We start from the raw sequence: 60948 nt of genomic DNA, 5'->3' as shown, positions 1-60948 counted from the left end.
AGGAGGAGGAATGTGTGGGCCCCTCCGATGTGGGACATTTATGCTGGAGCCACACGGAACCAGGGGAAGAACGCTGCACTGGAAGCAGAGACAGTGTGTGCAAAGGCCCTGGGGCAGGAGCCAGTTTCGTGTTTTGGTATGGACGCGAGTGTGTGTGTGTGTGTGTGTGTGTGTGCGCGCGCGCGCGGGCACACACACACACACACACACACACACGGGAAAGGGATTCATAGAGCTCTTCCCACCCCAGATGTCTCCCAACTTTGAGGCCATTCAGAGCTCCAGCCATCCCCCTGGAGACGCCGAGGAGAAACCACACTGTCCAGGGAGGGACTTACAGGTCTCCAACCCCGGAGATACCTTCCTCCGCCGCGCCGCCTCCCTCCCGTGGCCGGCAGGGGGCAGCACCACGCCGCGCCGCTGTCCCTCTGCGTCTGGAGGGGCGCTGCTCTGCGTCCTGCCCTCCCGGGGAAACCGAGGCACAAAGGGACCCAGGCATCCCGCCCACCCGCAGGAACCCTCCCCCCTCCCCTGCCCCGCCCTGCCCGGCTGCTTCAGGAGCCGACCCGCCCTCGGGACGTCAGGCTCGGGATCCGACGCGGGTGGGCGGCTGGGGGGGATCCGCGCGGCCGGGGGTCTCGAGCGGTCGCCCAGACTGGGGCTGGGGAGGGGCCACCATCGCGGCCGTCGTTATTCAAGCCCCGCCTCTGCCCAACAGCTCCTGACCATTCGCCCATTCTCGGTCGCTGAGACTGAGGCTGGCGGCGGCGGGGGGCGCGGAGTGGTCCCCGGACTCGGTGACAGGGTCGGGGACCCCGCTCACCGCGCCGACCCGGACCCGGCGTGGCCCCGCGGCCCTCGACGCCCCGGCCCCAGTGCGCCCGCGGGCCCGCGTCTGAGCGTCCGTGGTGTCGCCGCCGGGGGGCAGCATCGGCCCGCGCGCCAGGCTCCTCCCGCCGCTCCCCGCTCCCAGCCGGCCCCGCTCCCGCCTCCGGCTGCTGCGTAGGGCTGGGCCCTGGCCTTCGGGGTCCGGCGCTCAGTTTCCCGTCCCACCGAAAGGGGCGCAGGGGACACCTGGGAGCGACGCTGTTACTCCACTTCTCTTTGAGCCTCAGTTTCCCTGCCCGTGTTCAATCTCCAACGTCCTTTTCCTCGGGGGGTCCTCCCCACGCGACCGGCCCGGGACAGCGGCACCTGCGCGGCCTCTGATCGACGGGGCGGGCCGACAAAGGGCCCGCGCCCCGGTCGTGGCGAAGGTTTAGGGAACTTGCGAGGACTACCAGGAGATGGGGCAGCGATCTGAGCAGGACTGCAGGGGCACGGGTAGGTCAGGTAGCTAGAGTTCCCGCCCGGGGCTTGGCTAGGTGGGACCCAGGGTGTCTGGAAGCAACCGCCGCCGCCCTCCTCTCAGCCCCGCGAGTCTCGGGTCCCAGCGGGTCGTCGGGAATTAAGCGCTTCCCAGCTCCGTCTGCGCGCCCAAGGGTGGCACGCTCGAGGGCTTCCCGGGGCTGTGAGCGCGCGCAACAAGGGCTTGGCCAGGACAGCGGTTAGGCGGCTGGTCACGTTCCGCCCCTCAGGACAGACCGGACTTCGGCGCAGCAGGGTCTGTGGGGCTGGCCACCACTCGGCCCCCCCTCCCCCCGGACTGTGCCAAACCGGACAGTTCTGAATGTGGGAGGGTTAGACCTCGCGCTCCGGGCTCTGAACGTGAACACTGAGCCGGGCACTGCGGAGGGGACTGAGCAGACTTCGGGGACCTCGGGCAGTGGAAGATGGGACGCAGGGGCCCCCTCCACATCCTCCTCTCCCTCCCCATCACGGTGCTTAGCGCAATGGCTTCCGCAGGAGGTCATCCAAGCCATCCGCCTGCACCTGGCCCGGCCTGTCCGTCCCTTCCCGGTCCCCTCTGAGTTAGTCTCTCTGGCACCAGCGCTGACAGGCGGGGGTGACCCTGGGTGCCAGGGGAGGGCTGATCGAGGTCTGCCAGAGAAGCAGTGATGCTTGGGCTAAGGGTGTGGCCCAGGAGGCCCCCAAGTGTGTAATTGCTGGGGGGGGGAGGGGAAGCGTGCAAAAGAGGCTATGGGTTGGGTGGTCTCCCCCCCGCCCCCCCTCCCACCAGAGACTGGAAGCGGAGCAGCCATCAAGACCTGTACGGGACGTTCCTCCGCGCCCCACCCCCACCCTTTCGGCCAGCCCCACCGCAGGTGTCTCTTCCCAGACGCACCCTCCCCTGCGGGCCGCCCCCCCCCCCTCCGCGCACCCAATCCCCCTCCCCCTGCCCAGTCCCAGGAGGGCGATCGGAAGGGAGCCAGCCTGGGCCGGGGGGTGGTGGGGGGGTGGTGGATGTGTTTGTGTGTCACGGGGGAGGGAGGAGAAAAGGGAGGGGAGAGCCCGGGAGCGAGGGAGAGAGAGCGCGCGGCGAGCGAGGAGGGCGGGCGGGAGGCGGATCCTCCTACCTGGGGCGCGCTCGCTCGCTCGCAGCTCGCTTGCCGGGGCCGCGAGTCACCTGGGGAGGCGGACAAGTGCGGACACATTGGCCGCCGCGGCGCTCGGCGAGGCGCGCACGGCCCCAGGCGGCTGCGCCCAGTGGAGGCAGCTCCCTCCCGCCTGCCGTGCTCGGGCCCCGGCCCCCGCCGGCGCTCGCAGGCCCCAGCGATCGCGCAGCCCAGCACCGAGGTCGCGGTCCCCGGCCCAGGTCACTACCCAGGCGCACGCGGCGGCGGCAGCGGCGGCGGCGGCGGCGGCGCCCCGAGCTCACCATGGTGGCAGCGCGCGCCGAGTCCTCGCGCGTCGCCGGCCGCCCTAGCCGCAGCGCCGGCTGAGAGCGGTCCACCGAAGCCCCCTGCCCTTGCCAGCTCCCCGCCCGGCCCGCGCGTCCCCTCGGGTCGCCGCTGTCTATGGCGCAGCCCCCCTCCCTGGATCATGCACAGAAACTTTCGCAAGTGGATTTTCTACGTGTTTCTCTGCTTTGGCGTCCTCTACGTGAAGCTCGGGTGAGTAGCCCCGTGGGCAGGGGCGGTAGCCCCGGGCAGGGGCAGCCGGGAGGAACCGGTTCCAGAGGGTCCCCGCGGAGACGTGGGGCCTGAGGGGGGCACAGCCGGCTCCTGGGGATCCAAGGCTGGCCTGTGTATCGGACCCTCCCCTCCCCCGGCCCAGCAGGGACGCCCCCGAGCCCCGTGAGCGGCGGGTACTCCCGAAGCGCGCCGGCTCCGGGGCTGCTGGAAGGAAAGCAGGGCGCGCGGGCGGCGGCTAGGCTCGCGGGTAGCGGCGAGCGTGCCCGGCGCGTACTTTCACCTGTTTGGGCTCCGGGCCCTGGGGGTGGGACGCGCCTTCCCTCCCCCGGGCTGCGCTGGGCGCCGAGCCCGGGCCGAGCGCTCGCCGTCTGGAGGGCGCGCCGGGGCCGGGAGCCGGGCGCGTCGGGCAGCCGGAAAGGCCTGGGCGGGCGGGGGGCGAGCACCCCGGTCGCGAGCCTGCAGGCCGGGGCACCTGCCCGGGCCCTTCGACCCTATCCATCACCCGGACGTGTTGAAATTGCCTTGACAACTCGTCCGGCTGGCTCGGGATGGGCCGCGCGGCGGGCCGGCCGCCTCGGGCTCGGTCCGGGGCCCGCGCCCCCGCCCGCCCTGGGCCCTCGGCCCGGCCCCCTCTCGCCGCGCTCGCTGCTCTCGCTGCAGTAGCTGCCCCGAGTCGTATTTCCACATTCCTGAACCCAGCCGAGTCCTTACCTGTTGAGCTGCGATCTCCTTTAGACAGAATCTGTCTCGGCCTCGCTCGAAGTGGGGGGTGGAGGGGCGAGGTGACCGTGAGGGGGTGCGGTGCGCCGCGCTCCGGAGCCCCGCCGCGCCTTTCGCCCCTACTGTGCGCAGCCAGCCGCGGGGAGGCAGGCGGGTCCCGGCCGGAGCACAGGCGGCGGGCTGCCCGGCGGGAGGCGGAGACGCGGCTTCCCAGGCGGAGAGGTGAAGGCACCACGGGAGAGTCTTCTCGTCTACCGCCCATCGCCCGTCCTTCTGTCGCCCCCTCCGCCGTTTTATAGGTGGAGAAACTGAGGCCGGTGGCTGCAGGGGCAGGGCTGGAAGGCCCCGACCTCGCCTCAGCTCTGCAGGCCTGGGCCGGCGTGCCTGCGGCCGCTGGTGGCTCTGTTTGTGGTGGGTCTGGGTGTCCGCTGTGTCCCTGGGTGTTTGTTTATGGGCGGTGAGGGTGCCGGCACCGAGTCCGATAGGGGGTGGGGGTTGGGAGGGAGGCCCGGTTTGGGGATCCCCAGCAGCCCCCGCAGTTCCTCTCTCTGTGCTGCCGGGTTCTCAGCTCTAAGGCCTCCTCCGCTCCTGGGGATCCTAGATTAAGCTCCCCTTTTAAGGATCGGGAAACTGAGCAAGGGAGGCCGAGTCGCTTGTCCCCAAGGGTCAGTGGCAGAGCTCAGACTGGCTCTGGCCTCCACCACTGACCACTCCTCCTAGCACCCTGACACCAGTTCCTAAACGGGAGCCACCCCAAAGAACATCCACCCCCAGCTTGTGGGCTCTAGGACCCTCACTCCCCACCCCAGGCAGCAGAAGGAGATCCCGATGCCACCGACTTGGGCTCCCAGGGCTGGCCGCAGGGCTCTGAGACCTCCGGGTCCAGCTACCGACTGACGGTGGCTTCCCTCTCCCCACTTTCCTGGGCCTCCCTTTGCCCTCTGTGAAGGAGACTTCAGCTCTGGCCATCCTGAACACGATGGTGGCCGGTGTCTGAGTAGAGAGAGACCAGCCTGTGTGCCCAGGCACTGTGCCCACCTCTCTGGGAGTGGGCAAGAGAGCCAGACTCTGCCTTCTGCACCACCCCCCTCTGGAGCCCTGGAGTGGGAAGCTTCTCCCTCTGCTGTGCCCCCTGAAACACGCGCTCTCCCACTCCTGGGGGGAGAGGAGAAAATCTAATGTTCCCACACCGCTGCGGAACCACATCCAGGAAAGCCAGGGAGCCGCCCTGGGATCTGCTAAGGGGAGGGGCTCTGCCTCTGCCAGTAGGGCAGCCCCTGCCCGCCCGAACTGGAGCTGGGGGCTTGCTTTCTTTGCAAGCCACCTTGGCTGCACAAAGCCGGGAGGAGGCGGGAGCTGGGCCCAGATGTGATCTGAGGGGCTAATGACTTGGGAGCCCAGTGCATTAAGGGTGAGGTTTTGGCTCCCCCCTCCCCCTCACTCATCGGTGGCCTTGGGTAAGCGCTCTAATCTCCCCGGGTCTGCCTCCCTCATCTGCAAAATGGGGTCACAGTAGTACCTCCTTCACCGTACCGTGAAGATTAGTCTTGGGTGCCTGTGCCCTGGGGGTAGGGGTGGGGCCCAATAAACACCTGTGCGCACCAGTCAAGCTCTTCTTACTGTTAATGACCTCGGGATCATAGCCGCTGCCCGTGCCCTGGGGACTCCTCCAGGGAGTGTCTTTCAGGGCCTCAGAATCCCAGGAGCTGGGCTATTAGGGCCCCAAAAGTTCTAACCAAATGTCAGGGATTGTCTGCACTGGGTGTGTGTGGGGGTATCCTGTGATCACAGCCCCCCCCCCCCCGCCCACTCCTGTGTGTGTGTGTGTTTGATGTATACTGGGAACCTCTCCCACTCGGGCACACGCATTGACGTGCAGCCCCCGGGGGGCAGGGGGGGTTCAGGCCAGCAGAAATGGAGAACTCAGGCCTCACAATCCCTTTGGGGATCCGGGCCCCAAGAGGAGTTCTGTCTTGGATTTTCAGCAATTTCGAAACAAACGGCTTTGGGGAGTCACGGTTCCTCACCCTGGGACCGAGCCCGCTCCAAGCGGCAGCCCTTGGAGGAGGCCCAGCCGGGGCAGGGACAAGCCGTTGGAATCTGGGCACCCCTCTGCCCACTGAAAGTGGGGTCACAGGAAGTCCCAGGATCAGCCCAGCTCCGTTCCTGCCTCCTCCCCCTGCGGGAGGGGCCCAGTGGAAAGAGGTGAAGGAGGCAGCCCCCTCCTTCTGGATGCCTGCCGGGGGTGAATCTCCATGCCAGGTCTAGAAGCCCGGGGTCCTTGGCCATATCACACAGACCTCTCTTTTCTTGTCCCCTCCCCTGCCTGGTGCTTTCGCCCCAGCTGATGGGGGTCTACACTGCATCCAGAAGATCACTCATATGTAGCCAGGCTTGGCAGACAATAGGAGGTGGGACTCAAAACCTCCAAACAGGAGGTGAGTTTCTGGCCTTTAAAACAAAACTCACTGGAAGAAGGAGGATTGTTTAGAAAGTGTATCCTTGTGGATCTGCTTCTCCCGATACCTATTCCAACCAACCCTTCCAAAGAAAGCAAAAGAAGCGAGATGGGGAAGCCAGAGCTGGGGGCCTCTGTGCACCAACGAGGGGTGCCTTCTTCGCTCTCAGCCCCTCCCAAGAGGCGCCGAGGCAGGACCCTACAGAAACACCAGTGCGCATGTGCACAGGTGAGCCCTGCCTGGCTGGGCCTGGTGGGTTAGCCTGAGAGCGAGCGACTCACGACCAGCCTGACCAAACCCAGGGGCGCGCGCGGGCAGAGGTACAGCGCACACAGCGCATCTGTGAGCACACACCTGCGCCCTCAGACGCGCCCACGCTCCCGCGGGCACACACAGGCACATGCAGGGACATGTATGCGAACAGGAGAACAGATTGCCGAGCACAGCCCCCCAAGAGGAGCGCACGCCCTCGCGCGGTTATCCCGCTGGTGCCGCCCCCCCCGCCCCCCCGCCCCAGGTGCACCTTCCAGAACCGGCCAGAGCTGTGTGGTTCGCCGAAGCTGGGCAGGGAGGGAGGGGGGTACGGGCCTAGGCAGTTTGGGCAAGCCTTGGGGGCGGCTCCTGTCGCACGCTCCGGTCAGCCTCCCCTTTAAAAAACCCGCCCGCAGAGGAGGCGGATGTAGGGGCGGCCCGTCCAATGGCAGCTGCGCGCCTCGAGAGACTTGGAGACTTGAGCCAGAGCGAGCGACAGAGCCGGTTCCGACCGATTGACGGACGGAGGGCTAGACGGCCGCCGAGGCGCACCCGCTACCCACTTGCCGGTCCCCCGGTCCCGCGCTCCAGCCCCAGCGCCCGCCGCCGTCCCAGCCCCAGCTGCAACGCGATGCTCGGCCCTGGCGGCGGGGCACGGACGAATCCTGCGCCGGGGCCCGCGCGCCCGGGTGCCTAGCGCCTGGTGTCGCCGCCCCACCTCGGGGAGGGCCGCGGAGACCCCGGCCTCAGCTGGCCCAGGCGCGCTGCCCGCGGGGCCCGCCAAGCCCTTCCAGGAGCGCCGGCCCACCATGCTCCTGCTGTCTCCGCGCGGCGCGCTCCTCTCCGTGTATTGCCCGCAGATCTTTCTGATCCTGTCCAGCGGCAGCTACCTGTGAGTGCCGCGGGCCGCACGCGGGGTGGGCGGGGTGGGGAGAGCCCCGTCTTCGGCCTCCAGCGCTGGAGCCGGACGGGCAGGAAGCTCGGCAGCGGAGTCTCTGGGCGGGGCACCGGGTGCCCGACGCGCTCGGCAGCCCGGGGACTTTGGGTCGTCTCCTCGGCCTGAGCCGCCGAGGTGGAGGGCTTGGGGGGCGGCTGCAGCAGTGAGAAATGACGGCTGTGGGGTCAGAGAGAGCGGGGCCCGCGAGAGGCCCTAGCGCCGGGGTGGACCAGACTGCGCGCACGGAGCGCGAGGGCCGGAGCGCGCGCGGCGGCGCGGGGATTCCCTGCGCGTCCCACCCGAGTCCTGGACCAGCGGGATAGCCCCTCTCCTTTATAAGTCCGCGAGGCCCGCACGGCTGCGCCGCACTCGAGAGAGCCGCACGCACGCACCCGCTCCCCCGCGTACCCACAGGCGCACACGTGCACGCTGCGCCCCGCCAGACAGCGCCCAAGCTGTCCTCGGTGGTGACTGCGGCTTCCCGCGCCTTGCTGCCGCGCTGAGCGGCCAGACCCAGCGACGGGTGACTCCTCACCTGGGGCGAGGGGGACACGCAGCGCGCGTGCGGCTGGCCGAGGTGCGCCCTGGGGTCCGGGCCAAGGCAGCGCGCGGAGCGTGGGCGCGCGTGTGCGTCGGGACGGGCAGCGCCCACCGGGCTCCGGGAAGCTCCAGGCAGGGCCCGGCCGGGCCCGGGAGCCGAGGGGGCGCGTCGGCGCAGCAGTGGCTTCGCCCGATTCCTAATGGGACGCATATGCTCTGGCCTCCGATTTAAAAAGAAGTTTGATTTATGGAACCGCCGTTTGGGGGAATTTAAGCTGGATGCTACTGATTAAACCTCAGAGCTAGCTCTCCCTCCCCTCCCCTGCTCCCCTCCTCCTCCCCCTCCTTTACACGCGGGCCACGTCCGGGGTCGCCTAACGCGGCCAGAGGGGGCAGGCGCTGTCTTCCCGCTCCCTGCGCCACCCCCGCCTCCTCGCGGCCGCAGTCCTAATAAATCGCCGCGCCCCCACCCCCTTTTAATAGAGGCGCAGCCAATTTCTCCTCCAGCTCCTAGGAAATTACTATCCTACCAGTTTTCCTTCTATAAATAGTCGCGCATCTTGAAACAAAAGTTCGCAACCGCAGCCAGATGCTGCGAGGCCCGCGGTTTCCCGGGCTGTGGGACATAATTACAAGGTCCAGGCGCAGAGAGCGCTCCAGGCCCGGCGGGCAGCCCCGGCTGCAGAAGCATCGCCCGGGGAGAGGAGTGGGGGGGGGGGGCAGGCCGCCCCAGGCAGGGCAAGGGGCCGGATGGGGACCGCCTGATCGTTGAGGAATCAAGATAACAAAGTGGCGGGCCCGGAGAGTCCTGCTTTGTGGCATCCCTCCTGGGGAAATGGATCAACCAAGGGGGGCCTTGGAATCCCCGCCTCCAGTTCTCAGAGGTCAGAGGTCGGGAAGCCTCCCCCTCCCCTAAAAACCCCCGCATCTCAATCTTAAAACTAGAGAAGCATCAGCTATTATGCTTTAAGAAATCATTTTTGGAAGCAGCTGGCTGAGGTTTGGCATTATGGGGAGGTGGCCAGGGGTAGGAATCCCGGGGTGGGGGGGGGGTGGTGGTGGCTGGAGTAGGAATCTGAGAGGAGGAGGTGGGCTCAGGAGCTGTAGAGGACGACACCAAGGCAGCAGTGAGGGGTGCCACAGGTGGTGGCCTGTCTGTATCCGTAGACCCCAAGTTTTCCTCCGGGGTTGGTTCCCCCAATCCAGGCCTGCAGTGACTGCTATCTGTCCCCACACAGGCTCATTCCCTGCGTGTTCACTGCCAGCTTTGTTGGGGAAAATTCTCCAAAGGCGACAGTTTTCCAGACGTTCCCGGGGCAGTGCTGGGGTCCAGAGTAGGTGATGGGAGACAGCAAAGCGGACTCTGCCCCCCCGCCCCCAGCCGGCCCTACCTTCAGCACCCCTGCCCCAACCCCAGCCCACCTGCCCTTCAGTCCCCTGGGTGGGGAGAAGGGAGGGAGCAAGTGCTGAGGCCAGGCTGTCCCTGAGCAGAGACCAAGTAAGGTGTCCCCAGGAGCAAGAGAAGGGGACCATGACACCTCTGGGATTTCCACCTTGCCTCCCTCCCTGCCCTGTTTGGGTGGGCACAGGGCTGGCTGGGTGTGGAGGATGCCAAGGGCGGGAGAGAGCCCCTGGGGTGCAAACGGCACCGGTGAGAAGGACCTCGTGGGTGGCTACGAGCCGAGGCCTGGGTGCAGGTGAGGTGGCCGTTGCGGATGTGCTTCAGAGAACGACTCGGGGTCAGCGGGAAGCCCACCTCAGTACCGCAGGGATACTTGGCACCGTCAGCCCCGTGGGATCTGAGGATGCCAGGGGCAGGAGGGGCCCCGGCGGAGGCTTCTTTCTGCTCCAGAGAACTTTCCAGAAGGCATCCCACTGCCGGGATCACAGACACTGGTGGACAATTGATCCTGCCCCTTTCATCTGGGCTGCTCTCCCAGCTCCCTGTCTTGGGCTGTGGTCCGTGCATAGCGAATCCCAGATGCATGCCTGGGCCCCTGCCACTGATTGGGTCGGACGGGTGTGCTGGCCTGGAAGGGCCCTGAGCCCTCCCGCCTGATGCTGAGCTTGGCTGGCGGTGGGAGGCAGCTCTGGCCGGCCTCACCCTTCTCTGTGCCACTGCTGTCGGAGCAGAAGCTTCCGGGGCCGGGGGTGGGGGTGGGGGGGGTCAGTGAGGGCCCAAGGGAGGGCAGGTGGGGGGCCGCAGGCCAAGAAGAGGGCCTGCGGTGCCAGTCAGCTGGTGTGGGGGCCTTGTGCCAGGACCGGGCTGGCCTGCTGTCCTGGGCAGGTCCCTTCCGGTCTTGGCCTCCACTCCCAGATGTGGAGGCTGGCTGCAGTGATGCCCCCAGGTCTTCCGGTGCGAGCCTCTCATGGTGACCGCCCGCTCTGGGGAGCTGAGTGAGTCATGGGTGACGGGGCGGTTACTCACCGACCACCTGGCCGTGGGGGGGGCGGGGGGCGCTCACCACTGCCCTGCCGAGGCTGGACCTCTTCCCGGCTCTGCCGCTGTGGCTTTATTGGTGGTGCCAGCCGCAGCCCCAGAAACCCCGTGGGCAGGGCCCTGGGGGGCGGGCATTGCTGAATCAGGCCCCCTCCCCTGGCATCGGGGCCTGTGTGGCAGCAGATCGGGGGCCGCCCGGCTTAGCGTGGACGGGTGTCGCCTTGGGAGGGGCCGCTCCCCGCCTGCAGGCTGCGTCTGTCCAGGTTGGAGGAGAGCTCTGCTGTGTGGCCTCGAGCAGGTCCACGGGCTTCTCTGGGCCACAGTCTCCTCATCCGTCACTTGGCTGGGCCCTCAAGCCGCTGGGATCGAAAGGCATGGGCACGTGGTGAGGGGGGGGGGGTGGTTAGCGCCGGGAAGCTCCAGGGCGTGGGCTGGAGAGATGGGAGTTTGTCCGATCACAAGCTCCCCAGGAGCCTTGCCGTGTGGGCACAGCTCGGCGACCACTAATCAGAGGGGGGAGGGTAGCCTCTGGAGATGACCCCATTCGACCCTCTGTGTGTGTGTTGGGGGAGGAAGGGCCAGGAGGGGAAGGCGGGTCCCTGTGCCCTTCTTCCAGGTCCCGGTGTGGCCTGGCATCACGTGGAGGCCTGCAGGAGGGTGGCTCATTTTCTCACCGAGTTTCCCTGGAATCTTCCCTGATCCGGGGTCCCATCCCTGTTCCTCCTCCTACTGTCGGGGTGCCTTCCGTAGCCTCCCTGTGTCCCACTACTGGAACCCAGGCGTCTTAGAGTGGCTGTGAGGATCCAGAAAGCCGATGCAGAGACGTGCTCAGCCGGGTGCTGGGTACACAGTAAGTGCTCAAGAGATGACACTGCTCAGCCACGAGGAGCAGGGAGGCTGACCACCCATGAAGCAGCGGAAGGTGTGGTGGCTGTGTGCAGGGGAGAGTGTTGAGTTCTCTAGGGGGGGTCTAAGAGGGCTTCCTGGAGGAGGCGGCGCCTAGATAAGGGGAGGAGTTGCCTAGACAGTAAGCAGGAACACAAGAGAGACTCTGGAAGAAGGAAGAACACATTCGTCCAGGGTTCCTCCTGAGAGAGCCTCACGGAACCTTGCCGAGACAGGCAGACGGGTTGTGGGGGCCCCGCGGGGAGGCCCCGTCGAGGTCACACAGGTCCCAGGGGAACAGCCCCCACCCCCCCCCCCACCCCTGATCCCAGAATCGCTCTGCCAGTGCCTCTGAGGAGAAATGCTCCAACAGAGAAAGGCGTCCCCCGATCCCTGGGTCTCATCCTCCAGGGAGAGATGCTCTTCGGGGAGCAGACCATCACGAAGGGAGGTCATTTTTGAGGCCCTCACTGCACATTATTTGCACATTTGGCTCTTCCAGGGCCACTGACCACAGCCTAGCAAATCACACTCCCTGCCCCTGCCTTTCCACCCCCGCCATGTCCCCCTGAGCCTCGCGCCAGCCTTGCGGGGGGGGGGGGGGCAGGGAGCCGGGGCTCTGCAGCCTGTGGGGAGCCCGGAACCCCTACTGGGGGCCTGGCCCAAGGCTCTGTCATCAGACTAGGCTGAGCAGAGTCTGAGGGTGGTGGCAGGGGAGGTCTTGACTGTGGAGACCCAGACCCTCTGTCGGCTCAGGCTTGGGGGGGTGCCTGAACGGCGCCCCTCTCGGGGCCTGTCTCGCCCTGGGGCAGATGGAGGGGCTTCAGCAAGCTGCCTCGGAGCCTCCACTTTTCCTGGCCCTGGGTCCGGCTCAGAGAGGGCTTGGCACCCCCGCCCCCTGCTCCCCCAGCAAGGGACAAGAGGCCGGGAGCCCTCTCTTGTCAGATGAAACCTCGGCCCGGGGCTCCCTCAGCCTGATGAAAGGGTCATTGTGTGGTGCGGGCCGCCCGCTGGCCAAGGACAAAACGGCCGTTTGTCCTCCTTCCCTGGCGCGGGGCTGGGGCCTCCCCTTGGGCTGGCTAGCAGGGTGGGGGTGGGCACAGGTGCGCTCCCTCCTCCCTTTCTCCATCTTCCTGGCCTCCGTCCCCGGAGCCGCTCAGCCTGCCTGGGGCCCCTGCCAGTCCTGCCCTCAATGCGGGGTGTCCTCGCCCTCCGAGCGGGGGGCCCCAGGCCTGGGCCAGTCTGCGGTTGGCAGGGAAGCGGTGAGCTCCCCGGCGCTGGAAGCATACAAGCAGATGCTGGGCCAGGGCCCCGCCTGGAAGGGAGCCAGCACTCATGGGGCCTCTGTGCCAGGCGGCCGTGGGGTCGGCCCCCACGGTGACCGAGGATGCGGAGGCCCCAGAGAGGTCACGCCGGAGCCGGTGGCTTCTGAGCACCGACGATGCCACGAAACGCTCCGTCTGAGGGTGTGGCATATGCACTAAAGCCGTGCAGCCCGAGTGGCCGTCCTCCCGCTGACCCTGAGCGGGACGGGCGCAGCGCCACGTTCCCCGGCCGCAGCTCCCCGGGCATCGGCACCTCCTGGTGGCCCCATCCCGAAAACACCTGTGGCAGAACCCCACCCCCAAGGCCACCCCGGTTTCCGACCCTCCTCCAGAGAGGTTCCCTGTGCTGGAGTCTGTGCCCAGCGGGAGCTGCGAACGGGCAGGGCCCCTGAGGGAAGGAGCCTTGGGACAAGGCGGGTGGTATCTGGATCCCCCCACCCCCCCAGCCTCCCCCCTTCCCAACGAAGCGGGTGTTGGTGCTGCTGCAGGGTGCGGGGGCCACCACGCCGAGGGGTCCAGAGCTGAGACTTAGGCGCCCAGAGGAAACGCTCCTCCAGAAGGATTGTCCGCCCGGCAGACTCCTGACGGGGGGCCCAGGGCTCTGCATCCTACTTCTGGAAGACTCAGGTCCTCGCAGAGGGGCCCTTCTGTCACTGGACTGATGGGTGCGTGCCAGCTGGGGTGGCCACCCACTTGGGAGGTGGTGAAGTGGGGAGTACGAGGGTCAGAGCACTGAGTAACTCCCTAGGTCGCACGCAAGGGGGCTGAGCTTGGATTCGAACCCAGGTCTGTCCGGCTCTCAGGGCCGTGCTGCCGATTCCTTCTCGCTCACTGTCTGTGACCTCGAGTGGGAAGAAAGACCAACTAATCCAGCTGGTTAGAATTATCTAACGGCCAGGCGTCATGAGGCGCTGAGCGAGGGCCCTCTCTCTGTCTCTGTCCCCACCCCCTTTCTTCCCCTGTCCCTACCTCCACACGTTCAGATTTGGAGTCAGAGGGACAGCTTTCCTTGGGGGGGGGGGGGTGCGGGAACCAAGAGCACCTCAGATTTCTGCCCCGGGCTGCTAACCCAAGGGGCTCTGAGGCCGGCTTGAGCGGAGAGAGAAGGTGGTCCCAGCTGGCCAGCTCATGGCCTCCGCTGGGTCAGCACGTGAATCGTTGCCACATGCCATGGACTTCAGGCAGCCTTGGGGACACCACCGCCCTGTTCTGCCTTGGCTTGTCCGTGCGGGTGATGGGGCTGGACGCTTCAGGGCCCCTGCTCTCCCCGCCTCCCCTTCTCTCTAGCCCTTGCCTCCACCTTCAACTTGCCCTTCACAACAGTGGTTCCGGCAGCCCCCGGGCCCGGTGAACAAGGCTGGCCGTGTAAGCAGGTGTAATCGGGAGGCTCCCTTCCTTCCCCGTCATTTACCCAAAGCCCTGCGGTGCCCTACACGCCAGGGGCCGCTAACCCGCTATCCCAGCTGCAGTGAGGGTGGGTCAGGGGAGACCTGGGCCCTAAAGAACGTGCTGGGGAGAGTGGCATTCTCGGCCGAGGGATGGATGGCTGTGGGGCGGGCAGGGGGAGTGGGGAGTGGGGTCACAGCGCTGGGGTGGGGGGCAGCCCCGGGCGTGGGGAGCCATGGGAGGGAAGGTTTTAAGCAGGGCAGGGATGAGCAGTTTCATCCTGAGCTCAGGAAGGACCACGGGCGTGGGTGGACCAAGCCAGGGAAGTTGGGAGGGGGCTGGTCCTGCCCCTGTCCACCCCCCATCTGATGCAGGTGGGGCAGAGGAGAGGGACAAGGTTCCCCAAGGCAGGGCCTACGGGGTGAAATGGGGGCAGAGTGCGGGTGAGGGGCCCTCTGCCCACAAATGGTTGTGGTTTCGGGTTGGCCCCCGCCCCACCCCCACCCCAGCACCCAGGACCCCGCACAGCACTTGGTGCTAAGTCGGTGCCCAATAAACACCGTGAATGGTCAGATGGCTGCTCCCGTGTCTGCGTCCCGGCAAGACCCATTGACCCGGTCAGGATCCTCTTGCCCAGTGGATGGCAGAGGCCTCCGGGCCCCAGGTGTGCTGGCCCCCAGTGCTTGTGGGCAGGCACGGCGGGGGGGGCTGGGGGGGATGGGCCGGTGTGGGGGGGGACTTCCTGGCTCCCTGACTCACGTCTTCCCAGGGTGACTGCATCACTGGCGGGGAACACGGGGAATTTCCAGGTGCTGCCGACACGCCCCCCCCTTTGGAAGCAGCCGCTTCTATCACCTGCCATCCCCGTGTTCCCTGGGGGCCCGTCCTGCGTGCCCATCCACCCATGTGAGGCCCTGTGGTGGGCTGAGGTGCCAGCTGGCCGCACCTGGGGGCCAAGCCCCCCTCACAGCCCCAGCAGAGTCACCTGCGGGCACGGCCCAGGCTCGTGGGATAGGCTAGGGTGCCAGCGGCCGGCCTGCGGAGGGTGCCCAGGGAGGATGTGTGCGGGGTGGCAGGGTGGGCTAGTGTCACGGGAGCACGGGACAGGGAGGTGGCAGCCTGGCTCTGGAGGCTCACCCTGTCCCCAGTAGCTCAGGGCACTCAGGCTTGGCCCGTCACGCAGGGCGTGGGGGACCCCGAGGGCACGGGTCCTAGAGACGCCAGGTGGAGACTGCTGTTGGTCAGCGTCTGGGAAGGGGTGCTGGGCCGAGGGCTGAGAGCTGCCCCAAGGCCCCAGCGTATCATCTGTGTCAGACCCTGCCTGGGCCACCCCTGCGTGATCGGGCTTTGCTCACGGCTGTGGGGTGAAGCTGCACGCGCCTCGTTCCTTTATTTCCCTTCGGGCAGCCCCAAGAGCCACGAGGCAGGGCGTAAGGTGTGACGATCCCATTGGACAGAGGTGGAGGCTGTGGAAAGGAGGGGTGGGGCAGGACTCCAGGCCACTCACTTAAGGCAGGGCGTGGGTGGGGGGCTGCTGAGCCCCGGGGAGGTGTACTGGGGGTGCGAGGCTGGTGAGGGATGCAGTGGGCTGCTCCGGGGCAGGGGTGAGCACCCTGTCCCGTGAGGCATCCAAGCTGAGGCAGTTGGCTGGGGTGGCCCCGGTGGCCCAGAATTCTCAGAAGGAGCAGTGGGATGCTCAGAAAGGGAGGTGGGTGGTGAGCAAGCCACGTCTGGGGTGTCCTGGCCCAGAGGGGTCCCCGGTTTTGGCGAGAGCAGATGGCAGGGCGGTGGAACTGGGGAGAGCCTGGGTGGGGCCGGGCTCGTTCTCTGCTCTGCGGTGCTGTGTGGCCCAGGCAGGCCCCCGGCGCCATCCAGTCCCGGAAGGGGGCCCCTCCGGGGCGCTGGCCGGAGGCACAGCCCCAGGACCGGGAGCTCAGCCCTGCCCTGGCGTCTGCACAGAGGAGACTTCTCAGTGTCCTCTACCTGTGGGGACTCAGCCCCTGAACCCACTGCTCAGACCATGTCTGTAGCAGCCAGGAAGGCTGAGGTGGTGGCTGACCCATCAGGCGCCCAGACTGCCAGCCTGGCCATGGGCCAGACTCCCTGCCAGCTCCCTCCCACCTATTCCCCTTGCCTGGCTGTCCATCCACCTGTCCTGAGGCTTCAGGTTGACATCCCGGTCACCCAGGCCTGCAGGGTGCCCCAGGGTCTGACAGATCTGGGGTATTAGGGCCTAGGCCAAGGCCAGGGCTAGGGGTCTCGTCCCTGCTCGGGCCTCAGCTCACGATGTGGCTTCCATTGCCACGGGTCGGTGTCCCCATCTGCACCATGGAAAATGAGGACACAGGTCAGGGTCAAGGCCTGGGAAGGTCCAGAGTATAGCAGAAAGAGCTGGAAGTGTGTCCATGGCCTAGACAGGTGTCGCTGAAGGTCAGCCCCCGGCAGCCCCCTCGGGAGGCTGGTGTAGATGTGAGCACGCGGGGAGGGAGGACAGAGGAGACACCGGGGCAGGCTTCTCAGAGGAAGAGGCACCAAGCTGGACCTGGCTGCTGGGAGGGTCTGGGTGCCTCTAGCCTTGCTGGTCAGTGTGACCTGAGCCCAGGAGTGTCACGACGGGTCCCGCCTGCCCAACAGAGATCTGGAAGGGTCTGAGGCCGGAGGTCAATGACCTGGGGTTTTGGGGTCATGGTGAGTGAATGGGGTTCTGATTTCACTGACTTAGCAGGTATGGGGGCTGGATGGACCCTCCAGACCCTATGCCCTTTCATCCGTAAGCTCCCCGAACCGGGCACAGGATAGACAGAACCCCTGGGCTGTGCTGGCCCACCTCTGGCAGCCTCGGCCCCGCCCGAGACCCCCGTCCGCCGCCTGCTTTCTCCCAGGATGCCTGGTTTCTCTCCAGGGTGGGGTCCCAGAATGCCAGGCCAGGAATGCCAGCTATGCGGGGAGGGCGGGCGGGCAGCCGCCCGCCGGGGGCGCGAGGGAGCAGGCGGACGCTCCGCTCTCTTCCCCGGGAACACTGCGGGCAGTGAGCTGAGCCGGGCAGTGGGCTGGAAAGATTGCAGCAGGCAGGACCCACGGAGGGAGCCGGCCTGCACGCGCCCCACCTACGAGCAGGGGCTGTTCTGCCCATCGGACAGATGGGCAGACTGAGGCCAGTGAGAGTCGGCGGCCGAGCAGACCTCCAACCCAGGACCCCAAGCCCAGAGAACCCTCTTTAGGATGCAGCCACAGGTACCTAGATTGTCGCTTCACTCCCTCACCACACGCGCAGATGGGAAACTGAGGCCTGGGCAGGGCAGGAAGGGGCAGAGGGATGGCTTTCTTTCCCAGCTGAGCCCCCTCCTGCCTCCGGCCCTCTCTCTGGGACACCCCCCCTGCCCACCACCCATGAAGCTCCCTTCGGGGCGCTCTCTCAGAGCCCCAGTGTCCTCATCTGTAAAGGGAGCAGTGGGGGTGAGGTGGGACAGTGTGGGGGATGCCACTCAGGAAGGGTGGTCATGTTGGCTTGTCCCTCCCCTGCAGGGCCCCCCCACCCCCTTCGAAGTTCTTCCCACCCAGGCCAGCAGGGGGAGAAGCCATTTGCCAAAACAGGGCTGTTAGGCCCTATTTTCAGATTGGAACACTGAGCCTCAGAGCAGTGAGGTCCGGGAAGGTCCCCAAGCCCCATGCCTCCCACTGAACTGAGCCTAGAGCCCCAGCAGGGGAAGACGAGCAGACGAGCAGGTGTAAGGAACGCCAGGACAGGTGGGCTGAACACCACCGGGCCTTTGCACCAGCTGTGTCCAGCTCGGCCCCAGCCGTTCCAATCCGTCCCGCTCCTCCCCACAGGGGAAGGCTGCGGGGACCCTGCTGGTCCCAAGCTCTGGCACTGTGATGATGGCTTGGAGGGGGGACGTGGTCCGCAGAGTGACCCCAGACCTGGCAGACATTCTTATCCCCGTTTGACGTGTGGGAGCACCGAGGCCACACCGGCCGCTGCCCCGCGGGACTACTGGGCTCCGGAGCCGGAGAAGAGCCTCTTCCGGGAAGGGCTGGGCCGACCCCTGCCCACCTGAGGGAGACGCTGGTGGGGACCCACTTTAGGTGGGCGTGGGGGCCGGCTGCCATCTTCCCAGGTATTTGCCAAGTTACTTCCTGGACAAGTGGACCCAGGCCCGCCTCCCTGGCTGATCGCAGATAATTAGAACATTCTTCAAATATTTTGCCGGAGGATGCCCGAGAAGGAAGAGTTATAAAGCGCCCCGGGCCAGGAGCGTGGGCTGCAGGAGCTGTGGGCAGCCAGGCCAGGGCCAGGGATGGGGCCCCAGAGGGAGACCGGGGATCCGGCCCAGGCCCGGCCAGCCTGTCCCCACCACCCGGGGAGCTGGGGTGGGGTGGGGGCTCACGGTCAAGGCCGGCTCACGGCTGGGGAGGGTGCTAGGCCGTGTGCGGGGATCCCTGCGCTGGGGAGCTCACAGCCGGTGGGGGCAGACAAACCCTACCCCAGATAGCTTTCGGAAAAGCCTGAGGGGGTCAAGCACCCCCTGGCCCCCTGGGGGGGCAGGCGGCGTAAAGGTCTGTGGAGGAGGGGCTCTACGGCGCATCTGGAAGGAGAAGGAAGGTGCAGGGGCGGCGGGGTACGGAGTGATGTGGGTGGAGAGTGAGCGATAAGGGGGTGCCTGGGGCCACCCTCGTGGCTGACACCTGCAGCCGGGGCAGCTCAGCACCCAGAAGCCCTGCTCAGGCTCCGAGGCCGCCGTCCCGCTGTGTTGGGCAGGGAGGTGGGCGGCCCCGGAGGGCAGAGGGTGGGGAAACCCTCTCTTATCACTGCTGACCTTCCTAAAAGTGGTGCCTACCACCTGAGGACGCGGGGAGACCGGGAGGACCCAGGGAGGGGGAGACGTCCCCCCCTCCGGCTCCTGCGGCTTGTGGGGGGTGGTGAGTCTGGGATGTTGAGGTCCAGCTCCGTCATGAGGTCTGAGTTCTGGGAAGTACTTGGATGCTGCGTCTGTGTCATGGCGTGCTGTCCTGGTCCCAGCCTAGGGAACATTCCCAGGATTCTGTGGTTGGTTCGGGGCAGGGGCTCCTCCGACCCGGGAGCCTGGGGTGGGGGGTGGGCTGCAATGCGGCTGCTGCTCAGGCCAGAGAGAGGGTACAGAGGATGGTGGCCGGCCTGGCACGGGGTCCCCGCCGTGGTGGGGCCGGGTCCCCTCTACTGGGGCATCCCGAGCTTGGGCTGTGGTTTGTGGGGTCGGTTGCTGGGGAATTTGTAGGAGAAACGGGATACCGAGGTCGAGGTGCCTGGGTCCTGCAGCCTCCTCAGGACACTCGGCCACATCAGTGGCCATAGTTTTAGGGCCCTGTGCACGGATCAGAGGGCTCGAGGCTTCCTTGGGATCTGAGAGGCCCGTCTGCCACGCGGTCCTGGGCTCGCAATGACACGATTTCTCTCTGGCTTTTTTTTTTTTTTTTTTTTTTTTGGAGAGAGAGAAAGAGAGAGAGTGCAAGCAGGGGAGGGGCAGAGAGAGAGAGATTGAGAATCCCAAGCAGGCTCCCCACTGTCAGTGTGGAGCCTGACCTGGGGCCCGAACTCATGAACCGTGAGATATGACCTGAGCCGAAACCAAGAGTCTTGGGGTCGGCTTGACCGACCGAGCCCCCCAAGTGCCCCTCTGTCTGGCTCTTGAACAAAAGAGGCAGAGCTCGTCCCACCACTGGCAATGCGCAAGGGATCAAAGCCCTTTGGAGGATGGAGGAGGAAGGCTGTCCAGGTAGACAAGTGACCACCCCCCAACTGTCTTGGGGGTCAGGGACAGGGATGATGAGGCATTGACCAGTCGGGGGGCGGGAAGGGTGGGCCCCAACCCCTGTTCCCTCCCACCCTCCCTGAGCTACTCAGCAGGTGGCTGGACAGCATGGCTCTGATCCCGGGCTCCCCACTGACGCCCCCATCTGACTCCTCTCTGGGCCTCAGGCTCCCTGGCGGTGAGGTGCCCCAGACGTTGTTACCTGAGGAAGCTGGAGGAGGGAGGCTGCCCCCAGGAGGCCCCCAGGCTGGGCTTTGGCAGGAGTGGGGCCAGACCAAGAAGGGGTCTTAGCTAGAGTGGCCACGGCCCGGAGCTCTGTCCTCTCCCAGCCTCGGACAGCACTGGGAGGCTACCTGGCCGGACCTGGCCCCACTGGTGGGCCCAGCCCCTCTGGGCACAGGGCTGGCCAGCAGGGATGGCCGAGAGCACTGGGCCAGGTGCAGGCTGAGAGCGGGAGGGCACTGTCTGGCTGGGCGGGCAGTGGCCTCCACAAGCTGCTTGGGGAGGGGCTGGCACCCCTCAGGGGACACACAGACAGGGCATAAGGGGTTGATATGTAACGCTCATGTTGTATTTCTTTTTTTTTTTAAAAATGCGTATTTATTTTGAGAAAGTGAGCAAGCACACGCGCACGTGTGTGTGCAAATGGGGACGGGAGGAGAGAGAGGATCCCAAGCAGGCTCCGTGCTGTCGGCACGGAGTCCCACGCGGGGCTCGATCTCCCAAACCGTGAGATCACCACCTGAGCCGAAACTAAGAGTCGGATGCTTAACCGACTGAGCACCCCCACCCCCAGAAGCCCCCGTATTGTATTTCTTAAGTGTATTTTCTTTACTTTAATTTCTGTGAGAAAACTTGGAGTTTTCACTCTGAGTTTGTACTGCATTTTCACTATGAAGTTTGTATTGCAATATTTTGCTTTTTGGTTGAGATATAACGTGCATTAACATACAGATGTCTCGAGTGGACAGCTTGGTGCGTTTTTACATATGCGGGCGCTCATGTAATCCATTTCTCAGCTTGGGAGAGGGAACAGTCTGGAACCCAGAAGACTCCCATGGGCCCCTCCCGGTCCGTCCCCAACCCCCTCCCCCCCCCCCCCCCCCACCAGCTAAGGGTAACTCCTGGCCTCTATGTTGAAGGTGCGTTTTGCATGGTCTGGGCCATTTCTCCCGTCTGGCTCACATGTAAGCTGTTTGCCCTTTGTCACTGCTAAAGCCTCCCGCCGTGTGCACATGCCAAACCGTGTCCTTCTGCTGGTGATGGACGGACGGACACCGGGGTTGTGGTTCCCGGTTTGCGCTGGGGACACCTGTGCTCGTCCTGTGGTAACTGTGAGGGTTTGCTTCACTTGGGTGCGTAGCCCCAGACTGAATCTGCTGTGTCCGAGGGAAGGGCCGATCCACGAATGGACCCAGTCGTGGTGGGTGTGGCGGTGGGTGTGGACACCCACCAGCTCCAGAATTGCCAGTTTGAGCGCTGGGCCTCCCGATCGACACAGCTGGTCCCTGATCCCCACGAGGGACTGGATCCCGGTGGCTCGGTGCATGGAGATCAGGAATGGGTCCCCAGGGAGGGTCGACAATGGCCAGCCTTGAGGACCACTCACCACAGGCCAGAATCGTGTCCTCCTCCGAGCCGCTCTGACACACCCCACTTCACAGGTGTGGAAACCGAGGCACGGAAAAGTTAAGAAACTTACCCAAGGTCTCACAGCTACGAGGAGTCAGAGCCAGGGTTCCAACCAAGCTGGCCCGCACCGGTGCTCGTGTCCTAACCTCTGCCCCACCGGCTGCCAGCTGGGTGACCTGCCCAAGGCCATAGCCAGCGTCCCACCCCCTTGGCCAGTTCTGCACCACCTGCTACCTGGCAGTGGCCACCTCGCCCCTCGCCCTCTGGCGTCCCCCAGTCCCAGAGGCAGCCCTGGCCCCTTGGGACCTCTGGCAAGGTAGGAAGATCTCCTATTGTCCCTTGGCACCCTTGATGGAGCCCAGAGCCGGGAACCCGCAGGGAGGCGCGTCCCTGCAGGACTAGTCCTGGCTTCCTGCCTTCGTCCCGAGGCCCCTGAACAGCGCCAGGGGATGACTGAAACGCGAGCGGCCAGCCCGGCTTCTCTGCGCTCGGGGCCACTCAGAACGTCCCTGCCAGCCCTCCCGGGGCACCTGGGTGGGCGGCTGTGGGCTGAGAAGCCGCCCAGGGTGGGGATCTTGCTGCTTGGGGGTGACAGGCAGGCCCATCCTGTGGGCGGGACCAGGGTGCTCACAGCCTGCCCTCGCTCCCAAACTGCCGATTATTCCAGATTATTCCAGGATGCGGCCTGCGCTCACCCTCTTCCCTCTTCCCTTCCCCCTTCCTCCCTCTCTTTCCCCCTGCCCCTTCCCCCCTCCTTCCTCCTCTTCCCCACTGCCCCTCCTTCCCCTTCCCATCCCCCCTCTTCCCCTCTCCTCCAGGTCACCCGTTTTCAGTTATCACGTAATTTTGCCTCTTTCCGCTCTGGCGGTTTCCTGATGAGGGCCGGTGGCCCAGGGCTGCAGCCCCTGTCCCTCCAGGTGGCAGGAGCATGGCTGAGGGTCGGAGTGTGACAGGGCCAGGCCTTCTCAGGGAGGGCAGTGCTCAGACTCGCGGTGAACGTGTGGGCCGTAGTTGGTGGGGAAGGGACAGCGCGGCTGAGACGGCCAACACCAGCAACGGAAGCCGTCCGTAAATGTGGAATGATTAATGAGTGACCTTGGAGGATTTCAAGCAAGGGAAGGATGTGAAGCTGTGTTTGGGGACTAAGGAGTGGGCACAGCTTTCCGCTCGAGGCCGTCCACCGGCACTTGTCGTGCACCTGCTGTGTGCGGGGCTCTGGACCCCAGCGCTGCCTTCACCTGAGTTCTGGAAGCAGAGACCGGGCTCTGAGCCTGGCTGTGCAGCCTCAGGCACGGCCCCCAGCCTCTCTGAGCTGCGGTCTGCACATCTGTGACACGGGGATGCAGGGAGGGCACTGAGACCCAGCAGAGGCCCGTGTTGCCCAAGATGGGCGCTCGGAGTAAGTGTATTTACTACTGTTAGTGGAGAAACGATTTCTGAATTAGCAACCGCATCTGATTATTTATGCTCCTGGCACAAAATAGATTCCCTGATGCCTTTGCTTCGCCTTTGACCCATGCGCTGGCTGCTGGGGGGTGGCCGGGGGCTCTCGTGTCCCCTACTCCGTCAGCCCCACGCGTCCTGGGGAGCGTACAGGCGGGGATCAGCCAGGCAAGGCCCCTCTTGTCCCTTTCTACCCATCCCACCTGTCCAAGGGTGCAGAAGTCCTGCATATACGTAGGGTTTTTAAACCTTGTGTCCAAAGTCCACATAACATAGGGGCAGCCTGGGTGGCTCAGTCAGCCGAGCATCCGACTCTTAATCTCGGCTCGGGTCCTGATGTCACCGTTCACGGGTTCGAGCCCCGCGTCGGGCTCTGCGCTGGCAGTGCGGAGCCTGCTTGGGGTTCTCTCTCACTCCTCCTCCCTCTGCCCCTCCCCTGCTCACACTCTCTTTCTCTCTCTCCCTCTCAAAATAAATAAACCTAAACAATCTTTTTGAATAAATAATTTAAAGAAACAGAATGTAACTCGGGGGCGTTCTAGTACATTCACGATGCTGTGTGACCGTCACCTCTCTCCGGCTGCCACACTTTGTCAACACACCTCTCGAGCAGGCAGGTGCTCCCCGGGCCCCCTCCCTGCAGCCCCGGGCGACCGTCTATCTTCTGTCCCTGGGGATTTACACCTGTCTTCAGGTCTTGGGGGCAAACACCAAGCAGTGGAATTGTTGGGTCCGAGGGGATTTTTGAGGCTCTTCCTGACGGCTGCCCACGTGGCCGCCGCCTTCTACGTTCCCGTCGGTGCCACGCAGTTTCCCCACATCCTGCCAACACCTGTCCTTTTCTGTTGTTGTGACTGAAGCCGTCTCAGCGGCCGTGTGGTGGCACGTCACTGGCTTCGGTTTGCGTTTCTCTCGCGAGCGAGCGGGAGTTAGAACCTCCTCGTGTGCTGGTTGGCCGTTTATGGCTCTTTGGAGAAATAGCTATTCGAGTCCCTTGAGCATTTTGGACTTGGGCTGCCTTTCTGTTACTAAGGTGGAGGAGCCCTTTTGGATGTAATCTTTGAGTATTCACTCATTTGTTCATCCATTTTGCCATTCTGCAAACACTCAGGGACAGCTACAGGGGGAGCCCCCTGCCCCCTCCCCCCGGCCCACCAAGCCCCAGATTTGGCTCTGACCTGGCCCTGCTTGTGGTCTGCTGGGAAGGCTGGATGTGGAAACAGCCACTGTGAGCCCGTGGGGGGCGGGTGGGGGGTTGTTACTCGAGAGACAATGCCCACCACCTGCTTTCTCAGTGCCTGGGGGCCAAGGGGTGTGAGCTCAGGGGGCTTTTCCACTTGGGCACAAGGCTAGCAGAGTTTGCCAGAAAGATAAAGGCAGAGAGACCGGCACAGGCAGGCATGGCAGGGCGGTCGGAGGTCGGATCCCGGGGGGCCGCTGATTCTACACCAAGGAGCCTAGGGAGCTATGGATGGTCCCTGAGCAGGGGAGTGACATGGCCAGACCTGGGTGCTGGCAGGGGGGCTTTGGGGGCTCCTGGAGACGGGAGACCAGGGCTGCAACATCTGCGTCGGCCCCTGGGATCCCCCCTCGGTCCACTGGGGATCCCCCCCTCCAATTCGGAACCCATTTGTCCAAGCTCCTACCCCCAGCAGGGTTCTTACCCCAGGCAGTGAGCTTTGCAGCCTGGAGTCTGCTGGAAGACTTTGGGATTGGGGAGCTGGCTTTTAGCGTCCGGGATCCAGAGCGGGCTCCTGCCCGAGGCCTGGAGGCTGGTTCCCATCCATCTCATTTCCCCGGGTCGGTTTTCTGAGCATCTACAATTACTTTGGGCTGAATTCCCCGGATTCCAGCCCGCTCCCAGCCCAACCCGCCCAGATGATCTTCCTCCATGCCAGCCTCGGGCATTTCTGCCCATTGTGCCCGTGGGAGACCCAGGGGGGTCTTGGCCAGATTAGTGAGTGGGGCGGGCGGGCCGTGGGGATTGAGTGTCGCCGGGGCACTCTGGCTACAGCACGTGCTGCGGACTCATGCCACACGGGGACTTTCCCAGCTGGCTGTGGGTGCCTGGCTGCCCTGGAAAAACACTGACTCGTTTCTCTCAAGAAAGGGGCCGGCAGCCAGTGGGGAGGAGGAGGGAACTCAGTGGCGCTAGGAGGCCAAGGCCCGGGACATCAGCTTTGGGGAGCCTCTGGTGGTCTCCCTCATTCCCACACTTTGCCCCTCGCTAAGCAGGCCTGGTCTGCCGTCTGGAAGCTGGATGCCACTTTGAAACTCAGCCGTTGCCCAAAGGTCTGCCAAGATCACCCCCACCTCCTTCCAGCTTGCCCGCCCTCCTCCTCCGGGCGCTCGAAACCAAATAATGAGTTTTCCAGCCTCTGCGGAAGAACAGTTCGGGGGCTGCTCCGAAAGCTATACAAACTGCCACGTGACCCAGCAATTCCACTGCTAAGACTGTGCCCCAGAGAAGCGGGACAGGGGCTCAGACCAAAGCTTACACGCCCATGTTCGTGGCGGTGCTGTTCGCGGTTGCCGAGAGGTGGGGAGGAACCCCGCGTCCGCTACCTGGTGCCTGGATCCGTGCCCTGCTTACGATGGAGAAGGATTCAGCTATAAAAGGGCACTGGCACCTGCTGCAAGGGGGCTGAAGCCGGGAAACAGGATGCCTAGTGAAAGGAACCAGCCACAAGAGGTCACACAGCGTGTGATGCCATCGATATGAAAAGTCCAGAATATGCAAATCCACAGGCACCGAAAACAGATTGGTGGTTTCAGAGCCTGGGAGAATAGAATAAGGAGTGACTGCCCAGGGGACTTGGGGTTTCTCTTCGGGGGCGGTGAACACGTCTGGGAACACAGTAGGGGTGGTGCCTGCATGGCTCACCACTGCTGAACTGACTGCACACTTTAAAATGGGTAACGTTGGCGCCTGGGGGGCTCAGTCGGTTGGGCGTCCGACTTCGGCTCGGGTCACGACCTCGCGGCTTGTGGGTTCGAGCCCCGCGTCGGGCTCTGTGCGGACGGCTCGGAGCCCGGAGCCTGCTTCGGATTCTGTGTCTCCCTCTCTCTCTGCCCACCCTCCCCCCCCCCCACCACACCCTGTCTCTCCCTCCTTCAAAAATAAATAAACATTAAAACAATTTTTTTAAAAATGGGCATTATGTGGTGTGGGTGCCACCTCCTACAACAAACACACGGATAAACGCCTCAAGTTAGGAGAGAGTGAGCCCAGCAAGTGCCCTCCTGCCCCAGGCCTCAGTTCCTGGCGGGTGCCAGGTTAATTCCACAGCAGCCTCAGGGGGCCACCAGTGTGGGGGGGCGGGATACGATGTTGCAGTAAAGCAGCCCCACCCAGCCCAGCACACGATAGGGGCTCAATTCACATCAGCTCCTCGTCCCTCTCCTGAATCTACCCAGTGATCCAGAAGCGAGGGGACAGTCTTTCTCCACGAGGCCGTCTGGTCTGAGCCCCTGTGGTGGTGGTAGGGTGGGAGGAGTAGATGCTTTATACTCCCATTTCATGGACGTGGATACTGAGGCTCAGAGAGGCAGCGTGCCTTCCCAGGACTATAGATGGGCTGTAAATGGAGTCAGGAGCCTATGGGTTTGGCTCCCAGCAGGGCCAGCCGGCTCAGCAGCCTGCCTGGCCCAGGAACCCCAGGGGGAGCCCAGGGCGTGCGAGTAGTGGGGAAGTCTGATGGTCGGCAGTTGGGGAAGCTGCGGACAGTTCGGAGCTGATGGCTGTCAAATCCCAGGCGTGAAGTTCTCGGACCCGAAGGGTCTGTGTGTCTGGTTCAGAGGCATGGAGAGCTGTGGTTCTTACGTTCTGGGTGACCGTTGGTTCCTGGATTTGTGACCCTGGTTCTCGTGGTCCTGAGGCTGAGAAGGCATGGGCGCGAGTGCCTTTTCAGGCTGGGATCACGCCTTGTGGTCAACGGGAAATGGCTCGTCCGGGGCAGGGATCTGTGTTTGGCTGCCTGGTGGGCACAGCTTGGCCCACGGTGGGCGCCCAGAACCCACTGGCTGGTGGCAGAGACTGAGGGAGGCAGGGCGGCAGGCAGAGGGCTCGGGGCCCCGCGCAGCCACTCACCTGCCCGTGTCCTCTCCCGTCTCTGCAGAGCGCTGTCGTCCGTCGTGGCCCTGGGAGCCAACATCATCTGCAACAAGATTCCTGGCTTGGCCCCACGGCAGCGTGCCATCTGCCAGAGCCGGCCCGATGCCATCATCGTGATCGGGGAGGGGGCGCAGATGGGCATCAACGAGTGCCAGTACCAATTCCGCTTCGGACGCTGGAACTGCTCCGCCCTGGGCGAGAAGACTGTCTTCGGGCAAGAGCTCCGAGTAGGTAAGGGCGCCTCCCGGCTTGCGGGGACCCCCCCCCCCCCACTGTCAGGGCTTCAGGGCCACCCAAGGCCAGGCGAGGCCGGCCGGTGTCTTTGCGATGGGAGCTCCCTCTGCGCCCTGCTCTGCGCCTGGCCTGGGGGGGCAGGGGCTCGGGACCCCAGGGTCCCGTGTGCGCGGACGAGGGACCCCTCGCTGGGCTGTGGGGCCGGAGGGCGTCGTTCCCGTGAGGCTGTGAGCCGGCCGGCCGTGGCAGGCAGTGCAAGCGGTTAGAGCCGCATCCCGCTCGTGCGGATGCTGTGTGGACCTAGGCACACCCCCTGCCTCGGTTCTGTCCCATCTGGAATGGGACAGCAGGAGTTCCCGCGTGGCGTCTGGGGGCAGGGGGCTGAGGCGAATGGTACCATTTGTGCGGGAGGAATTTTGGGCAGAGGATGCTGTACAGGCACGTGTGGGAGCACCAAGGGAGTCTGCCAGGCTGCGGGGGAGGCTGGGCGGGCAGGGCGGGTGGAGTCGGGCCGAGGAAGGGGTCGCGCCTCCCAAGTCTGTGGGCAGTCCCACGGGTGCCATCTCACGTCCTCACAGTCCTGAGGGAGGCTCTGTGGTGCCCATTTTACAGGGAAGGAGACTGAGGCCCAGGGAAGGGCTTAAAGGGAGACGTGGGACCTCCAGAGCCCGACCTAGATCAGAAACCGGCTGTGTGACCCTGGGCCTGGCGCTCGGGACCTCAGAGCCCTTATTTGCGACACGAGCTCCGAGCGGGCGGGCCCTCCCCTGGCACCCCTCTGGGGCCTACGTCCCGTGGGTTCGATACACAGCTGTCGAACAGGCGAGGGTGCGGAGGTGATGCAACCTGTCTTCCAGGAGGGGCAGATGGGGGAGCGATAACTTGGGGGGCACAGCGCCAGACATGCAGGGGGGCCCTGTTATTTCAGACCCCAGCCTGCAGGCTCAGCACGTCCTTCCGATCCCAGTGGGCCGAGGAGCCACAGCTGCCGGGACCCGGGCCAGAGCCAAGCCGTGCAGGGCTTGGAGCGCCCGGCGTAGGGCTGGGGGTGGCGCAGGGAAAAGCCCCCGGGGCCCCTTTGTGGTGAGCAGCCTGTGGGTGGCACCTGGCACAGGCAGGAGGGTGGCACCACCCCCTCCCTGGGGCCCCACCACCCAAGTGCAGCTCCCGGCCCGTTGGGGAGGGAGGAGTGCCCGGCCCATCCCCCGTAGTGGGGAGGGCGTCGGCCCCGGGACCTGCTTTGTGCTAGGTGCCGCTTGCCTATCTGGCCCCCCACCCCCCCCATAGGTGCCTCCTTGCCTATCTGGCCCCCTGCCCCCCCCAGGTGCCCGCTTGCCTATCTGGCCCCCTGTGCCCGCCCCCCAGGTGCCTCCTTGCCTATTTGGTCCCCACCCCCCTAGGTGCCTGCTTGCCTATCTGGCCCCCCACCCCCCCAGGTGCACTCTTGCCTATCTGGCCCCCCACCCCCCCATAGGTGCCTCCTTGCCTATCTGGCCCCCTGTGCCCCCCCCAGGTGCCCGCTTGCCTATCTGGCCCCCTGTGCCCGCCCCCCAGGTGCCTCCTTGCCTATTTGGTACCCACCCCCCCAGGTGCCTCCTTGCCTATTTGGTCCCCACCCCCCCAGGTGCCTGCTTGCCCATCTGGCCCCCCATCCCTCCGCCAGGTGCCCGCTTGCCTATCTGGCCCCCCACCCCCCCCATAGGTGCCTCCTTGCTTATCTGGCCCCCTATCCCCCCGCCAGGTGCCCGCTTGCCTATCTGGCCCCCTGTGCCCCCCCCAGGTGCCTCCTTGCCTATCTGGCCCCCTGCCCCCCCCCACGTGCCTGCTTGCCTATCTGGCCCCCCACCCCCCCAGGTGCCCGCTTGCCCATCTGGCCCCCCATCCCCCCGCCAGGTGCCCGCTTGCCTATCTGGCCCCCTCTGCCCCCTGCCCAGGTGCCTCCTTGCCTATTTGGCCCCCCACCCCCCTCCCCGAGACTCCAGGCTCCAAGGTGGCTGTGAGCACCGCCCCCCCTCCCCGCACAGCCGAGCTGGGTGGTTGCCTGCGGCCACACGGTCTGCGCTTGGCAGAGCTGGGTTCAGATCCAGGTTCTCATCCACCACCCTGTTAATCCTCACTTCTTCACTGTGCAGAGACGGGCACAGGAGATGTTCCCGGGGCTTGGACTTCCTTTGGGGCCACCAGACACAGGCAGTGACGGGCACGTGGCTTCTTCTCAGGTCAGGTGCCGGGCGGGGGAGCTCACTGGCGATGCACTACAAATGCCCATAAAAAGGCCACGGGGAGCGACGTTGGCCCCAGCAGTGACCCGGGCCCCCCCCCCCCCCATAGCTCACACTGTCAGTGCCCACCCGGGTGACCTTTACTGGCCGTCACGTGTCCCCTGGATCACGGCTAACAGCTCATAGCTGTTCCTTCTCGGAGGCCAGCCCTTGGTCCAACGGGAGCCCACGAGGGTTTGCGGTCACTTCGCCCCTGGGGCTGCTCACGGGGGGCCATCCAGCAAGGGGGACCCATGGGAACCTCTGGCCCGACATGCTCAGCATCTTGTTGCCTAAGTCTGCGTCCCCAGCCTTCCCCCTGACCTGCGCACCTGTCGTCTCTGCAGAAACCTGGCGTCGTTTCCCCGTCCATCCCTCCACCCTGCCCCACGGCCACTGTGGGGCCTGCCTCGCTGGCCCTCCCCTGGCAACCGTCAGTTCCTCCTCCTGCCTCCCCTCCAGCCCTGGTCATGCCATGTCACTCCCTTCCTCCAAAACCTGCAGTAGCTCCCTATTGCCCAGGATAAAATTAACTCCTTAGCTTGGAGTCTGAGTGGCCCCTGTCTTACATCACCCTCACCTCCCCGCATCCCTTCTAGAAACCAGAGCTTCAGCCTGGCTCACTTCCTCCTCTTCCCAGAGCGTGCCAACCCTTTCCTCCTCTGGGACTTTGCCCCCACTGCCCGTAGCCCTGGAAGGCCCTTCCCCTCTGCTTGCATCTGGTTTCCCTGGAGAATGCCCTCTCACCCCTCCCTGGCTTTTCCTGTCCACAGCCCGGCCACGCTCACGTCCTGGGGCTTTGTCCTCAGAGCCTGTCAGCCCTGGGCCCGCTCAGCGCCTGCCTCAGGCTCTCCCTTCGCTCTGCCCCAGGGGTGGGAGGGGTGGGCTTCCTACCAGCGGGGCTGAGGCCTCTCGCCCTCGGCCCTCCCCGGCTTTTCAGCCAGGAGGGCTCGGCTGCTGGGAGTCACGAGCAGGAAGCGGGGCCGGGTGGCAAAGCCAGCCCATGTCAGAGGCATGCGGCTGCCCCGGGCACGAGATGGGAGACGGGCCATGAGTTGGCAGGCAGCCGGGGGCACTCGTGGGAGCAGCCACTCAAGCGGTGCCAATTAATGATTGGCCCCAAGAGGGGGAATGGCCTGGGCGGGTGGGACGGCCCCCTTCAGGCCTTGCCTGTGACCTTGGGCCATGCCTAAATCTTGAGAGCTGAAGGGAAACCCCTTAATAGGCAAATGAACCCCTGTGCCAAGGTCCCATCCCTTCTCTAGCACCTGGTGCCGTTGCTTGTATACCTCCAGGGACGAGGAGCTCACTACTCGCTACTAGATAGGTCTTTCTTACGATGCCACTGCCCTGGTTTCAGCCTGGGACCCTCCAGGTGCCTCTGTTGCTCTGCTCCCTTCAGGGAGTCAGGACCCACACGTGGTGTCACCTCATGTCTGGGGGCCTCCACCCTCTGGCAGCCCAAGCCCACCCCAGGCCTATTTCCTCAGTGATCAAGCGATGCTTGTGGCCTGGCCTCTTCTGTTGACTGGCAATGAGCTTGGGGGTAGGGGACACCACGCGAGAGTTGTGGGGGGAGCCTTGTATTCCGGGGATGCTTGTTAGAAACTTGGGCTCCTAGTGACCCCGGGCAAGGCAGGGCCTTTCTCACAGGCAAGCACCGTAGTCGAGTTGGGACTGTTGACAAGGGCTCGCCTGACAGGGTGACGGTAAGCTGAGACCCAGGAGAGAATCAGAGTGACCCAGACTGGCCTGGGGTGAGCACGGGGAAGGCGGTTCCGGGCGGAGGGAACAGCAAGTGCCAAGGCACAGAGGCCACAAAGGGGATGGTATTTCCCAGGGACGCCGGGAGGGTGAACCAGAGGGTGGGGAGACCTGAGGGTAAAGGAGGGGACAGGCTGGGTGGGGCGCAGTAAACCCGAGGGCCCCACAGAAGGCACGGAAGTCTCTGAGCAGGAGAGGGACTTCCCTCGAACCCTGGCTCCCTCCAGCCACTGCCCCGCCCCCAGCCTGAGCCCGGAGCCCCTCGGGACCCGCGGGCACAGGGCATGGTGGCCGCGGCTGTGTGCACTCCAGTCCCCGCACCCCACCCCCCCCAGCTGCCATGGAACACTGAATCGCGCCCATCATGTGCAGCCTCAGACATGACCAGGCATAGGGGCCGCCCCTAATCCTGGCTCACGTGCTGCCTGGGGCTGGCAGCTTGCTTTGCGGTAGGGACTCAGCAAAGGCCGTCGGCTCCTGGACAGTCCGAGGGGGCGAAGTGACTTACCTCTGACAGACGAGGGTCTCTAGGCTTCCAAATCCGCCACCAGCAGGATCCTTGGAGAAGAGGCTGACCTCCAGGCCCCCCCTTGCCTGGGGTGCTGCTGACCAGGCCCAGGGGGAGATGTGACATTGGTTCCCAGGAGGGACGAGGGCTCCCGGGCCGCCGCTGGCCGGGAGCCCTGGAAATAGGGTGCGTGCCAACCGCGATGTGCCATACGTGTGAGATACACGACAGATTTTGGAGACTTCAAAAGAAAAAGCAAGTAAACTGCCTCCTTAATACTCTCTGCAATGATCACATGATACAGTGGTGATCCTTGGATATATTGGCTAAATAAACTCAGTCACTAAAACGAAGTCCACCCCATTATTCTCACTCTTCTTAAGTGACCTGTGGGGCTTCCGGGAGATTTCTGCTGGGCGGCCCTGCTCGCGACCGCACGCCTGTCAGCGGCACGACAGTCCCCGGGGTCAGCGGGGCAGGCCTGGACAGGTGAACCCAGATCTGACCGTCTCCTCCCAGGAGAGTGTCCTTCATCTCGGGGCGGGGGAGGGGGGGAGCCCGGGGGGTGGTAGCGGTCCGAGGGCAGAAGGTCACTCGTCACCTGCTTCCTAGGGTGGTGCAGGAGTGTGAGGTTGGCAGCCCCTGGTGTTGAGCCTGCATGCATTGAGTGCCTGCTGTATGCCACTTCTGGGGCAGGGCGCCGGAGGCACAGTGAAGGCCACCAGCCCCGCTCCTGGAAACTCGTGCCCAGGCTGCTTCTCGGGTCCCGTGGTGCAACCTGGGGCACAGACTCGCGCTCTCTAGGTCTGTTTACCCGCCCGTTCCAGGGGCTGAGGCTGGGGTCAGGCCTCTGCCAAGACTCGGGGGTCTCTCTTCAGAACGGGGGGCAGGAAAGCCCTCTACTTCCTCAGTGCTCACGCTGGGGTTCTGCCCAAGGGTCTTGTGGACAGGGAATCCAGGGCTCTGGCCCACTGAGGCAGGACACAGATAACAGGGTGGGGGGGCCTTCACCCTTGGCCTCCGAGGGGCATGGCCTGGCCGGACCTCAGCAGGTCTCCAAGCTTCCTGCTGCCGAGGAGGATCACTTCTGTTCTACTGTCCGTGCACCGTAGACGGGGACACTGGGGCTCCCAGGAGGCTAATGTCTCACCCAAGGTCACACACCGCTAAGGCCTAGAGATTTATTAATTAAAAAAATTTTTTTGATGTTTATTTAATTTTGAAAGAGACAGAGTGCGAGCAGGGGAGGGGCGGAGCGAGAGGGAGACGCGGAATCCGAAGCAGGCTCTAGGCTCTGAGCCGTCAGCACAGAGCCTGACGCGGGGCTCGATCTCACAGACCCAGAGATCGTGACCTGAGCTGAAGTCAGGCGGGATGCTTAACTGACTGAGCCACCCGGGCGCCCCAGGCCTAGAGATGTGATTCAGCAGTCCAGCACTGTGCACCAGCAGGAGTCTAGTTGCCAGGGGGCCGTAGCATAGACCAGAGGGGCAGGGGCTCTCATTCCACGCGTGTCCCCACGCATAAGCCATTGTTGATTTGCCGCAAGCCAGGACGAAGGAACTTTCGAGGGCAGTCTGTCTGAGGCTGACCTCCCTAGCAAGAGGGGCTACCAGAAGCCAGGGCTGCAGGAGAGGCCGTCCCAGCGTCCCCAGAGCTCTGAGTGGGGGGTAGAAGCTCCTGGAAGGCCATCCCAGCTTGGGACACGGATCCCGGGGCTCGGGCTCATGCTGGCCCTAAGCCAGGCTCTGCCCACTCTGGGCCTGGAGACCCCCTGCCCAGCTGGAGCATGACCCACCGCAGGGCTGCTGCGTGGCGTGCGAGGGCCTCACTGGGTCAGAACAAAGGCCCGGCGTGTTCGGACCTGGCAGGACGTTTTCCAGTGCTCTGTTTATGACAACGGCAGAGAAGAGCTTAGTGCGGAGACACTGACTCAGCCACAGGTGAGCTGGGGTGGGGGCCGGGGCGGGGCCAGAAGGAGACAGAGGGACAGATGGGGACAGAGGAGGAGAGAGAGAGAGAGAGAGAGGAACAGAGAGAGAGAGACAGACATACAGAAAGAGGGACAGAGAGAGGGCAACAGAAACACACACACAGAGAACGCGTGCCCGCCCACGGCTTTAACACAGGCTGCACCCACCCACGCAGCCGTGCCAGGCCCGGGGTCTAGGCCCATCCTGACATGAATCATAAAAGCAGCCCACGTGCGCTGGGCCCTTCCTGCGTCCCAGCTGCTCTGAGCCCTCCCTCCGTGGCACTCACTCACTCCCGCTGCCTGGACCCTGCAAGGTGGAGGCCTCCTCACCTCCCCTGAACAGGCGCAGAAACAGGCACCTGCCTGGCCGTCACGGGACAGAGCCCGGATCCCGGCCCGGGGGTCCGGGCCGGGCCCCTACGGAAACCCCAGGCCGGGCCGGGGGAGGGGAGGCTGGTGCGCCAGGGTTCTGGGCTTCCCGTTCTTCAAGTGCACAAATAGGGTTTGGGACCTCGCTGGGCTTGGAGGCATCTCTGGGCTCGCCTGACACCCGCTGTCCCTGCTTCTTGTAGGAACCAGCTCCCCGTCCCCCAGCCGGGTCGGGATACACCTCAGGCAGGGAGTTAGATGCTCAGGGCCGGTGGCTGAGCACGGTCTGGGGCCAAGGGGCCAGGGAGGCTCACCAGCCCCACCCCGGTCCCTGGGCTTCCCCCCTGCCCCCCAGTTCCTATGCTCCCTAAAACCTGGACATGGGCACTACACCTGCTTGCCTGAGTGACGCCGGGAGCTCCCAGTTTGGCTTAGGGTGTCTTCTCGCCTCCCGGGCCTCAATCTCTCCACCCATAAATTGGGTGTGTGTGTGGGGGGGGGGGGCAATACTTTCATCCCACTTCTAGGCTTATGAGGAGCTGCGGGCGGGTTGGGGTGGGAGTGGGAACTCAGATGCCCTCACCAGTTGGCAGCGTCCCACTGGCCAGGCCTCAGGTCTGGAGGACTTGGGGACCACTCCATCTCACGTCCTTTCCCCACCTCAGCCCCAGCAGCCCTGTTCTGAGGTTTAGAACCCACGGCACTGGCCTCACTTTTGTGTTACATGGGGAAACTGAGGCTAGGAGAACGGAGGACTGGGGAGGGTCACCCGGGACCCCGGTCCCATCTGGGTTGGCCCCCGTGATGGCGATCAGCAGGGCCGGGGGACTCCCAGGCAGGGCCTGAGTGCCCAGCGTCCCCTGCCTCCCTTCTGCTGTGCCCCGGGGAACCCCAAACTGCCTGTGGCCAAAGGCAGTGCCTTGATTTCCCCCAAACCTGATCCTTTCCACCACTCTCTTGGTAACAGCCCCGCCAGATGCCCGGGCCCCACATCGGGAGACTTCGGGGCTCATCTTTCCCTAAACAGTCCACCTGCTAGACCTGTTGGTTCTACCCTTAGACTGTGTCCCAAGCCCGGCCATCGTCACCTCCTCTGCCTGGCAGGCCACCAGTGTTTCTTACCCAGCCCCTTGTGCCCTGCTCCCACCGTGCTGCCCACAGTCAGCCGGAGGGGCCTTTTAAAAAGTCGTTCGTAGGGTCACCCTCCAGGGGCTCCTCCTCTTCTTAAAGTCCAGCCCCCTCCCCAAGGGCTCCCCAAGTTGACGCAGTGAAACCTCATGTTTCACACTCTCTGTGGGGTTGGACCACTCATGCTCTCCTCGTTCCCTTCTCGGGGACTTGTCTCTTGCCACGCCCTCCCCGGTCACCCCCCAGTCACCTGTCCTGCTGACCCTCCATGGTTCTGACCCTGGGCTCCTGCCCATACTCTCAGGGAACCCCCTCCCAGATTGTCGGCCCCCTGGCTGTGCACTTGGCCTTGGGCCGGGGGATGGGTGGGGGCTGAAGGCCTCGCCTCCAGGGCTCTGGGGGTCTGGCCAGGAGGGCAGGCTGTGGTCAGTGTTGAGGGTGCCGGATGGTAACAGAGAAAGCAAGGGCTGACGTTGGCCAGCCCGGGTCCCAGGCACCGTCGGCAGGACGCGAGGCAGGACAGAGCACGTCGCTGCCTGGCAGATGGTAGTCTGAGCTGGTAGTCTGAGCGTGACTGTGGGGTCCCGAGTGAGATCCCGGCTCTGTAGCTGGCCTGCTGTGTGACCTCGGGCCAGTCACCTGCCTCCTCTGAGCCCAGCATCCTGAGAGTGTTAAAGCAGAGGACAGGTTGTATGCAGTCCGCTAAAACCCATCAAGTGCTGTATGTTTTTACGACAGCCTGTTGAGGTAGAATTCACGGAGCCCACAGTTCATCCACGTAAGGGTCCCATTCCGTGGTTTCTAGTCTGAACGTGGAGTCGTGCACAAATCACCACCACCAATCGTAGAACATTTTTAGCACCCCAAAAGGAAGCCCTGCACCCCTCAGCGATCACCCTCCAAGCCCCCGGCCTTTGGCCGACACTCATCTGCTTCCTGTCCCCATGGACTGACCTGTGCTGGCCATTTCACATCCCCGGGATCATGCAATAAATACGTGGCCTTTTGTGGCTGGCGTCTTTCACTCAGTACGTGTTTTCAAGGCTCCTCCGTGTCGTCGGGGTTTGAGTCTTTTATGTGGCTGAGGACTATTCCGTCACGTGGCTGGACCACCTCTTGTTCATCCATTCGCCGCCGCTGGACGTTGGGCTCACTCCCGCTCCGGGGCTGTCATAAGTAACCCTGCCGTGTTTACGTAAAAGCTGCTGCGTGGACGCACGTGTTCATTTCTCTTCGTACCCTGCAGGGGAATTTCTGGTTCTGTAGTAATTCTATGATTAACTTTCATCTTTTTTAACGTTTATCTATTTGTTTTGAGAGAGGGAGGGGGGCGGGGGGGAGAAGGCACGCAGGGGAGCGGCAGAGACAGGGGGAGAGAATCCCACGCAAGCTCCGTGCTGCCAGAGCAGAGCCCGATGCGAGGTCGGATCCCACGAACCGTGAGACCGAGAGTGGGGCGCTCAACTGACAGCCGCCCAGCCCCCCCCCCCTCCGCTTTTGAGGAGCCGGTAGAGGGCTCTCCACAGGGGCTGCCGTGTCCCTCGCTCCGCGCGGCAGCGCGTGAGGGTCGATGTGTCTGCATCCTCGCTGACATCTGTTTGTCTTTATTTTCGCCATCCTGTCGGGGGGGAGGGGGGGGCCTGGTACCTCGCTGTGGTTTTGACCTGCATTTCCGTGACGGCTGACGATGTGGAGCGTCTTTTTGCGTGTTGGTGGCTGGTTTTAGATCGTCTTTGGAGAAGTGTCTCTTGGGATCCTTCGCCCGTTGTGACTTGGGCTATTTGCCTCTTTTACTCTTGTGTCGTAGAAAATGCCATATTGTTTTATGAAGGCCAGGTACAGGTGGGCCGACAGGCAAGGTGGTCTGAACCGTGTTGGCCACGAGCACGGGACGTGCACAGGTGCACACGCTCGCTCACACCCACGGGAACCACATTCACGTGTAAGCCTGGGTGTATGCCCATGGCCACACGCGTGTGCGCACACGCGCACGGAGATTCCACGTGTGGCACGCCTCTGGCTCAGCCACTTGGCCGTTTTTGAGCAATTATCTTCATTTTGCAGGTGAGGAAATGGAGACAGGGACTGGTCTCCTTGACTGGTCCAAGGCCCCCCAACTGGCCAATCTTAGGGTCCAGACTTGGACTCCAGGTGCCAGACTCTGAGCCTCCCCTCTGGGGCTGTGTGTAGCCCCAGACTTTTGGCCTCACCTCAGTCACTTCAGAACCTCCAGTATGGGCTCCACTCCCTGAGCTGCTGGGTGACACGGGGCAGCACACTGTCCCTATCCGGGCCTCAGGTTCCTTGCTGGGGACAGAAGGATAGAGCTGGAGGGGCCTCAGCTCTGAGGTCCCAGAGTCTCGGCTTCCCTTCTCAGAAGGGGCCAAGTGCATTTCCTACCTGCTTCCCCCGGCCTGCTGTCAATCGGGTCATTATGAGCTCAGTTGTGGTCTTCAAAAAATAGTGTGCCAGGGCCCTGGGGCCGCCAGGAGGTGGCAAGTAGCTTTGAGGGGACAGCGAGGGGAACACACGGGGCATATGGAGGATGGGTTTAGCCCTGCTCTCCCCTGGAGGGCGGGGGTAGCTCTGTTCTGCCCGCCTTCCCGATTTGCTCAGGAGGGGACATCCGTCCCCTCCAGGAGCTGCTCGCAAAGATCTGCCTGGTGTCCAGTGTCCTCCTCTGGGTCAGGGCGAGGGTTGACAGGATGGACTAAGTCTGCTAGGCCCTGGGCCTGGTGGTCTGGCTGGCACCGTGAGGGCATGGGGCAGGCAGGAGGCTGCTTCTGCTCTCTCTGAGCCTGGCACCCAGCAGGGTCAGGGAGGGCTTGACCTTGAACAACCTATAGGAAAGGCATAGAGGTGCATAGTCCCCGAGGGGCCCGGTGCCTCAGTTTGCCCATGTAGCAGCGGTTTCTGAAGGCTGTGCTGCTCCGGAGATTGTGGATTCATCCAGAATATGCCTGGAGGGAGCAGCTGGGCAGGCCCGGCTGGGTCGGCCCCAAGGAGGAAGCCCAGAGTGATGCCTGGGCCCATCCTGGGAGCCCTGGGCTTTCCCTGCTCAACCCCCGCCGCCTGAGTCCTGCTCACCATTTGGTGACGTGAGGGCAATGGCCGTTTGTCCTATTTGCTCTCAGAGCCGGGGCGTGGAGCGGGTGAGAACTGTAAGCCCCACTTGGTAAATGGGGACACAGGCTCAGAGAGGGTTTGTGACTGGCCTGGAGCCACACAGCAGATATGGCTTCAGGTCCAGTGCCCTCCTGCCTGTTCCACCCTCCGTGTCCTGCTTTGCTGAAACCTTGGGCCCTACGGGGCTAACGGTTCTTGCCTTGACCTTCCAGGCCCAGGAACGGACTGGCCAGGAAACAGCGGGCCCTGCGTCAGGGGCTTTGCGCTAGGCGGGGATGGGTGGGGTCAGGCCCCGGGGTCTTGAGGTCATCTCACAGATCTGGGGAGCCACCAGTGGTAGCTGAGCTGGGCCCACAGGTTTGAGGGGCTTGTCACCCACCGGTTCTCACCCTGAAGGAGGATTGTAGGCAGTGCCCCTGGGGCTCGCGGGATGGCCCCAGGAGTGACCTCGGGAGGGGCCTGCCCCCCCATCCAGGTCTGCAGAACAGCGCGGTGATGCCCCCACCCCCGTGGGGCCGCGTGGGAATGACACGAGGTGTGTGCGTGCAGAACACGGGTGCCACAAAGCCCCCCCGATCCAAGACCCAATGTCACCCTCCGTGATTCTCCCCAAACTACCCCTCGCCTGCCCCCCCCGCCCCCGATCGCCTCCCCTTGCCTTCATGGCGAGACAGGGTTTGGCCCATTAGAACCAAATAAAAAAGGAATTAGCGGGAGTGGCCGCCCCGTGAGTAACCGATGAGTAACCGAGAGTCTGCGCGGGGCCTAAAGCAGGTGACGCCAGGAGCTGGCACAAAGGACGGAAGGGAGGCTTTCGAGAAATGTCCTCCAGGTGCACGGGCCCGGCCTCCATGCCTGCTTGGGGACTTCAGGACAGCAGGACGTGTCGCATTCTGGGTAGGGGAGGGCCGGGTGGCAGGTTCCGGGGCCTCGGCGGGGAGCGCCCATGCCATCCTGGCTCGGGCAGGGCCTGGCTGTGGGACTTGGGACTCCATCCGCAGGCCTCTTGGTGCGACTGAACAGTCCTTTCACCCCACCTCCTGGGCGCCTCGCTCTCGACGTGCCCTCTGCGAGGCCAGCTCCCGCCCCGCGTTCACCTGCCGGCCACTCGCTGAGTCCCAAGGGCCACGGAGGGTCCAAACGCCTCGCTCCGGGGGCTGCGTGTGCCTCTTCCACCCGAAGTCCCTCAGCGGCAAAGAGACCAGGCTGAGCCCCAGGCCCCGCATCCCTCCCACTGCCCCTCGGGGCTTTGATGCTACTGCCTGCGTTCAGACCCTGCTCCGGCCACTAAGCCCTAGTTCAACAGGCTCTCTGTGCCTCGGTCTGCTCACCCGTGGGATAGGCCCGTGACGAGCCTGCCTCGCACGACTGTCTGGGAGCTCAGGGAGGACATACGTGGGGGTGAGGGTGTTTGGCATGCGGCGGGAGCTGGCGGGTGACAGCGGGGATGAAGGAAGCATGGCTCCGCTGACCCGCTTTGCTGAACGGTTCCTGTAGCCAGAGCAGGCTCTCAGGCCCAAATCCACAGCAGCGGCCCCGGAAGCAGGGCAGAGAGCACCATCCACTTCGTGGGGTGTCTCTGGCCGCCCTCACCTGGCTCCCCCGAGCCTCGACGGCCTCTTTTCTCCTTACTCTTGAGCTCACACTTCTAGCGTCAGGTCAGCAAACGATTTCTTCTTCTTTTTTTAAGTTTTTATTTGTTTATTTGGAGAGAGAGAGAGAGCAGGAGAGGGGCAGAGAGAGAGAGAGGGAGAGAGAGAATCCCAAACAGGTTCCATCCCAGCGGCACTCGGGGCTCCAACTCACAAACCATGAGATCACGACCTGAGCCGAAGCTGGATGCTTAACCGACTGAGCCGCCCTGGTTTCCCCTCCCCCCCCCCTTTTTTTAATGTTTATTTATCTATTTTTGGTAGGGGAGGGGCAGAAGGAGAGGGAGAGAATTCTAGGCAGGCTGCATGCTCAGATTGGAGCCTGACAGGAGGCTTGGTCTCGCGATTGAGAGATCGTGGCCTGAGCTGAAATCAAGAGTCAGACCTCAACTGACCGAGTCACCCAGGCGCCCTCAGCAAATTGTTTTGCACCTTGGACCTTTGCTCCTGCTGTGCCCACCGCCAGGAGCGCACACACCCACGTGCACTCATCCACTCATATCCACACACAACACACACCTTACTTAAGGTGTCCCCTCCTCCAGGAAGCCTTCCTTGACTCCACCCCTCACAGAGGCAGGTGGGGACGTCCTCTGAGATTCCGTGACCACCCCCCCCCCCCCCCCCGTGCCCTTTCTTACAAAGCTCTACGGTCACCTCCCCTCCCGGAGCCCCCGAAATGCTTTCGCGCACCCTCCCCCGCGGCGTGCGCCTGTGTGCCCGTGCGCGTGACCTCTTCGGCAGGCCTGCTGGGCTTGGGCAACACCAGCACCAATAGCAGGGAGTTTGGTAACCGCCTCGCACCTGACACCCTTCCCTTCGGGTAGCCTCGGCCTGATTTAGAGCTGGGGAGGGAGAGCCCCATATTCTCCCTTGACCCTGCGTCTGCCTGGGAGCCCCCAGCCGGCCCGCCTCGACGCTGCAGGGCTGGGGGCTCCTCGGTGCCCCTCAAAGGGCAACTGTGCTGACAGATGCTTCCCACAGGAGTGGTGCTGGGGACAGTGCCCTATGCCGCTGGTTGGCAGGTCCCAGGTGGTGGCAGGTGTGGTGGGGGGAGCAGTGTGGGCAGGAAGGGCCCGGAGAGGAGCAGGGGCTGGACGGGAAGGCAGAGGCGGCCCTGTGTCCTTTGCAGACCTCGGTCTTGCCCAACGCCACCCTCCCTTAGCTCTTCTCAGAGGACGGACGTTTTCAGGAAGCTGTGCCTCCTCCTTGGTGGCAGAGGTCGACCAAAGCTTCCTCGGCACTGGGTCTCTAAGACCAACAGGTCCTCAGCCCAGATGGGAGGACCCCCAGGGAACAGGAAGCCCACCGAGGCGAGCTTCCCCCCAGCAGGCTGTAGGTGAGGAGGGGACCCCAGAACACACATTCAAGGCTGATCACACAGCTGGCATGCAGGGTGGTGCTTAGTGGATGTTCACGGAAAGGACTTGACCTTCGACTCTCTGGGGCCATCACTCTAGCCCCCACTCGCAGGGACAGCGGTCAGGCACTCTGAGGGGCCTTTCCGATCACAGGCACAGGCTCTGTGCAACTACAGGGGCGTCACCGAGCTCCAGGCCCACAGTGCCAGCTGCTGAGGACCTCACAGACCGGGCCGTGGCCTGCAGAGAGCCTCGGGGCTCAGGGGCAGGAGAGGCCGGGCCAGGATGGCGGGATGCCCAGGGCCCAGCCGGAGCCTGTGGAAAAGAAAGATGAATTGGCTCTGGACCCTTCCATCCAGGGGGCTGTGGGCCCCCGTGGAGCCAGGACGGCTCAGCTACAGGGCTAACTGGGTAGACAGCATCAGGTGCAATGAGAGTCAGATCCGTGACTGGGGGCGGTAGGTAGCCCAGGCCCCCTTCTGGCTGGCAGTCTGGAAAGGCTACCTGGAAGAAGAGGCATTGGAACTGGTCTTGGAAAATCATGAGGCTTTGGACAAGGAGGGCAAGGACATTCGCCTGAAAAGACCAGGAAACCCCAGGAGCACAGGAGCAGCTCTTTCCGGAAGGAAAGAGACGTTGTTTTGGGCAGGGGACGAAAAAAGGGGGATGGGGAAGCCAGCTGGGCTCGGACTGAGGGCCTTTCCTGCTCGGGCAGAGGAGACCCAGTGAGGGTGCAGGGTAGAGGTGCACTGTGGGCCCCCTCGCTGGTGGCTGGGGGTGGGGGAGGCAAGGAGGACGGGCACCCAAAGTCTGGGCAGTTCAGGGGGGCATCTGAGCCAGGCAGGGGTGTTGAGAGAGAGGAGAGCCCCAGGAAGCCGGGGCCTGGTGATGGGGGGACAGGGGGTGGTCAAAGACACGGAGGCAGCAGCAAAGAGCCTGGAATAGGGTGGGGGGTGGGTGCTGGGAGGCTGGCCGAGTGGAAGGGGCGGGGCACAGTCCCCAGTGCCCCCTCCCAGAGCCCGCCCCTGCCCTCGCCCAGGGTTGGGGCCCTTGGGACCGGGAAAGGAGGTGACAGTGGTCTCGAGTGCGGGTGGCAGGGCCGCGGCCACGTGCCTGCCACTGTCCTCACCACAGCCCTGCTGGAGGGGTTCCGCCCGCCCCCCTTTGCTGAGCCCGGAACTCAGAGAGGGCGAGCGCAGAGGCCAGGGCGGCCGGAGTCGCGCGCCCGGGGCCTCACCGCACGCACCCCATCCCCCCACCCCCGCAGGGAGCCGGGAGGCCGCCTTCACCTACGCCATCACCGCGGCCGGGGTGGCCCACGCGGTCACGGCCGCCTGCAGCCAGGGGAACCTGAGCAACTGCGGGTGCGACCGAGAGAAGCAGGGCTACTACAACCAGGCGGAGGGCTGGAAGTGGGGCGGCTGCTCCGCCGACGTGCGCTACGGCATCGACTTCTCCCGGCGCTTCGTGGACGCCCGTGAGATCAAGAAAAACGCGCGGCGCCTCATGAACCTGCACAACAACGAGGCCGGCAGGAAGGTAGGGCGGGCGCGTCCGGGGAGGGGGCGGGCGGGGTGGCTGCCGCCTCACCAGGGCTCCCCGCCCCCACCCCGGGCCCTGAGCCTCTCCTGGGGTGGGGTGGAGGGGGTCCTTGGGGATCTGAACCCCAAAGGTGTGTGGTGGGTGGCGCTGGGCCTGGTCGGCCCCTCTGATCCTCCCAGAGGCCTTACTGTTCCCATTTCGGAGGTAGGAAGACTGAGGCTGGGAGTCAGGAAGTGATGTGCGCGTGGCCAGCAGCTGGGGGATGGCAGGGCCGGGACCAGGGCCCAGCGTGGGGGCCACAGTCCCATGTCCCCGCCCGGGTCCCAGAGGGGTCGTACCGGCACACCAGGAACGCTTCCCGGAGGAGGTGGCCTTTGGCTCAGATTGCCCTGAGAGAGCAGCCTGAGGAAGGGTGGAGACTGCAAGTTGGGAGGTCTTGAGGAGCAGCCAGCTTCACACAGGGGGCGGGTGCAGCGGTGTGGGGCAATCATGGAGGACGTTCAGGCAGGGCCACACTGGGGCAGAAGTCAGGGTGAGCCCGGCCCCGCCTCAGGGAGATGAGGGCCCCAGATACTGGGCCGGGAGGAGCGGCCACCATGGCGGCAAGATGGCCCGAGATAGAGCGCCAGCCGAGCGGAACGCCTCTCCAGGTCTGGTTCCCCGGCCCCAGGGGCTGCACCCGGGGCACCAGGGCCTGCGGGTCTCTGCAGGCACGGGGACAGACTTGCCCGCCCTCTGCCGTGGGGACCACAGCTAAGGCCACCAGCCGCTCGCTCACTCACTCGACGAACATTCCCTGCCCCTTCTTTGTGCCTGGCATTAGCTAGGCTGGGCACGGGAGACAAGGAGTAAGAGTGGCCGTGGTCATGGGAGCCCCCGTGCTGCCAAGTGGGTCCACTCAGGGGTGCAGAGGACAGATCCAGGAGCAGTGAGAGCTTGGAGACGGGGCGGGGGCAGGGGGGGAACAGAAGCTCTCTGGAGGAGGTGCTGTCCCAGCAGGCCAGAAAAGAGCACAGGCAGAGGGAGGTGGCACTGGGAGCAGGGGCCGGCTGCCCGGAGCAGGCCTTGAATGCCAGGCCCAGGGACTGACTTGATCTTGTAGACGTGGTTATTAGCTTGGCGTCCAATGAGTGCACGGGTGGACGAATGAAGGAAAGAGGGACACAGTCTTTGCCTCCAAGGAGCTCACACACGGCGCGGAGGCTCCATCCTTCAGGCACGGACACATCCCCACCTGTGCCATGGCAGGCCTCAGAGGCAGGCAAGGTTCGTTTACCTAGAGGCATGGGGAGGGCTCCCTGGAGGAGGAGGTTCCTCTTAGGTCCCGAGGAAGGGCTTTCCAACAGCCCTGGGAGGAAGGTCTCACCATCCCCCTTTTCTGCACGAGGACAGTGAGGCCCCAGGTGGGCAACAGAGATACTGGGGTCCCCGGAGGCCTGGGCCCTGGTTAGTGCTTGGTGGAGAAGCGTCCGAATAAGCAGCAGAGATGCAGGGAAGGGCACTCCAGGCACAGGGACCAGCACGACCAGGGCCGGGACGTGGGGGTGGGATTCCGGTCACAGCTGCGGGGCAGTGAGGCCTCTGGGCCAGCTTAGGGTGGCGGCGTGTGGGACGGGCCCCTTGTGCAGGGCCACGAGGGCCAGGCCGATTCTGGCCTCTGGGCGACAGGTGCCGTGGGACAGGTCCCTGAGACAGTGATCCCAGCAGCCTGAGGGCCAGGGGGCCTGGGTGGAGGCAGGTCAGCGCGTGGGGTCTTGAACCGTGAAGCCGTAAACTGAGATGAGGAGTAGGAGGGGAGGGCCCAGCAGGGCAGGGCGGTCACAGGGAAGGTCTCCACAGGGCTCAGCTTCCAGGATTCTGGTGCCGGCCGGTGCTGCCCCTGACTGCTGTGAGTCTTCCTCGGCCTCGGTCTGCTCGTCTGCGCAGCGGACACAGCGAACCTTGTGCCCCTCCCCCACTGCCCTCCCAACAGCCCCCGACCCTGAGCTGGGGAGCACACGTGTGGTCTGAGCCTTTGGCAAAGGCCGTGACCCTGGGGGGCGGGGATCCTCCTGCTCCCGCTAGCACGGAGCTTGGGGGTGGCAGTGAGGGGGAGCTGTAGCTTTTGAGGCTTCCACAACTGGGTCTGGATCTTCACAGGTCCCCCCCCCCCCAGTGCTGGGGTGCCCTGGTCCCCACCCTAGTTTGTCCAGGCCACCCCGCCCCCTCCCACTTGCTCAGGGCCCCAGAGGTCAGCAAGGCGGGTGGGAAACAAGCTGACTGGTACCACACGAAGTCCCATGGCCTGGGTGGCTCAGAGCGACAGAGATTTATTCTCCTAGTTCTAGAGCCGGAAGTCCTAAATCCAGGTGCCAGCAGGGCCACCGTTCCCCGTGATGGCTCTGGAGTAGGACCCTGCCTGCCTCTCCCTGCGGCCCCAGGCGCTCCTCAGCTTGTGGCCTCCTTATCCGGCTGCCCCCCTCTGCACATGGTCCCCAACCTCTGGGTCTGTTTTTTCCCTTCTGTCCCTTACAAGGACATGTGTCCTCGGAGTTAGGGCCCACCCTGGTCCAGGATGGCCTCATCTCGAGCCTTAATTACACCTGGAAAGACCTATTTTCCAAATAAGGAAATAGGTCACATACTGAGGTTCTGAGTGGACGTAAATTTCGGGGAGACACTATTCAGTTCACCACATCCTCAGTGGGCCAGTCCTGGGCACTGTTATCAGGATGGCTTTGGACTCCTCTCGTGGGCGACGGAGGTCTGAAGTCAGTGATGGCACCGGGAGCTGGGGCAGGACCCCCGTCAGCTGGGCGCAGCCCCTACCCGACCTCATCTAGGTCGTGCCCCAGGGGGCACGTCCTTCCCATCCTCTGGGTGAAAACCCAGGTCCAGGGACGGGTGACTTCTGCGAAGTCCCCAGCTGGGAAGCTGCCGGCCACGCCAGGCCCCCAGGCTGGCCGGACCGTGTGGCCACCCCTCTCCTTCACGGCCCGGGCACTGAGCAGACAGCTTCACCTGATGCCTACGCCCAGGTCAGAGGGCGAAGCAGATGTGGGCCTCGTCCCCCGGGGCCTCGCAGGCCCACGGAGGGTCAGGCCACCAGTGAGGGCCCAGAAACAAATGTGTCACGTCCCTCTGTGGCCCCAGGCTCAGAGCCGCCTGCCCGCGGCTATTGCCGGAGTGGAGTGTGAATCGCCTCCTCTAGGATGCCGGGACTCCCCCCCCCCCCCCCCCCCCCGGCAAAACCTGGCCACAGCTGTTCCCGGAGCACAGGCCGCACCCTTATTGCAGAAAGAACACCAGCTTGGCCCGCCACACGGCCTGGGTCCGGGGAAACCGAGGCCCCGCTCGTCTGGGCGAGGCCAGGTCACCCCGCACCCTCCCAGGTGGTCTCCTGGGGCAGCAGGGCTGGCGCCACCATTGCTGTCACTCTTATCTTGAGGCCACTGGAGACGGAAACGGCACATTCTTGAATCCTGTGATCACTTCCCAGGAGAGGCTCAGGCCCCGGGGACCCAGCCAAGCGAGGATGCATCTCCTTGCTTTGCAAACAGCTGCCCAATCGGCTCCATCTGCCCACCGTCACCGGCCTGGCCGTGCAGGGTCCGAACGTGCCTGGGCGGGTGGGCAGGAGGGCAGGCGGTGGAGGCTGGGCTGCCTGGCCTTGAAGAGGATGGGGAGATGGGCGGGGGGGCAGGGGGAGGGAGGGGGCAGCTGTCCCGCAGGCTGCAGCAATGAGGCTGGTCCAGCTGGCCTGGATACCCCTGCCAGGTCTCAGGCCATCACGGCCTCAGGAGGCATCTCCTGGGCCAGCAGCCCGGGGTAGGGGGCACTGCCCTCCAGGCTGGGGACTCTGAGAGAGGCATCCATCTGGCCACTCTTAGGCCGAGGGGCATACGTGGCAGGGCGGTGTGGCCAGGGCAAGAGAGGGGCAGGTTAGTGGGGGAGGATTGAGGCAAAAATGAGCATGGGGTAAGGGTGAGGGAGGGGAAAGAGAGGTCTGGCCAGGATGAACAGAAGTGTGGAGAGAAGGGTAGGAGACAGGCAGGAGGTCCAGACATGCGTTCCCTTGGTGGGGGGCAACCCGCCCTTCACCTAGACCCCCAGAGCTGACTTCCGGTTCGTGCCCTCAACCCAGACACCCCTTGTCCCGCAATTCCAGTTCTGAATATTCCTTCCCCCGGGTGCTGGGGCCCTCCCCCACTCAGCCCTCCCCCGGTAGGACATCAGCCTCCCCCTCCCCCTAGCCCCCTCCTCCTCCCAGCCTCCCGGGCCTCCAGCCCCCAGACATCATCCACAGGAGGGAATCCCACCCACCCCCAGGTCCTAGACACCAGCCTCAGGGCCTACCCAGCACCCACATGATGCTCACGTGGGCTGAGCTTTTCCTCTGCAGACCTTGCGCTGCCCGTTCCGGGAAGACCTTCCCCTCTGCCTAAAGAGCTTCTGCTCCTGCATCCACACCCCATGCAGGCACCCCTCCTCCAGGAAGCCCTCTTACCACGGCAGGGGTAGGCTCTCAGAGCGCCCGTTTGTGTTGGCTTCCTCTTCCCTCCCACACCGGGCTGGGAGCCCCTAGGTCCTTGCTGAGGACCAGAGCCCCAGGTAGCCAGGGTGGGGAAAATGGGATGGTAGCTGGCCCTGTGGGATGTTTCTTTCATTCATTTATTCATTCATTCATTCATTCATTCATTCATTCATTCGCTATGGGTCCCCTGGTCTGGGCCAGGGCTGGGGTTCCGGCCCAGGAAGCAGAGAGAGTGGCCAAGTTCCTTCAGGGCTGGGCTGCTGAAGTGAGGCCACCAGAGCCCGGACAGCTGACAAATGGCCCTTCTGCAACGGTGGGGCAGCAGCTAATGATTCCCCATCTTTAATCAGGCCGGCTGGCAGGGTCCTTTCGATCCAGGTAAATGAGTACCTGGGGTCAGGGCTGGCTCTGGGAACCGGCCTTCCGGGACCACGGAGGGAGGCCCAAGGAAAACACACCCTGCACCCATTGTGGGCCCTCGGGGAGCTGGGGAGAAAGAACAACACCGGCCGGGGGCCGGCTTCCCAGCAGATGGCACGCCTGGGCCTCGCTGACCCGTGCACTCACCTCCTGCTCGTCCACCCCCTCCGCCCTTCAGCAAACACGCGCAGAGCTGGGTGCGGGCACCAGGCTTTCGTTGAACAGCCAGCCATTTATTCAGCACCAACTACGTGCCAGGCCCTACCCCAAGCATGAGGGCAGGGAGTGGAGAGATGGAAGGGTGGGGATCTGCAATTAATAAGCACCTACTGTTGCTGGGCCTGGATCACCGCCGGGCTGGGTGCGATACCAGCTTCGCCACATTGCTGCCCTGTGACCTGCACGCGGCAAGCCGCGCGGCTGAGCCTCGGCTTCCTCCTCCGCGCGTTGACCTGAAGGGTTGTGAGGATTTAGTGAACCACGTTTGATAGACATCCGCCGTGTTCTGCCACGTTCTGGACACTCTCACTGGACCCTCATAAGGTCCTCTGCAGTAGGGACCTACGGTCAGCAGCCCCATTAAACGGACGAGGAGACGGAGGCTCAGGAAGGAAGGGGAGGCACTTAGGTGTGGTCGGACAGCGGGAAGTGGGGGAGCCCTGGAGGACGGGGGCAAGTGGGAGCGGGGACGCCCAGGCCCTGCGGGTGAGCACACTGGCCCCCCCCCCGCCCCAGGTCGCCCGCAGGTCCGGGAGGGCTGGGGGCGGGGCTCCCGGCCACGCCCGCACCAAGCCCCGCCCAGTCGCCCGCAGGTGCCGCGGGGCTGGGGGCGGGGCGCCCGGGCCCGGCCACGCCCACGCTGAGCCCCGCCCTGTCGCCCGCAGGTCCTGGAGGAGCGCATGAAGCTGGAGTGCAAGTGCCACGGCGTGTCGGGCTCGTGCACCACCAAGACGTGCTGGACCACGCTGCCCAAGTTCCGCGAGGTGGGCCACCTGCTCAAGGAGAAGTACAACGCCGCGGTGCAGGTGGAGGTGGTGCGGGCCAGCCGCCTGCGGCAGCCCACCTTCCTGCGTATCAAGCAGCTGCGCAGCTACCAGAAGCCCATGGAGACTGACCTGGTGTACATCGAGAAGTCGCCCAACTACTGCGAGGAGGACGCGGCCACGGGCAGCGTGGGCACTCAGGGCCGCCTGTGCAACCGCACGTCGCCGGGCGCGGACGGCTGCGACACCATGTGCTGCGGCCGTGGCTACAACACCCACCAGTACACCAAGGTGTGGCAGTGCAACTGCAAGTTCCACTGGTGCTGCTTTGTCAAGTGCAACACCTGCAGCGAGCGCACCGAGGTCTTCACCTGCAAGTGAGCGCGCGCGCGCCCCCGCCGCCGCCGGCACGCGCGCGCCCCCGCCCCCCCCTGCCCTGCTGGTTGCGGGGTGGGGGGCGGCGGGGAGGTCAGGGCGCGGGAGGGCTGCTCCCACCGGCGCCCCCTCGCTGCCCTCAGGGGCTCCTTCCCGCCTTTCTCGTCACTTCCGGTGGTCGAGCGATGCCCAGAGGGCAAGGCCGATGGCACCGGTGTCCCCGGTGGGGCGCCCAGCGAATTCTTGTTCTTGTTCTTTTCTCTGGGGAATTGAACCCCAAGGACACACGTCCTGGAAAGCGAAGTGACGACAAGACTCTGAGTGTCCCCCTCCCCCACCTTGTGGCACGGACATGGATGTGCCATGCCGGCTGACCACCCCCGCCCCCTCCCCGCGGGACTTTTTCCCTGGCCGCATCAGCCACAGGGCTTCCCCCCCCCCCCCCCCCGGGTGGTCTGGGCAGATGCTGACACATTTTATTTATGTTTTCTTAGTATCAGAAAAGGATTCTTAGCACTAAGGCATAGCCAGTCCTAACTCTGTACTCCGTGTTAGTGCGTTCCCTTGTGGCCCTCTGCTCCCTGTCCCTGCCTCTCTAGACCCCAGGGAGCATCTCCATGCCCAGCGCTCTCCTGGCCCTGCCCCCAGGGGGCCTCTGAGGGGAGCCACCGGCAGGGATCCTTCTTTTTAAAAAATCACATCCAACAAATCAAAGTGTCACCTATGTCAGGTTCCAGGAGTGCTGTGTTCCCTCCCCGATGCTGTCACCCTCCCGGTCCCCCCTCCAGCCTGGCACCCAGTTTACAGAGCCCCCTGCCCCCCTGGAGCCAGCTGAAACCCTAGGACAGCAGTGTGCTGGTGGCAGGCTGGTGGGGTGGGGGTGGTTCGGGGCGGGCGGGGGGGGGGGGGCGGTGCTGCCTTTGGCAGATGCGGACACTGAGTCCCAGAATGGCTCAAGAATTAGCCAGAGGCCCCGAGGCCGTGAGTGGAGGCTCCTGCCTTGGCTTGGGCATCCTGACCCCCCAGGCCAGGGCTCCTGACCCTGGAAGACCTACTCTGGGGACATCCAGGTTGGCATGAGACTGACCCCATGTTTTGTGAAATCTGGCTGCTCCCCTCATCCCCTGCTGCCAGCCACACTGGGACCTACACCCTCAGAGGTGCCTGCTGGGATTTCTCTAGTGGCCCCGTGCCCAGTCCTACTCCTTTGGCCCTGATCCCAATGCTGAGAAAACTTGGATCCACGAGGACACTTGGCCAGAGCTCCCCACCTGCTGCCCTCCAGACACCTCCCCCAGGGTCCCCCCATGCACACCCTCCTCTTAAAGTTCAACTCTCCCTGAAACCTGGGAGAGGAGGACGAGAAGGGTCCCGCTCGGTTCTAAACCACGGGCAGGGTGGGGAGGGGCCCAAACCCTGGGACTTGGGGCGATGCATCCTCTGCGAACATTCCCACCCTCCCCTGGGGAGTCTGAAGCCCAGAGGAGGTGAACCTGCCAGCAAGGATGGTGTGCAGCTGGCTCCCGGTGTGCCCACCACTGCTCCTGTGCCCTCCCCCACCCAAACATAGGGTATTTACTTGTAGAAACCTGTGGAAATGTGTCCTCAGGCAGCTGCCCGGCCAAGTGGGCGAGACATTAGCCAGGGGTGAGTGACACTGTCTGGGCCCTGGCGTCCACCCTGTTGTGCCCCTGATGGTGCCAGGACATGCCATTAGCTGCTGTTCTGGGCACTTCCTGGCTGCCGTGAATGCCCCCGACCTGCACAGCACCCCCTCCCCCGCCCCGCCTCCCCGGGTCCCAGGACACCACTGAGTCCACAGGCCCAGCACCTTCTGCCAAGGAACCTGGTTAACTTATATTGTTATATAGCGTTAAAGTGTCTATCATGTCTTTTAAATTATTGTGACCTACACTGGGTACTGGAGGGAGGGGACAGCCTCAAGCATTCCCCGGAGCCAGGCTCCTCCTCCTGCTTGAAACAGACTCTTGGGGCCTCCTGATGCCATTGAGTCACGCGCACTGTCCAGGCACCTCCGCTGAGACCCTGCCCTCCTTAACTGTCAGCAGCGACCCTTCCCTTGGGTGAACGGGGGTCGGCGTGGCCCGCGTGGGGCGGTGGCGGTCTGGGCACTGCGTTGTCCCCGTAGCGCCTCCCACTTCGGGACAAGCTGCTGGGTTTCCGACGGGCTGTGTCTTGCCTTCCCTGGAGGGGAGCGCCCAGCTCCAATAAAGCTGGAATCAGAAGTGAGTGTGCGTGGAGCCCGTGCGACGCCCCTGCAGCTCTTGTCCCCGGGGGGTGGGGATGCGTGTGCTGTCCATTGAGAACCGGCCCTGAGCCTTAAGCCCCCTGGCCCTCAGGTGCCCCCACCCTTCTGATTCCTTACCCCTTTCTGCAGGCTGGGCTGGCACGATGCCCACGTGTCTCCATTCTCACACCTTTGCCCGGGTCCCAAGCGAGGCCTTGAGTCGCGCCGGCCTCCGGGCACCTTTGGGGCCACCACACCCAGCAAGGGCCACTGGTGGTGGCCGGACATAGACCCGAGGCCTCTCTGGACAGTCTGGGCTCAGGATGTGAGGTCAGGAGGCCATTGGTCTGGTGCCAGAGCCAACGCATGGATCTGGGTGGGGGCTGTTCTTAGGAGAACACCGGAGGTGGGGGGTGGGTGCTTAGGAGTGGAGGACCCACAGCCAGGAGGCCCTGGCCCCATGTGTCTCCCCCTGTGTGTCCTTTCTTCTTCTGACCCCGGCCGGCCTCAGGACCCCTATGGATGCGTCAGTTGTGTCTGGTGGGGTTTGGTTCAGGTGCCCCCCATGGGGTGCTCCTCACCCTCTCCAGTCGTGGGCAGATGGCCCGAGGCCCCCGGCAGCCCCTGGCTGGCCACCAGGCTCTGCTGCTTCTCCCTAGAGGCCCGGGTGCCACCGGGCCTCAACACTGCGGTAACCGTGCGAGCACCGGAGGGATGAATGGCATTCCTGCCGAGGGCCGGAAGGCATGCGGCGGGGCCGGTTTGGCCGCTGCCCGCTGTCCCAGCAGCCTGGCATCGGGCGGAACCGCTGATCAAACAAGCCCCTTCCACGCTGTGCCCGCCAGGGCACCCACGGAGCCTGGCCCTGGACCCGGATCCCAGTGGAGAGGCCACCAGGTGGGCTTTCTGAGAAGGACGTGTTCCTGTGGGGTGTGGAGGCCGGGAGACCAACGCAAAACACCCTGGACTTGCAGCCCAAGCCCATTCCTTCCTACTCGGGCGTGGACAGCTTCTAGGGTGGCCCTACTCGATATATGGCCTCAGTGTCCTCATCTGAGAGCAAGAGGGGGCCCAGGCCAGCACTCAGTGGTTGGGGGGGCCCGTGGGGCCCGGGCCCCGGGCTGGCTAGTTTGGCAGGAGGCCCCGGTTCCCTGCGAGACGGTAAGCAAATCCGCGGTGGTGGCTGCCTCGGAACGCCGGGGTCCGGCTACTCCCACAGGGCCAGGAATGAGGAAGGAGCTTCGAGAATGCCCCGGCCCCGGTGCCCAGACTGTACTTACTTCTTGGCCACGGTTCAACCCCAGCCCCGGCCTCCCAGGGCCGCCCGGCACATCCTCCGAGGGGCCCTGCCCGAAGCGTCGAGCCCACACCGCCCAGCCCGCCTGGGGGCCCACCTGACCCCCAGCCCGAGGCTCCGCCTCTGAGGCTGCGATTTCAGGAGCATCCACAGGCAGCCCCCACCCTCCACCACGGTGGCTCATCACCATCGGGGTGACACCCCTGCCCCCTGGGCTCTGGCCACACTGCTCTTAGCTGGCCACGAAGCTTCCTGTCTCCCCACCTTCACCAGGGATGCTCGCTCTCCAGACCTGCCTGCCCGCTGCGCTCCAGGAAGGCAGAGTCACCCAACAGGAGCGAGTCACATGGGCTCTGCCACAGGATGTGGGGACATTACCACCCATTCATTCATTTCTTTCTCGCTCGTTCCCTTGGTTCGGTGGTGCCAGAGGCTGGGTGCTGGGCTGGGCCCTGGGAACAGAGGTGGCTCGTGCCTGGCCTTGACCTCTAGGGACTCTGGCTCCTCACTTGGCTCTCCCGCCCTGAGCGGCAGCCTGTTCTCGAGGGCAGCTGCTGGCCGAGAGCCTGGGAGACAGGAAAGGGCTTTGGGCAGGTGCTTCCACAGCTCTGAGCCTCGGTTTTCCTCTCTAGAATGGGTATGGGGGAGCAGCTGTGCCGGCCAAGCCCGGCTCCCTCCTCTGCGCGAAGGCTGCCCTTGCCCACACTCTGCTCGAGGGCTTTAGCAAGCCCAGGATCTCCCCCACTGCCCACCCCCAGGGCTGCCCAGGCTGTCCACCCAGCTGCTATCTGGTGGCCAGAGCTCGCAGGGGGCTGTGGCCCTGGCAGACAGAGGTTTGCTCCTTGGTGTGGCCTTCGGAGTCCTTCCTGATCCTCTGGCTCATCAACTACAGCCCATCTCCACCCACCTCCACGCAAAGCCCCCTGCCCTGCGGGCAAGCCACCGGTCCCCTATCAGCGCTCCCTATCACGCTCCACATCGCCGCCTGTCCCTGCCCAGCCTCCGCTTCAGCTGTGCCCTCCGGCCGGGATGGCCTTTCTTCCCACGTCCCCGGCCCACATCCCCTCCTTCCCATAATGCCCACCTTCCCAGCAAGCTTGCTGGGGCTCCTGCCTTCTCCTTCACTCTCCATTCCGGCTTTCACCCTGATGGACGGGGATGTCACTGTTGTGACTGTCCCTGCACCCCAGCAGGCTTAGGGTCCTGAGAAGCTCTGTGGAATATTGAACACCCCCCCACCGTGCCAGATGCTGAGTGTGGTTCACAGGTAACCACAACCTTCACCCCTTCCCCACATGGGTCAGCGCTGGCTCCATTTTGCAGATGGGAAAACCTAGGCACAGAGAATCGAGTGTTCTGTCCAAGGTCACACAGCCAGCAGAGGCAGAATCAGGATTGGAATTCGTGTCCTCTGGGGTCTTCCTTCTACCCAACTCATCTCCCTCCTCTCATGAGGGGAAACTGAGGCCCTGGGGTGTTGCCCAAGGCCGTACAGAGATGTGCGGGAAGGGAATGGCTGAGGCTAGTCCTGGGGAGGAGGTGAGGGCAATGCTCTGTCTTGAGGACAGAACAGGAAAGACGAGGCTAGAAGACAGCAGTCAGGATCTGGATTAGACATCTGGGTGAACTTCCCAACGCCCAGAGCTGGGAGGCAGGCGGGCTGGGGAAGAGAGGTGAGTGGGGCTGTCGCTCTTTGCACTCAGGCAAACAGGAAAAGTGCGAGTTCCCCTGAGCGGAGCAGTCAGGACCGCTCCCAGGAGGCACCAAGCCAGGAACAGGGCCGCCAGGGGCCAGAAAGTTCAGCTGGATGTCAGCCTGGGTCTCGCCCACTGCTGTCCTGGTCCCTTTCCCTCCTCTGGGTCTGAGCTTGCGCCCACCTTCCTTCTCTGGGATGCCGCCTGCCTGCCCATTGTGTCCTTGGTCTTCAGGGCCCGGGGACTCAGCAGCCTGGCCCGGGCATCCCAGGGTCTTGCAGTCTAGGAAGGCCCAAGAGGGTTGTAGGCTTGGAACCCACAGCAGTGCCCAGCAGAGGCCTGGGCGGTGGGCGGGTGGTTGGCACATACTGGGGCTCAGGGCTCCTTTACCGTGAGCCCTGGGCAAGCACTGCTCCCAGGGCGCCAGGGGTGAACAGCACCCAGGCCAGAACTGCCTGGCCGGCTGCCGCGGCTGGCCCTTCCCCGTGTGATCTGGGCCTCACGCCTCTCTAGGCACAGCTGGAATCCCACAGCCATCTGGGACCTTGTAGAAAGGAACGCCCTCACGGCCTTGCAAGGAAGCAGCCCAGGAGCCCCCTGCCTGAGCCACTGGTGCGGGGCCACCGCTGACGCCATTCTGCTGGCTCGACCTGTGTGGGCTGGGGGGGGTTGGTTTGCTCAAGGCCCCTCCCCTGGTTTCTGGCTCAAACCCTCACTTCTGGCTCCTGAGCCCCTGGCTTTTCCACCAAGCAGGACAGGGTACGACATCCATCCACTCACACGCCCTTCTGTTCCCTCGCCCCACATTGCTGGGCTCCTCAGTGCCCAGAGCTCAGCTAGGTGTTGAGGGCTTCCGGAGCTGAACGGGCGATGAGGTCTTCTCCTAATCAGCACCCAGGATGGCGGACGGAACGGTGAACAAACGGGCCTTGTCAGCCCCCCATACCCAAGGCTGCCATGGAGGGAAGTGGGGTCTGGAGGGCAGCGGAGTGTGGAACCCGGCCTTGGGTGGACCTTGGGGTGGTCAGCAAAGGCTTCCTGGGGGAGCTGGCATCCAGGCTGGGCCCCAGAAGAAACGGGATGGAAGGAAGGAGGTGGGAAGGATGCAGAAGGGAAAGAGACGCTTCGGGCACAGGAACGGAGGCCAGAGGGGCTCTCGTGGGTCCCGGGGTAACTGTGTGGACAGTGGAGCATGGGGTTTGGGGGTGCCGGGCAGCGAGGAGAACAGAGCTTGAAGGGCTACCCCATGCCCGATAGGGTTCCAGAACCCTCTGGAAGGCACTTGAGCCTCACAGTTTCCAGCATTTGACAGGAGCATTCCCGGTCCCCTTCTTCTTGTGGCCAACACGGTCTCGTGCCTTCTGGGCAAAGGCCCGCATGCCAGCTGGCTTCTCTGACACCCAGGCTGCTGTTTGGAGCCCCTGTTTTCCAGTGGGAAAGTGTCTCAAATGAGAGTCCTCGGGCCGTGAAGGGTGCAGGGAGCGAGGGCTGACATCGCTGCCCCTCCATCCAGGTCCCTCTGCTGGGCTCGGGGGCCAGGGCTCTTGGTTACCAAGGCTTTGCCAGGCCTTGGGCTGTTTTCCGAGGTCCCACCAGCTCAATGAAAACATTCGAGGACGGGCCTCCATGGGCCTCCTTTGGGCCTCAGTTGCTCTATTTGGACTCTGGTGGATCCCAGGGTCCTTGTCAGAGCCAGGAAGAGCCCCGTCTGGGTGAGCACTGGGCAGGCCGCCCCCCAGGCTCCCTGTGCCTGCCCTCTCTGGGCTAACAAGGCCGCACCAGGACCCCGAGCTTCTCCTTGTCGACCAACCTGGGAGGGAGTGCCCTGCCTGCTGACAGAGTGGGGGCAGCCTTGTCAACATGTCCTATCAGGGGCATGGGCGTGGGCTGGCTGTTTCACACCTGCTTCCCAGGAAAGAGAGATCAATGAAATCTCAATGACAAGGACTCTGGGAGAGGGTGACATATCTGAGTCACCAAGACTGTCTCCAGAGCTGGGAGAGTGCCCATTAGAGGAAGGGACATCTCAAAGGGCCTGTCTCTAGTGGAGGGTCCTTCAGGCCATCAGGGTCTGCCAGCGCCTCATGGGGGAGACTTTGGGGCAGCCCAGGAGGCCCAGCGGGGGGCAGGCCTCAGGCCGTATCAGGAGAACTTCCTCATGGCCAGAGCTACCGAAGAGAGGTGGGAGAGGTCACAGTTCTGGGCTGGGGAGGAGGGCGGGCAGGGTCCGGTTCTGGGAAGACTGCCCTCTCCTCTTGTCCTGACACTGGCGTTCCCTCTGGAGGCGAGAGTCTCTTTGCCTCATGGTTGTTCATTCTTTCCACAAATATTGTGCTCCCCCGCCACGTGTCAGGTGCAGGGGAAGCCACGAAAGGGAGCCGACGGTCTGGAGGGGGTGTGAGACCACATTCTTTATGGAAAGTGTGAGGGGCTCCTCCCTGCAGCCTGGAAGCAGGGACAGGGGTGGGGAAGCTACTGAAATAGTCCAGGCGGGAAGGGGGAGAGTGGAGAACCTGGGCGCACTTTGCAGACAACGCAGCGGCATTTCCGGAGGGGAGTTCGGGCCTTGGGTAGGGATCCGCAGAGAAGGGCCGGCCAGAGAAGGCCGATCGCATGCTCAGCCCCGGCTGTCCCTCGAGGGCAGTGGGGAGGGACTTAGCCCAGGACTCAGTCCAGCCTGCTGCTCAGAGGGAGGCTGGGAGAGCACCTGACCTGTCTTCACCCGTGTAGCCTTGGATCAAAGGCGTGGCCCCGACAGCTGGGCCCCGGGGAGCACGAGGGGGCTCTGGGTCCAATACTTCCTGCCTGTGTGACCTTGGCCCCACTCTGCCTCAGTCTCCCCTCCGTAGGATAGGAAGAGAGTGTTCGCCTAGGGCCCGTGACCAGGGGCCAGGGAGATGGCTGGTGATGAGTCAGCGGAAGTCAGCAGCTGCCCCCCTCACCCCACCCCCCTCCCCATCCAGGCCAACTGAAGACCAGACGTGCCCCCCCAAGCTGCGAAGCCCCTCCACCACCCCCCTGCTCAGCGCTCCCTTTGCTGGGTAGGCTCCTCAGTGGAGGGGTGCTGTAGGGGTTGGTAGACCCTCCCCGTCCTTCCCTACCATGCAAGAGGGACGGTCCTGCCCCCCCCCCCCCGCCCCACCTCCCTGGAAAGTCTGCCTGTGAACAGGCCTCTTGCAGGTGACAGCCAGACAGGCCCTAGCACAGGCCTGCCCTCCTATGCTCACCACACTTTACAGTTTACAAATTTCCCTACGACTATTTCCTGGCTCAGGGCCTAGACGCCCCAGGTCCCAGCCTCTCCCTGGTCTCCAAGGCCCTCTCGGCTGGTACCCCTCTCCTCTCACGCTTCTCCTTGGGGGCCTCTTGCTGCCCCCTGACTGAGGCTGGGCCTCAGGGTCCTCAGGGCCCCCTGCTGTCCCCCTCACGGTGTTTTCATGGCCATGAAGTCACCTGTCTCTCTAGCGGGCGTGGCCAGAGATCTCTTTGACCCTCAGCTCCCATCGGTGGCACCCAGCACATCCCCCTAACTGCTTCTGTCCCTCTGGGACTCCCTGGGACCTCTTGCCCCGGACTCCTACCTGCATCCTGGCAGACCCCCCTCGCCGAGGACCCCCTGGGTCCATGTCCCGGCCGTACCCCTGGAATCCTGCCTCGTGTAGCTGGGACACCTGGGCCTGAGGTGCCACAGGGCCGTCTGGCGGGCCCTCACCCTGCTCAGACCCCTTGAACTGGCCCATTACATTGCCCACTTAGCACCCATTCTTCACAGGCCTGCAGGCTTTTCACCCACCCCTCCCTTCTACCCTCCTCCAGGCCCTCTGGCCTCCCTCCTTGTGGCCCTGATGGCACGTCTTTCAGGATGCCCTGGTCTGCACCAGGTGCTCTGTGCTACCCCCACGGGCTGGGTCATTGTTGTCTGTCTACTCTGAAATGGGGGGGGGGGTCATTCCTGTCGGGTGAAGGGTGGGTGCCCCCGGCCCTGCGCCGGCCCACCTGGGTGTGGCCGGCCGGCGAGGACATGCCTCCTGCACAGCCGTAATGGGCACTTTTATCCCCTCACCATCTTCTGATACCTTCATACCCCTGTCACCGACAGTTAAGTCAAAACTTGGCAGGAGCCCCGGAGGGCCAGGCCAGGCCTTGCACAACATGGGGTGGGGCGCAGGGGTGGGGGGAGGAATCCCCGCAGGGACGCTGAGACGCCCCTATTTTTAGCCTCCAGAAGAAAACTAAACCCCAACACACACACAGCATGCAACACAAATATTTGTTTTTATTCTTAAAAGGGCTCGGGTGGCGGGTTTGGGGCCTGAAGCACACGCTCGGTTGAGCCACGCTGGCTTGGAGGAAGTCTCGCCTGTCCCCACATGCCCCACCCTGCGCTCCCTCCAGGGGGGGACCCCACCCTGCGGCTCCAGGAGCCTCCCGGCCCCGCCCACCCTTGCTGTCCTTTAGGGAACTAGCCAGGCAACTTCCCACCTCCCGCCCTGCTCCCTGCTCGGGGCCGGGTGTCCCTCCAGCCCCGTCGTGACGCCCTGCCCCTCTGTACGGGCCGCAGGCCTGGAAATCCGGCCTTCGAAAAATTCCTGCTCTGCGGAAACCTTCCCCAGCTCAGGATTCCCTGTGGTCCCGGGACCGACCCTCCACGGTGACGCTGGGGGACAGTCGACCCCCCATTTGGGAGCGCTCGTCCCGATTGTTCTGCCACGGCGTCCGGGCTGTGTCCCTGGGAAGCAGACACGAGGGAGACATCCCCAAAGCGCTCCCGGCCTCAGGGACAGGCAGCGGGGTGTTTGAGCTGCACGGGAGCAGGGGTGCCGGGGAAGGAGGGGGCATGGCTCTCTCGCCAGGGCCAGGGCCGCCCTGACCAGTGACAGCAACTGGGGCAGCTCTGAACAACAATGAACTTTCTCACGGTTCTGAGACCAGGGTTCGAAGCCAGGGTGTCGGCAGGGGGGCCTCCCCGCGAGGCTCTGCTCCTGCTCCCGGTGGCTGCCAGCAGCCTGGGCTCGTGGCCGTGTCACTCCCTTCAAGGCCAGCACCTGCTCATCTGTCTGTGCTCCTCCTCACGTGGCCGGCTCCTCCGGGCGCGTCAGGGGGCCCCCTCGGAAGGTCCCTGTGATCGCACTTGGGGTGCTCGGTAATCCAGGACAATCCCCCGTCTCCAGACCCTTCCTTGGTCACATGGACCCTAGAAGGAAACATTGACAGCTTCTGGGATTAGGACCTGGATGTCCCTGAGGCTCACAGACTCCGTGAAGTCTCTGTGAAGAGAGAGTCCCCCCAGAGGCAGCTCTTTCTGAGAAGAGGGCAAAGTCGGGAGGGGTCCACCAAGGCAGAGGACAGACCCGAAGCTGCTGCATCCAGAATTTGGGATCGGGGACAAACGCAAGCTCTTGGCTGCATCACAGACTACCAGGCAGATGGGGGGGCCCTCTGGGGAGGAGCAGGCGTGGGCTGGCTTCGCTCACACTCCTGAGCCAGCAAAGAAGCAATGGTCTGAGGCTGGCAGGGGTCCCCACGATCCACGGCTCCGAGGGCCCTCCCTTGAGGTGTTGCCCCAATAAATATTCAGTAAAGCGGTGGCCCTTAGCATTCTTGTGACTGCTCTGTCCCCACCCATCCCCTCCTGCCCAGGACTGTCTGGTTCATCTCCAACTTGGTTAGGGTCTACCCAGGATCCCTAGAATTCCTCCCGTCTCCGGCCCTGCTTGTGGGGCAGGCGAGGTGTTCCCTGACTGATATAATCTTTCCAAAGACCTCTGAGTGGCCACCTTTTTGCTCCTTAGGCCTCAGCTTGGCGGTCACCAACCCAGAGACTCATTTATTTGTTTCTTTATTATTTTTGAGAGACAGAGTGTGAGCTGGGGAGGGGCAGAGGGGGGAGGGAGACACAGAATCCGAAGCTGAGCTGTCAGCACAGAGCCTGACACGGGGCTTGAACCCACGAACTGCGAGATCGTGACCTGAGCCGAAGTTGGATGCTTAACCAACTGAGCCACCCAGGCGCCCCCCAGAGACCCTTTCAGGCTCCAAACTTAGAAGCGGCCCCCTCCCCAGGCCTCTCACCCAGCTTGTCCCCCAGAGTTCCGGTTGGTTTGGCCACCATGTACATCCTTGGATAGGACTATTGCTGGCCCTTCATCACCGCGGCCCGATGACAGGACCTAGAGCGTGGCAGAAATACGGCGATGTTCTGTTGACCCAGTGGATGGATATGTACCACACATTGGTTCAGTGATGAGAAAATGCCATAAATACCGAAAAACAACACCTGAGGACAAAATACCTAGGTGTCTTGTCCCTGGCAGGGCGAATGCGGGAGCAAGCAGACTGCTCTGGCTAGGCGGGGGATGGGTGGGGTGGGGGTGGGGTGGGGGGTGGTGGGAGTGGGGGGCTGGGCCCGAGGCCCTGGCTGGGCTCAGGTTATAAGATGAGGAGCTCAGGTGGAACCTTTGTCCAATGAGTGCATTTATTAAGCGCCCACTGTGTACCAAGACTGTCCAGTGAACAGCGTACTAAGGGCCAGGGCCAGGGCCAGGGTCACTCCCGAGCTGGG

The 60948-nt window shown here is 64.2% G+C and overlaps 1 protein-coding gene across 5 annotated transcripts; it reads left to right on the top strand.

The window, feature by feature from the left end:
• Positions 1–2426: 2426 nt before the first annotated feature.
• WNT7B (Wnt family member 7B) lies at positions 2427–51393 on the top strand. 5 transcript variants are annotated; one of them, XM_027070455.2, is made up of 4 exons: positions 2427–2993; positions 26941–27167; positions 42582–42853; positions 48674–51393. In XM_027070455.2, exons 1-4 carry the CDS (start codon positions 2923–2925, stop codon positions 49151–49153), a joined length of 1050 nt encoding a protein of 349 aa, XP_026926256.1. In that variant the 5' UTR covers positions 2427–2922; the 3' UTR covers positions 49154–51393. The 5 variants fall into 5 exon arrangements, with proteins under 5 accessions (XP_026926256.1, XP_026926254.1, XP_026926255.1 ...); XM_027070453.2 differs by having other exon boundaries at positions 2755–2993; positions 26941–27163; XM_027070454.2 differs by lacking the exon at positions 2427–2993 and adding an exon at positions 5522–7337.
• Positions 51394–60948: the final 9555 nt, after the last annotated feature.

Source organism: Acinonyx jubatus, chromosome B4 (assembly GCF_027475565.1).
Source record: "Acinonyx jubatus isolate Ajub_Pintada_27869175 chromosome B4, VMU_Ajub_asm_v1.0, whole genome shotgun sequence".
NCBI classification, from domain to species: Eukaryota; Metazoa; Chordata; class Mammalia; order Carnivora; family Felidae; genus Acinonyx; species Acinonyx jubatus.
The sequence above is the reverse complement of the archived record's forward strand: the minus strand, read 5'-3'. Positions and strand labels throughout refer to the sequence as shown.

Bases quoted from the DNA above. Each gene is read 5' to 3' on its own strand.
- WNT7B (XM_027070453.2), top strand. From the start codon at position 2,898: ATGGCGCAGCCCCCCTCCCTGGATCATGCACAGAAACTTTCGCAAGTG. The intron at 2,994-26,940 runs GTGAGTAGCCCC...CCGTCTCTGCAG, and splicing joins GTCCTCTACGTGAAGCTCGG to AGCGCTGTCGTCCGTCGTGG. The intron at 42,854-48,673 runs GTAGGGCGGGCG...TGTCGCCCGCAG, and splicing joins ACAACGAGGCCGGCAGGAAG to GTCCTGGAGGAGCGCATGAA.